This window comes from Triticum urartu, chromosome 3A, assembly GCF_056163025.1.
Source record: "Triticum urartu cultivar PI428250 chromosome 3A, HENAU_Tu73, whole genome shotgun sequence".
Taxonomy (NCBI): Eukaryota; Viridiplantae; Streptophyta; class Magnoliopsida; order Poales; family Poaceae; genus Triticum; species Triticum urartu.
The window spans coordinates 640,364,303-640,436,391 of record NC_141875.1 but is presented as its reverse complement, the minus strand read 5'-3'; the positions used below and the strand labels follow the sequence as shown (position 1 = coordinate 640,436,391).

General features: G+C 43.8%; 3 protein-coding genes across 3 annotated transcripts; 1 reads left to right on the top strand and 2 right to left on the bottom strand.

Annotated features, from left to right (window-relative positions):
- Positions 1-41,628: 41,628 nt before the first annotated feature.
- Positions 41,629-47,691, bottom strand: LOC125545686 (obg-like ATPase 1). Its single transcript, XM_048709710.2, has 12 exons — positions 47,490-47,691; positions 46,826-46,993; positions 46,608-46,731; positions 46,176-46,267; positions 45,992-46,090; positions 45,726-45,839; positions 44,505-44,569; positions 43,352-43,468; positions 43,121-43,196; positions 42,560-42,652; positions 42,105-42,155; positions 41,629-42,022 (listed from the first exon to the last, which is right to left on the bottom strand). Exons 1-12 carry the CDS (start codon positions 47,574-47,576, stop codon positions 41,924-41,926), a joined length of 1,185 nt encoding a protein of 394 aa, XP_048565667.1. The 5' UTR covers positions 47,577-47,691; the 3' UTR covers positions 41,629-41,923.
- A 3,889-nt stretch (positions 47,692-51,580) lies between these two features.
- LOC125545685 (obg-like ATPase 1) lies at positions 51,581-59,042 on the bottom strand. The gene is made up of 12 exons (XM_048709709.2): positions 58,817-59,042; positions 57,867-58,034; positions 57,649-57,772; positions 57,185-57,276; positions 56,995-57,093; positions 56,727-56,840; positions 55,449-55,513; positions 54,296-54,412; positions 54,021-54,096; positions 52,392-52,484; positions 52,109-52,159; positions 51,581-51,997 (listed from the first exon to the last, which is right to left on the bottom strand). Exons 1-12 carry the CDS (start codon positions 58,901-58,903, stop codon positions 51,899-51,901), a joined length of 1,185 nt encoding a protein of 394 aa, XP_048565666.1. The 5' UTR covers positions 58,904-59,042; the 3' UTR covers positions 51,581-51,898.
- Positions 59,043-59,615: 573 nt separating this feature from the next.
- On the top strand, positions 59,616-60,173 carry LOC147981019 (uncharacterized). Its single transcript, XM_087515836.1, has one exon. The coding sequence runs from the start codon at positions 59,616-59,618 to the stop codon at positions 60,171-60,173; it is 558 nt and encodes a 185-aa protein (XP_087371962.1).
- The last annotated feature ends 11,916 nt before the right edge of the window (positions 60,174-72,089 follow it).

The following is a 72,089-nucleotide window of genomic DNA, read 5'->3' as shown; positions in this document are numbered from 1 at the left end:
ATTGTTGAACTGAAGCAGAAGATTGACTATGAAAAGGCTCAGTTCAAGAAGCATATGGCCAAGCTCAGCGTGCAAGAAGTGAAGAACTTCAAGACAATGATGCATGAGCTCAAGGAAGCCTTTGTGAAGAAGCGTGCAGAAGCTCAGGGTTCGCGTGAGCGCATGAAGACTCTGGCTGACAGATGTGTGCAAGCCTATAATGAGGCTGAGAAGCACAAGGCACTTGGGCGTCCTGTCATCGATCCTAGGATGGCCACAAAGAAGAAGAAGAAGCCTGCTACGGCTGAACCTGATGCACCAAGGCAAGAAGCAGTTCCGATTGTCTTCCCAACTAGACTGACTGGCTCGAAGCCAAAAAGCCGGTCAACAGCTTCAGAGCTCAAGAAGACAAGGACTGCTGAGGCTGAAGCCAGGAAGAGGAAACACTCTGAAGCCTCTCCTACTGCCCCCTCCAAGAAGAAGAGGAAGACCAAGAAAGCTCGGGCTGCTTCCACAGAGCCCTTGATAGTTGAACCCATTTCTATGGTCTATCCTGAAGCTGAACGACAACTGACAATTCATGAGCCTGCTTCCACAGAGGCTCATGAAGCTGAAGATATTCCAGCAGCTGATCCCATCGCTGCTGAAGACATTGGTCAACATGACAATGTAGAAGATGGTGCAGTCCTTCCTCAGCATGAAAACAGCGAACTCATCAGCATTGGTCGTCCACTGACGCCAATTGCACAGGATGCTTCATGGACGGATCGCCCACAAGAGGAAGAAGACTATGAGGCCCAGCCCACTCCAACTCCACAGGCGTCGTCTGCGTTCCGCAGGCTTCGCAAAGGTCCAAGGCCTCAAGTCTCTGCTGAAGACATTCCGGCTGCATCAGCCGCAGAAGAAGGAGTCCCACAAGATCCCACTCCCCTGTCCCACCAAGAAGCAGTTCTCCAGGAGAATGTGCTTGTGACCGCCCTCCAGCTAGTCAAGTGGAGGATGAAAATCGTGAGGCTGCCACAACCACCAATGAAGCTAATGTGGAGCCCTCCCCAGCAAAAGCTTCAGAAGACAGCGAAGCCACTGATCCCGCCACTTCTTCTCCTGAGTCTGCTGCCGGTCCTGGAAACCTTGGAAGGAGCCAGGTGCTGATGCAGGACCTGGAAACCTTGGCAGTCTTAGGATTGGCTTCTGGACCTGAGGCCTATGCTCAACATGATAGTTGAACTGGGGACCGGTCATTACTGACGAAGAGCATTGGAATGAAGAGTTGCTGCTTCAATTCTATGCCACACTTCACATCAGAGGGTACAGCAGAGATCTGAAGACTTGGGTCCTGGAGTGGATGACTGGCAACGTTCATCACGAAGCCAATGCATTTGACATCATTGAGCTCACTGGCTTGCCCACTCCTGGCGATCTCTTCGAGCAAGGCTGTCAGCTGCATGCTGAAGCTATTGAGAGCATCTTTCAGCGGCCAGAACCTGATATGAGTCAGATGCTCAGCATGATGAAGCCATTGCCCCAAGATGCTGCCAATCCCATAGAGTTCTTCGTTGAAGACCTTGAGTACCTGCCAAGAACTATCTATCACATCATCAGGCGAACTCTCTGGCCTATCAAAGGGCACTCTCCAAATGCCAAGCTTCAGGGTGCAATGAAGACTTTGGTCTTCTATATACTTCATGGCAAATGCTTCAATGCACAGGACTTCTTCATACGCCAACTTGCTGCATCAGGCATTGATCTGTTTGGTTTGAAGTTCTACGCCCCTTGGGTCATGCGGCTGATCAAGCTACACTCCGCCATCTCGTATCAGCCCTCAGCCAGCAACCATCGGATCTTCTTGCCTGACGTGGACATGTCTACTGAAGCCATATATTCTGAGCCTGCCAAGCAACCTCTAAGTCTTCAGAATGCAGAACATCAGAGTTTTACTCAGAACGTTGAAGGAGTTGAAGCAGTTTCTCGGGTGTATCCTTTGGCTGGCACTACACGTGCACCACACCCTGCTTCCACTGAAGCCACTGACAGTGCCACTGCTCCAAGAACCAAGAAGCACACTCGTGTTCTCAACGACCGAGAGCTTCTTGTGGCTCTACATCAGAAACATGATAGGCATCATGACTGGCTGAAGCGTCAGATGAAAAGCCTCTTGGTGGATGTTAATCGCACTCGAAATCTTGCCACCAAGAATGCTTTCGTTGCCCATGAAACCTGTCGTCGCACATGGAAAGGGCTCACGATGATGTGTTCTGAAGCTGATCTTCAAGAGGATGGCTTCACTGAGAGATTCAAGTTTGACTCCACACCTCCTCAAAGGGTTGTGCTGCTAGGAACTCCATCCCTTGAAGACTCTGAGTTCTCTTCCTCTGCTACCACAGTGACTGCCAGAATTATTGAGGAAGAAGACGATGCTACTTCACCGCCACCTCCTTCAGCACCTCCAAGCTCTTCTGCACCGCCAAACAACACCAACAACCCTGCTACTTCACCTACTCCTCACGGGAACGAGTAGAGGCTCTATGTCTTCAAACCTTTTTGTTCATTACTGACAAAAGGGGGAGAAGCATATGAGATTGATAGTCTTCAAGCGGGTCCATATGGACGGGTGCTACATTTGGTTCTTATGAGTTGTAACACTTAAACTAGATGGTCGTCTGCTACTTATTTGCCACCTTGTTTTGCGAAGATAAATTCCGCATGTGCGACGATAAATTCCGCACTTAGCTCATTCTGCAAACGTCCATTTTCCAATATGCATGTCATTATCTTCATATACTTTCACATGCATAGTGGATTGTCATCATAAGTTGAAGTGGATCTCCACAAGTACAACCTGCCATGTGCATTTGCATTCTAATATGCACATCTTCAGGGGAGCCCTTGCAACTTATGAAGACAATTCCTTATCCTTTACAATTTCATAGATTATATTCCCCGTTGAAAACTTCAACTAGTTTGTCATCAATCACCAAAAAGGGGGAGATTGTAAGTGCATCTAGTGCCACCCCTAGTTGGTTTTGGAGTATTGACGACAAACCTAGTTGAGGGACTAATGTGTTTGTGAGAATTGCAGGATAACACAGGTAGAAGTCCCTCATTGATTCGGTTTTACTACCAGAGATGACCCCTAAAAATGTATGAAGACACTGAAGTCAAAGGTGGTATATGAAGATATTCACATTGAAGACTATGACAAGAGAAGACACTATATGAAGCCTATGGAGCTCGAAGACTTAGATCTTTCGTAGTTCTTTTTCTTTTGTGTTGAGTCATAGGAACCACCATACTGTTAAGTGGGGTCCAAGAGAACCAGTCAGAATGACTGAAGTGATGCCTAAACCAAAACCTATGTCTTCGAGTGAAGACTATGAGAGCGAATCTTGTCCAGAGTCAGACAAGTCAGCTTTGCTTGTAGCCCAAGTAAAATTGTCGTGTGAGTTTGAAATCTGACCGTTGGAACACGTGTCATTTCCTTAGTGACCTAGGGTCATTTCGGACAAATCAGGTCGGGTTGCCAAGTGGCTATAAATAGCCCACCCCCTACAACCATAAACGGTTGGCTGCTCAGATTGAAAGTACGGCTTTTGTCGTTTGAGAGCAACCCACCTCGAAGCCTTTGAGAGAGAATTCCTTGCGAGGATAAAGCCCTAAACACCAGAGCCAGAGAGAATTGGGCATCACTTAAGTCTTCTTGTCTGTGTGATCTGAAGACTTATTACACTTGAGGACTGTGCATCCTCCAGCCGGTTAGGCGTCGCGTTCTGAGCATCCAAGAGACATTGTGGATTGCCGGTGAACGAAGTCTGTGAAGGTTTGGGAGTCTACCTTGAAGACTTACCAGAGTGATTGGGCGAGGTCTATGTGACCTTAGCTCAAGGAGAATACGGTGAGGACTGGGTGTCATGAGCTGCGTGTTCAGGACTGGGTGTCCAGGACTGCGTGTCCTAAGGTTTAAATACCTAGCCGCTCCAACCAGACGTACAGTTGTCACAGCAACTGGAACTGGTCCAACAAATCATTGTCTTCAACGAGTCACTGGTTTCATCTTCACTTCCCTTTACTTACTGTTACTCCTTGTGAAGTCATTGTATGTTTGCACTATCATTTGTCTTCACTGAGTGACTGCGTGTTCTGTTTGGCTTCACAATATCTTCCTACCTGATCCTTACTACCTAGCTGCTATTAGTCTTTGTGCTTTCACTTCGTTGAATACTTGACTATGGTTTGCCTAGTGTAGTCTACCTTCCGCTGCATGGTAATAGGTTTAATTTTATCGTTTGTCTTCAAAACTTCTATGTTCTGAAGACTTTCATAAAAATCACCTATTCACCCCCCCCCCCTCTAGTCGATATAACGCACTTTCACTACGTTCCCCAACAGCTACCACTACTATCAAAGCTATCATATTACTATGCTACTGATCACTTTGCTGCACATAACTAATCTCCAGGTGTGACTGAATTAACAACTCAGTTGCTAATATTTGCAAATATTCTTTGGCTCCCCTTGTGTCGAATCTATAAATTTGGGTTGAATACTCTAGTGTCGGTGTCAAAACCGGCGGATCTCGGGTAGGGGGTCCCGAACTGTGCGTCTAGGCCGGATGGTAACAGGAGGCAAGGAACACGATAAGCAAAAGAAATTGGACTATTTGACATGTCCTGGCCAGGGGCAGGCCGCGGAATTGTATTAAAAAACAGGTATACTGCTCGTAATAGAGACCACCTGGGAGTTCCATAATGCGGCGTGGCTTGTATGCTTTCCTGGATCTTGCATCATTTGTGCGGCAGTTGAATTGCCGAACGGGTCATCCGAAGTATGGAGTCCTGAGAGTAAGAGAAAAAAGAAAAAAGAGAAAAGGAATCCGGTAGCCCCTGGTGCGGTTTAAGCCGTATTTCGGGCGTGCCGTGATAGTGCCCCTTCCCCTGTGCCCATGGTATTTCAAGAGCGTAGTTATGTACGCGAAGTACTGGTTTCGCTATATCGCGAGGGCTAGGGTAGGGGCCGCATTGCTACACTAGCTCAGAATGTGCCAGGCGGTCTTGTTGTAGGGTACTCCGGGCGCGCTTGACAGTGTCCGGCTTTTTGAAGGCCGAGCTGGAGAACTGCCTAGAGAGGCTGCTTTGTACTTCTGGTGCGAGCACTGCCGTGTGCTCCTCCGTTCAGAGGGAGCGTTCGGTGTTCCCATTAACCGTGATTACTCCTCTAGGGCCTGGCATCTTGAGCTTGAGGTATGCATAGTGCGGTACCGCGTTGAATTTTGTGAATGCGGTTCGCCCGAGCAGTGCGTGATAGCCACTACGGAACGAGACTATGTCGAAGATTAACTCCTCGCTTCAGAAGTTATTCGGAGATCCATAGACCACTTCCAGTGTGACTGAGCCTGTACAGTTGGCTTCTACACCCGGTATGACGCCTTTAAAGGTCGTTTTCGTGGGCTTGATCCTCGAGGGATCTATGCCCATTTTTCGCACTGTATCCTGGTAAAACAGGTTCAGGCTGCTGCCGCCGTCCATGAGGACTCTTGTGAGATGGAATCCGTCAATGATTGGATCTAGAACCAATGCGGCGAAGCCGCCGTGACGGATGCTAGTGGGGTGGTCCCTTCGATCAAAGGTGATCGGGCATGAGGACCATGGGTTGAACTTTGGGGCGACTGGCTCCATCGCATATACGTCCCGTAACGCACGCTTCCGCTCCCTCTTGGGGATGTGGGTTGCGTATATCATGTTCACCGTCCGCACCTGTGGGGGAAATCCCTTCTGTCCGCCGTTGTTCGGCGGCCTGGGCTCCTCCTCGTTGTCGCTATACAGCCCCTTGTCTTTGTTTTCGGCTCTTAACTTGCATGCCTGCTTGAACACCCAACAATCCATGTTGGTGTGATTGGCTGGCTTTTCGGGGGTGCCATGTATCTGGCACAAGCGGTCGAGTATTCGGTCCAAACTGGACGGGCCCTGAGTATTTCTTTTGAATGGCTTTTTCCGTTGACTGGATTTGTAGCCTCGGAATCCGGCATTAACTGTCGTATCCTCGTTGATGTCGCTGTTAACACGGCACTTTTGTTTGTTCCGACGCAACCTATCGCTTTTGTCCTTGGTATTCGATTTACCAGGGTTCTTGGTTAAATTGTTGCTGCGAGCTAGCCAGCTGTCTTCTCCCGCGCAAAAGTGGGTCATGAGTGTCGTGAGGGCTGCTATAGATTTCGGCTTTTCCTGTCCCAGGTGCCGGGCAAGCCACTCGTCACGGATATTATGCTTGAAGGCCGCTAAGGCCTCTGCGTCCGGACAGTCGACTATCTGGTTTTTCTTTGTTAGGAACCGTGTCCAGAATTGCCTGGCCGATTCCTCTGGCTGCTGAATTATGTGGCTTAGGTCATCGGCGTCCGGTGGTCGCACATAAGTGCCCTGGAAGTTGTCAAGGAATGCGGCTTCCAGGTCCTCCCAAGAACTGATTGAGTCTATTGGCAAGCTGTTAAGCCAATGCCGGGCCGGTCCCTTAAGTTTGAGTGGGAGGTATTTGATGGCGTGTAGATCATCACCGCGGGCCATGTGGATATGAAGGAGATAATCCTTGATCCATACTGCAGGATCTGTTGTGCCATCGTACGATTCGATGTTTATGGGTTTGAAGCCCTCAGGGATTTTATGATCCATTACTTCATCTATGAAGCATAGTGGGTGTGCGGCGCCTCTGTATTGGGCTATATCACGACGCAGCTCGAAGGAGCTTTGTCTGTTGAGTTCGGCCCGGCCGGATTTATTGCATCCGGAGTGACGATCACCGTCACGTGCCGTGGGGCGCCTGCGCGATCCGTAGATCGATATTGTTTGCCTTGCCTTGTCCTCCAGTATGTCGCGCAGGTCGGGCGCATTTTCCCGTGCCTTAGTATGCTTGACGCGGCGTCGGGACATGGCTTGAATGGAGGGCCAAGAGGCCTCTCTGTCGCGGCCATGAGGTGGCCGGTCGGCCATGTCATGCGCTGGTGATGTAGGTGCTTCCTCCTCTAGTCGGGGTAGCAACCTGCGCTTTGGGTAACTCTTGGAGGGGTGTTCGAGTTCATACTCTTCGGCCGCAAGGACTTCAGTCCATCTGTCAGCTAGCAAATCCTGATCAGCTCTAAGCTGTTGCTGCTTTTTCTTGAGGCTTCTTGTCGTGGCCATAAGCCTGCGTTTAAAACGCTCTTGTTCGGCGAGATCCTCTGGCACGACGAACTCGTCATCGTCGAGGCTTGCCTCGTCTTCGGAGGGAGGTGTATAATTATCGTCCTCAACCTCTTGGTCCGCCGCCCTCTCGTGAGGGCTGGCTTCTCTGTCCTCCTGCGCCGAATCTTGCTGGAGGGGGTGTTCTTCGGCGCTATCCGGAGTAATATTATCTCCCATGCCGGAATCACCATTTTTGCTTTGGCGGGATTTAGAGCGGCGCCGCTGACGCCGGCGCTTGGGCTGTTTCTTAGAGGTATCGTCCCCCGCTGTTCCGTCGCCATCTCCATCCTTTGGAGTGTCCACCATATATATGTCATATGATGAGGTGGCCTTCCAGCGCCCTACAGGTGTTGGTTCTTGTTCGTCTCCTGCATCGTCATCCATGCCGTCGATGTCTTCGGAGTCGAAGTCAAGCATGTCGGTTAAGTCATCAACAGTGGCTACGAAGTGGGTGGTGGGTGGGTTTTGAATTTCTTCATCGTCCGTATCCCAACCTTGCTGACCGTAGTCCGGCCAGGGCTCTCCTGATAAAGAGAGAGACTTTAGAGAATTCAGGATGTCGCTGAAGGGCGAGTGCTGAAAGATGTCCGCGGCGGTGAACTCCATTATCGGTGCCCAATCGGATTCGATCGGCAGGGGCGCGGAGGGCTCGGAGTTCGGAGAGGAATCCGGCTCCTCGGAGTCACGGGCCATGCGGAGTGCGGGGCTGGAGCTCGGCTCGATCGCCTCTGAGATCGCAGCCCCTGAGGTAGCGTCCAACCGCTGATCCTTGATCGGCGCAGTAGGCTCCGAATCAATGGTCGGAACCGATGCGTGTGCGGCCTCCAAGGCGATGTTCGGCGGCAGAGCTATATCATGCCCATCGAGACAGTGTGGCGTGCTTGGCTGTGGCTCGAATCCGTCGAAGATCAAGTCCCCGCGGATGTCAGCCGTGTAGTTTAGGCTTCCAAACCTGACCTGATGGCTAGGGGCGTAGCTTTCGATCTGCTCAAGGTGGCCAAGCGAATTGGCCCGCAGTGCGAAGCCGCCGAAGACGAAGACCTGTCCGGGGAGAAAAGTCTCACCCTGGACTGCATCGTTGTTGATGATCGAAGGAGCCATCGGGCTTAAAAGCGACGACACAGAGGAACTCTCAATGAAAGCACCAATGTCGGTGTCAAAACCGGCGGATCTCGGGTAGGGGGTCCCGAACTGTGCGTCTAGGCCGGATGGTAACAGGAGGCAAGGAACATGATGTTTTACCCAGGTTCGGGCCCTCTTGATGGAGGTAAAACCCGACGTCCTGCTTGATTAATATTGATGATATGGGTAGTACAAGAGTAGATCTACCACGAGATCAAGGAGGCTAAACCCTAGAAGCTAGCCTACGGTATGATTGTTGTATGATGAAGTTGTCCTACGGACTAAAACCCTCCGGTTTATATAGACACCGGAGAGGGTTAGGGTTACACAAAGTCGGTTACAATGGTAGGAGATCTTAAATATCCGCATCGCCAAGCTTGCCTTCCACGCCAAGGAAAGTCCCATCCGGACACGGGATGAAGTCTTCAATCTTGTATCTTCATAGTCCTGGAGTCCGGCTGAAGGTATAGTCCAGCTACCCGAACACCCCCTAATCCAAGACTCCCTCATCTACCCTCGAAAATTGTTGCGATCCCCTATACTTGTGGATTATCAGTGACAACGGGGTATCATATTGATTCACTTGATGTGTGTTTTGGCACTCAACTCGCGGATTCCGGATGTGACATTGGGGTAATCTATGCATAGGGGTTGATGCACATTCTTGTCTTTGTTTCTCTAGTAGAAATCTTGGGGCACTCTTTGAGGTTCTTTGTGTTGGATTGAGCATTTGATTCTGAAATTGTTTGGTGCATATCATATAATCTACTCACTAGAACTCACAGTGACATTGGAGTATCTAGGTGACATTAGAGTTGGTTGATGTGTATCATATGGTGTTATTTTAGTACAAACTCTTAGATAGATCAACCGGAAAGGATAACTTGGTGTTATTTTAGTACGAACTCTTGGATAGATCAATCAGAAAGGATAACTTTGAGGTGGTTTTGTACCCTACAAATAATTTCATCTTATATTCTCCGCTAGATAAGAACTTTGGAGTGATTCTTCATCGCACATTGAGGGATGGTTATATGATCCAATTATATTAGCATTGTTGAGAGATTGCACTAGCGAAAGTACGGACCATATGCCTCATTTTCAAGCATTGCAATACCGTTTGTGCGCACTTTTGTTACTTGCTTACCTTGCTGTTTTTTATTGTTCCTATTACAAAAATCAATATCTACTATCATTACTACACTTGTATCAAGATCTCTTCACCGAACTAGTGCACCTATACAATTTGCCATTGTATTGGGTGTGTTGGGGAGACAAGATATTTCTTGTATTTGGTTCCAGGGTTGTTTGAGAGAGAGCACCTTCATCCTACGCCTCCCACGGATTGATAAACCTTAGGTCATTGATGTCTGCGAGACTACGTCAGTATTTCCCCAAAGAGGAAGGGATGATGCAGCACAACGACGGTAGGGATCATGAGGGTAGTAACCTTGTTCAATGATTCTCCAAAGATGGGTTGAGTTGTGATTCAAATGAGACTTGATAAGAAAAACCCAATTAGCAAAATCATCCTTCACAAGCTTAGGAGGAGGACCAAGGTTGTTAATATGAGGTGTGGAGACTGGTCCTCCATAGACCGGGGGAGGCGCAACCATGGCATGGATGACCGTCCCATCCTTACCATGAGGGGAGGAAGTTTGAGTACTTTTAGCTGCTTCCTTACTGGAGTTGGCCTCGGACTCTGATGTCGTGGGATTAACTGATACGTCTCCAACATATCTATAATTTTTAATTGTTCCATGCTATTATATTATCCATCTAGGATGTTTTATATGCATTTATATGCTATTTTATATGATTTTTGGGACTAACCTATTAACCTAGAGCCCAGTGCTAGTTTTTGTTTTTTTCCTTATTTTTGAGTTTTACAGAAAAGGAATACCAAACGGATTCCAATTTACGTGTCAATTTCTGATGATTTTTTTGGGACCAAAAGAAGCCCCCGAAGTAAAAGAGTTGGGCCAGAAGAGTCCTGAGCCATCCACGAGGGTGGAGGGCGCGTCCTACCCCCCTGGGCTCGCCCCCCTATCTCGGGGATGACTTGGAGACCCCCCTGACGTGAGACTGGCGCCAAAAATTCCTATAAATACAGAAACCCCCGAAAAGAAACCTAGATCGGGAGTTCCGCCGCCGCAAGCCTCTGTAGCCACCAAAAACCAATCAGGACCCTATTTCGGCACCCTGCCGGTGGGGGGATCCATCACCGGTGGCCATCTTCATCATCCCGGCACTCTCCATGACAAGGAGGGAGTAGTTCACCCTCGGGGCTGAGGGTATGTACCAGTAGCTATGTGTTTGATCTATCTCTCTCGTGTTCTTGATATGGCATGATCTTGATGTACTGCGAGCTTTGCTATTATAGTTGGATCTTATGATGTTTCTCCCCCTCTATCTCCTTGTGATGAATTGAGTTTTCCCTTTGAAGTTATCTTATCAGATTGAGTCTTTAAGGATTTGAGAACACTTGATGTATGTCTTGCATGTGCTTATCGGTGGTGACAATGGGATATTCACGTGATCCACTTGATGTATGTTTTGGTGATCAACTTGCGAGTTATGTAACCTTATGAACTTATGCATAGGGGTTGGCACACGTTTTCGTCTTGACTCTCCGGTAGAAACTTTGGGGCACTCTCTAAAGTTCTTTGTGTTGGTTGAATAGATGAATCTGAGATTGTGTGATGCATATCGTATAATCATACCCGTGGATACTTGAGGTGACATTGGAGTATCTAGGTGACATTAGGGTTTTGGTTGATTTGTGTCTTAAGGTGTTATTTTACTACAAACTCTAGGGATATTTGTGACACTTATAGGAATAGCCCATTGAATTGATTGGAAAGAATAACATTGAGGTGGTTTCGTACCCTACAATAATCTCTTCGTTTGTTCTCCGCTATTAGTGACTTTGGAGTGACTCTTTGTTGCATGTTGAGGGATTGTTATATGATCTAATTATGTTATCCTTGTTGAGAGAACTTGCACTAGTGAAAGTATGAACCCTAGGCCTTGTTTCGACGCATTGCAATACCGTTTGTGCTCACTTTTATCACTTGCTACCTTGCTGTTTGTATATTTTCAGATTACAAAAACCTATATCTACCATCCATATTGCACTTATATCACCATCTCTTCGCCGAACTAGTGCACATATACAATTTACCATTGTATTGGGTGTGTTGGGGACACGAGAGACTCTTTGCTATTTGGTTGCAGGGTTGTTTGAGAGAGACCATCTTCATCCTACGCCTCCTACGGATTGATAAACCTTAGGTCATCCAATTGAGGGAAATTTGCTACAGTCCTACAAACCTCTGCACTTGGAGGCCCAACAACGTCTACAAGAAGAAGGTTGTGTAGTAGACATCAAGCTCTTTTCTGGCGCCGCTGCCGGGGAGGTTAGCGCTTGAAGGTATATCTTTAGATCTTGCAATAAAATCTTTTAGTTTGTTGTTTTATCACTATTTTAGTTTATAAAACAAAATTACAAAAAATGAAATTGAGGTTGCCTCATATGCTTCATCTTTTTAATGTCTTTCGCGAAAATAAGGATTCCTATAATTGTGCCAAGTGTTAGAAGAAGAATGCATTAAAAAAATGGCACTAAATCTTTGAATGATGAGCATGATTGCAATGTTGTTAGTATGAATTCCTTGAATATCCATGATGCTAATGATATGCAAAGCCACAAGCTTGGGGATGCTATGTTTGATGAAGATGATATTTTTAGTCCCCCAAGTATTGATGAGAAAATTTATTATGATGATAGCGTGCCCCCTATTTATGATGATTATTGTGATGACATGTATGCTATAAAGAATAATGATATCCATGAAACTTGTCATCATGATTTTACTTTCAATTGGATTATGCCTCACATGATAGTTATTTCGTTGAGTTTGCTCCCACTACTATTCATGAGAAGAAATTCGCTTATGTGGATAGTAATAAAAATTATATGCTTGTACATCATGAAAAGAATGCTTTATGTGATGGTTATATTGTTGAATTCATTCATGATGCTACTAAAAATTATTATGAGAGGGGAATATATGCTTGTAGGAGTTGCAATAATATCAAGTTTCCTCTCTATGTGTTGAAAATCTTGAAGCTATGCTTGTTTTACCTTCCTGTGCAAGTTGATTCTTGTTCTCATAAGTTGTTTTCTCACAAAATCCCTATGCATAGGAAGTGGGTTAGACTTAAATTTCCTAGTCATATTCTTCATGATGCTCCCATTATGTTTCAATTCCTATCTTTTATATGAGCATCATTGAAATCATCATGCCTAGCTAGAAAGGCATTAAAGAAAAGCGCTTGTTGGGAGACAATCCAACATTTATACCTACTGTTTTTGTGTGTTCACATGATTATGATATTGTGGTAATCATGTTTTATAGCTTTTGTTTCAATAAAGTGCCAAGTAAGACCTTTGGGATGGCTTACGGTGATAGTTGATTTGATCTTGCTGAAAATAGAAGCTTTTGTGCCCAGGAGATTAGTTTTAATTTTTAGTAGAAGCGCGATAAAATACTTATTTTTTTGAAGAGGATTAATAAACAAATTTCCTAGGGCTTCCTAATTTCTCAGGATTTTTGCAGTGACAGAAGTATTCGAGAGTTACAGATTACTACAGACTATTCTGTTTTTAACAGATTTGGTTTTCGATGCATAGTTTGCGTGTTTTCTAGTTTCTATGGCTTATATTGCTTAATATAAATTGTAGAAATGTTATGGTACCATAGGCATCATGTGAGAAAAAATTATGAATCTTGTCTTGACAGTACCTAAGTGGTGATTTGCTTTCTTATACTAACGGAGCTTACGAGTTTTCTGTTCAGTTTTGTGTTGTGAAGTTTTCAAGTTTTGGGTAAAGTTTTGATGGACTACGGAATAAGGAGTGGCAAGAGCCTAAGCTTGGGGATTCCCAAGTCACCCCCAAGTTAATATTCAAGGAAAACCAAGAGCCTAAGCTTGGGGATGCCCCGGATGGCATCCCCTCTTTCGTCTTCGTTCATCGATAACCTTACTTGGAACTATATTTTTATTCACCACATGATATGTGTTTTTCTTGGAGCGTCATTTTATTTTATTAGTATTTTCTTGCTTCTATTTAGAGTAATGTTTTTCATCTTTTTTAGTTCAATAAAAAGGTCAAGTATAGCCTTTACCATGCTTATTTTTCAAGTCCTTATGTTGCTGTTTTAGAAAACAGAAAGTTTGTTGTCATGTTTTGAATATTTGTGAATAGTCAGAACATGATACAATCTTGAAATTTTTAAAAAATGAGTAACAACAAATTATCTATAGTGTGGTAATTTTTCAGAATTTTTGGAGTTAAAGAAGTATGATTCCTCTTGCATTCTTTACAGACTATCCTGTTTAGACAGATTGTTGTTATGTTTGCATATGTTTGTTTGTTTAATGATTCTATTTGAGGATAGGACTATTAAATATGCAGAGGAACTTAGTATGCAATGTCAAATTATAATTTTAGTGATTTTCTACAATAGAGAATGATAAGGTTTTGCGTTGATTTATACTAACTTATCTCACGAGTTCTTGTTGAGTTTTGTGTGCATGAAGTTTTTAAGATTCTAGGAAACTATGATATGAGAGGAATTAAGGAGGCACAAAAGCTCAAGCTTGGGGATGCCCAAGGCATCCCTAATTAATACGTCAAGAAGTCTCAAGCATCTAATATTGGGGATGCCCCGGTAGGCATCCCACCTTTCTTCATCAACAATTATCGGTTAGCCTCAGTTGAGCCTAAGTTTTTGCTTCTTCACATGATATGTGCTATCCTTGCAATGTCATTTTTTTCTTTTTTTCTTGTTGTTTGAATAAAATACCAAGATATTAAATTCTTAAATGTTGGAGAGTCTTCACATAGTTGCATAATTATTCGACTACTCATTGATCTTCACTTATATCTTTCGGAGTAGTTTGTCATTTGCTCTAGTGTTTCACTTATATCTTTGTAGAGCACAACGGTGGTTTTATTTTGAATAAATAGATGAACTCTCATGCTTCACTTATATTATTTTGAGAGTCTTTTAGAACAGCATGGTAATTAGTTTTGGCTATAAAATTAGTCCTAATATGATAGGCATCCAAGAGGGATATAATAAAAACTTTCATATAAAGTGCATTGAATACTATGAGAAGTTGATTCTTTATGATTGTTTTGAGATATGAAGATGGTGATATTAGAGTCATGCTAGTGAGAAGTTGTGAATTGGAGAAATACTTGTGTTAAGGTTTGTGAGTCCCGTAGCATGCATGTATGGTGAACCGTTATGTAACGAAGTTGGAGCATGAGATATTTTTTGATTGTCTTCCTTGTGAGTGGCGGTCGGGGACGAGCGATGGTCTTTTCCTACCAATCTATCCCCCTAGGAGCATGCGCGTAGTACTTTTTTCGATAGCTAATAGACTTTTACAATAAGTATGTGAGTTCTTTATGACTAATGTTGAGTCCACGGATTATACGCACTCTCATCCTTCCACCATTGCTAGCCTCTCTAGTACCGCACAACTTTCGCCGGTACCATAAACCCACCATATCCTTCCTCAAAACAGCCACCATACCTACCTATTATGGCATTTCCATAGCCATTCTGAGATATATTGCCATGCAACTTTCCACTGTTTCATTTATTATGACACGCTTCATCACTGTCATATTGCTTTGCATGATCATGTAGTTGACATTGTATTTGTGGCAAAGCCACCAATCATAATTCTTTCATACATGTCACTCTTGATTCATTGCACATCCCGGTACACCGCCTGAGGCATTCATATAGAGTCATATTTTGTTCTAAGTATCGAGTTGTAATTCCTGAGTTGTAAGTAAATAAAAGTGTGATGATCTTCATTAGAGCATTGTCCCATGTGAGGAAAAAAATAGAAAGGCCAAAAAAAAAGAGAAGGCCCAAAAAAACAAAAAAAACAAAAAAATGAGAGAAAAAGAGAGAAGGGGCAATGCTACTATCCTTTTACCACACTTGTGCTTCAAAGTAGCACCATGATCTTCATGATAGAGAGTCTCCTATGTTGTCACTTCCATATACTAGTGGGAATTTTTCATTATAGAACTTGGCTTGTATATTCCAACGATGGGCCTCCTCAAATGCCCTAGGTCTTCACGAGCAAGCAAGTTGGATGAACACCCACTTAGTTTTCTTTTTGAGCTTTCATACACTTATAGCTCTAGTGCATCCGTTGCATGGCAATCCCTACTCACTCACATTGATATCTATTGATGGGAATATCCATAGCCCGTTGATACGCCTAGTTGATGTGAGACTATCTCCTTGTTCTTGTCTTCTCCACAACCACCATCTATTCCACCTATAGTGTTATGTCCATGGCTCATGCTCATGTATTGCGTGAAAGCTGAAAAAGTTTGAGAACATCAAAAGTATGAAACAATTGCTTGGCTTGTCATCGGGGTTGTGCATGGTTTGAATATTATGTGTGATGAAGATGGAGCATAGCCAGACTACATGATTTTGTAGGGATAAGCTTTCTTGGGCCATGTTATTTTGAGAAGACATAATTGCCTTGTTAGTATGCTTGAAGTATTATTATTTTTATGTAAATATTAAACTTTTGTTTTGAATCTTATGGATCTGAATATTATTTCCACAATAAAGAAAATTACATTGATAATTATGTTAGGTAGCATTCCACATCAGAAATTCTGTTTTTATCATTTACCTACTCGAGGACGAGTAGGAATTAAGCTTGGGGATGCTTGGTACGTCTCCAACATATCTATAATGTCTGATTGTTCCATGCTATTATATTATCCACCTAGGATGTTTTATATGCATTTATATGCTATTTTATATGATTTTTGGGACTAACCTATTAACCTAGAGCCTAGTGCCAGTTTCTGTTTTTTCCTTGTTTTTGAGTTTTACAGAAAAGGAATACCAAACGGAGTCCAATTGACGTGCCAATTTTTGATGATTTTTATGGACCAAAAGAAGCCCCCGAAGTAAAAGAGTTGGGCCAGAAGAGTCCCGAGCCATCCACGAGGGTGGAGGGCGCGCCCTACCCCCTGGGCTCGCCCCCCTATCTCGTGGATGACTCGGAGACCCCCCCTGACGTGAGACTGACGCCAAAAATTCCTATAAATATAGAAACCCCCGAAAAGAGACCTAGATCGGGAGTTCCGCTGCTGCAAGCCTCTGTATCCACCAAAAACCAATCGGGACCCTGTTTCGGCACCCTGCCGGAGGGGGGATCCATCACCGGTGGCCATCTTCATCATCCCGGCGCTCTCCATGACGAGGAGGGGGTAGTTCACCCTTGGGGCTGAGGGTATGTACCAGTAGCTATGTGTTTGATCTCTCTCTCTCTCTCTTGTGTTCTTGATATGTCAAGATCTTGATGTACTGCGAGCTTTGCTATTATAGTTGGATCTTATGATGTTTCTCCCCCTCTATCTCCTTGTGATAAATTGAGTTTTCCCTTTGAAGCTATCTTATCATATTGAGTCTTTAAGGATTTGAGAACACTTTATGTATGTCTTGCATGTGCTTATCTGTGGTGACAATGGGATATTCACGTGATCCACTTGATGCATGTTTTGGTGATCAACTTGCGAGTTATGTGACCTTGTGAACTTATGCATAGGGGTTGGCACACGTTTTCGTCTTGACTCTCCGGTAGAAACTTTGGGGCACTCTATAAAGTTCTTTGTGTTGGTTGAATAGATGAATCTGAGATTGTGTGATGCATATCGTATAATCATACCCGCGGATACTTGAGGTGACATTGGAGTATCTAGGTGACATTAGGGTTTTGGTTGATTTGTGTCTTAAGGTGTTATTTTACTACGAACTCTAGGGCTGTTTGTGACACTTATAGGAATAGCCCAATGGATTGATTGGAAAGAATAACTTTGAGGTGGTTTCGTACCCTACAATAATCTCTTTGTTTGTTCTCCGCTATTAGTGACTTTGGAGTGACTCTTTGTTGCATGTTGAGGGATTGTTATATGATCTAATTATGCTATCCTTGTTGAGAGAACTTGCACTGGTGAAAGTATGAACCCTAGGCCTTGTTTCGAAGCATTGCAATACTGTTTGTGCTCAGTTTTATCACTTGCTACCTTGCTGTATTATATTTTCAGATTATAAAAACCTATATCTACCATCGATATTGCACTTGTATCACCATCTCTTCGCCGAACTAGTGCACCTATACAATTTACCATTGTATTGGGTGTGTTGGGGACACGAGAGACTCTTTGCTATTTGGTTGCAGGATTGTTTGAGAGAGACCATCTTCATCCTACGCCTCCCACGGATTGATAAACCTTAGGTCATCCACTTGAGGGAAATTTGCTACTGTCCTACAAACCTCTGCACTTGGAGACCCAACAACGTCTACAAGAAGAAGGTTGTGTAGTAGACATCATTAACCATTTGCAAAGGGCCGGTAGAAGTTTTCAACCCCTCAAGGAGTTCTTTAAACATGGACTTGACCTCGGCCGTCATAGACGTCTTAAGTGAAGCCATAGCTTCATTTAAGTCGTCTCGGGTGATTGAGTTCAACTCCACGGCCTCGGGTACTTCTTCAACCCTTTCCCCGTCATCAACCATACTCTTCAGGTGGTAAACCCCTTAATAAAGAGATGAGGCTCTGATACCAATTGAAGGATCGATATGATTGACTAGAGGGGGGTGAATAGGCAACTGCCAATTTTTAACAAACTAAGCTTGCACAAAGTAAAGGTTAGAAGTAACCACAAGTGGAGCCGGTGAAGACAAGGATGTGTTACCAAAGTACCTTCCCTTTGGGGGGAAGTACGTCTCTGTTGGAGCGGCGATGAGGCACAATGCTTGATACGTCTCCAATGTATCTATAATTTTTGATTGCTCCATGCTATATTATCTACTGTTTTGGACATTATTGGGCTTTATTATCCACTTTTATATTATTTTTGGGACTAACCTATTAACCGGAGGCCCAGCCCAGAATTGTTTTTTTTTCCTATTTCAGGGTTTGGAAGAAAAGGAATATCAAACGGAGTCCAAATGGAATGAAACCTTCGGGAACATGATTTTCTCAACGAACAAGACCCATGAGACTTGGACCCTACGTCAAGACACAAAAGAGGAGGCCACGAGGTAGGGGCGCGCCTACCCCCCCCCCCCCAGGCGTGCCCTCCACCCTCGTGGGCCCCCTGTTGCTCCACCGACGTACTCCTTCCTCCTATATATACCTACGTATCCCCAAACGATCAGATATGGAGCCAAAACCCTAATTCCACCACCGCAACTTTCTGTATCCACGAGATCCCATCTTGGGGCCTGTTTTGGAGCTCCGCCGGAGGGGGCATCGATCACGGAGGGCTTCTTCATCAACACCATAGCCCCTCCGATGAAGTGTGAGTAGTTTACCTCAGACCTTCGGGTCCATAGTTATTAGCTAGATGGCTTCTTCTCTCTTTTTGGATCTCAATACAATGTTCTCCCCCTCTCTTGTGGAGATCTATTCGATGTAATCTTCTTTTTGCGGTGTGTTTGTTGAGACCGATGAATTGTGTGTTTATGATCAAGTCTATCTATGAACAATATTTGAATCTTCTCTGAATTCTTTTATGTATGATTGGTTATCTTTGCAAGTCTCTTCGAATTATCAGTTTGGTTTGGCCTACTAGATTGATCTTTCTTGCAATGGGAGAAGTGCTTAGCTTTGGGTTCAATCTTGCGGTGTCCTTTCCCAGTGACAGTAGGGGCAGAAAGGCACGTATTGTATTGTTGCCGTCGAGGATAACAAGATGGGGTTTTCATCATATTGCATGAGTTTATCCCTCTACATCATGTCATCTTGCTTAAGGCGTTACTCTGTTTTCATTAACTTAATACTCTAGATGCATGCTGGATAGCGGTCGATGAGTGGAGTAATAGTAGTAGATGCAGGCAGGAGTCGGTCTACTTGTCTCAGACGTGATGCCTATATACATGATCATACCTAGATATTCTCATAACTATGCTCAATTCTGTCAATTGCTCAACAGTAATTTATTCACCCACCGTAGAATACTTATGCTCTCGAGAGAAGTCACTAGTGAAACCTATGGCCCCCGGGTCTATCTTCATCATATTAATCTACCAATACTTAGTTATTTCCTTTGGCTTTTACTTTGCTTTTATTTTACTTTGCATCTTTATCATAAAAATACCCAAAATATTATCTTATCATATATATCAGATCTCATTCTCATAAGTGGCCGTGTAGGGATTGACAACCCCTTATCGCGTTGGTTGTGAGGATTTATTTATTTATTTTGTGCAGGTACGAGGGACTCGCGCGTAGCCTCCTACTGGATTGATACCTTGGTTCTCAAAAACTGAGGTAAATACTTATGCTACTTTGCTGCATCATCCCTTCCTCTTCAGGGAAAACCAACGCAGTGCTTAAGAGGTAGCAATGCTCCCCAAGAAGCCACTAGGACCACCATATTCTCCTCACGCCCTCGCACAATGCAAGATGTCGTGATTCCACTAGTGGTGCCCTTGAAGGTGTCAACCGGGCATTTACAAACAAAGTTGAGGCTCTCTCCACAACCGAATTGGAGTCTCCCAACACCACCACGGAGTTTCACCACAATGGAATGTGGCTCTGATACGTCCATTTTGCATCATGTTTTCTTACTGTTATTTATGATGTTTTTATGCATAATAATGCTTTCTGGAGTAATTCTAATGCCCTTTCTCTCATAATATGCAAGGTACACACAAAGAGGGAGCATTCCGGCAGCTGGAAATCTGGACCTAGAAAAGCTACGTCAGGCTACCTATTCTGCATAACTCCAAACAAGATGAAACTTTACGGAGATTTTGTATGGAATGTATGAGGAATATTGGAGCCAATAAGTACCAGAGGGGGCCCTCCAGGTGGGAACAACCCACCTAGGCGCGCTAGGGAGCCCAGGCATGCCCTAGTGGGTTGTGCTCACTCAGGCCCACCTCCAGTGCCCATCTTCTGGTATATGAGTCATTTTTACCTAGAAAAAATAAGGAGAAGACTTTCGGGACGGAGCGCCGCCGTATCAAGGCGGAACTTGGGCAGGAGCACTTTTGCCTCCGGTGGAGCGATTCTGCCGGGGGAACTTCCCTCCCGGAGGGGGAAATCATCGTCGTCGTCGTCATCACCAACAACTCTCCCATCTTGGGGAGGGCAATCTCCATCAACATCTTCAATAGCACCATCTCATCTCAAACCCTAGTTCATCTCTTGTGTTCAATCTTGTTGCTGAAACTATAGATTTGTGCTTGTGGGTGACTAGTAGTGTTGATTACATCTTGTAGTTGATTACTATATGGTTTATTTGGTGGAAGATTATATGTTCAGATCCAATATGATATTTAATACCCCTCCGATCTTGAGCATGATTATAATTTGTGAGTAGTTACTTTTGTTCTTGAGGTCACGGGAGAAATCATGTTGCAAGTAATCGTGTGAACTTGATATGTGTTCGATATTTTGATAGTATGTATGTTGTGATTCCCTTAGTGGTATCATCTGAACATTGACTACATGACACTTCACCATATTTGGGCCTAAGGGGATGCATTGTGGAGTAGTTATTAGATGATGGGTTGCAAGAGTGTGACAGAAGCTTAAACCCTAGTTTATGCGCTATTCCATAAGGGACCGATTGGATCCAAAAGTTTAATGCTATGGTTAGGATTTATCCTTAATACTTTTCTCATAGTTGCGGATGCTTACGAGGGGGTTAATCATAAGTAGGAGGTTTGTTCAAGTAAGAACAACACCTAAGCACCGGTCCACCCACATATCAAATTATCAAAGTAGTGAACACGAATCAAATCAACATGATGAAAGTGACTAGATGAAATCCCGTGTACCCTCAAGAACGCTTTGCTTACTATAAGAGACCGTTTTTGCCTGTCCTTTGCCTCAAAAGGATTGGTCTACCTTGCTGCACTTTTTTTGACTATTATCATACTTGCTCGTTGCAAAATATCTTTCTATCAAACTACTATGTTACTTAAAATTTCAGCACTTGCAGACATTACCTTGTTGAAAACCACTTGTCATGTCCTTCTGCTCCTCGTTGGGTTCGACACTCTTACTTATTGAAAAGAGTTACAATTGATCCCCTATACTTGTGGGTCATCAAGGCTATTTTCTGGCGTCGTTGCCGGGGAGTGAAGCGCCTTTGGTAAGTGAAATTTGAACACGAATCGAATCAACATGATGAAAGTGACTAGATGAAATTCCCGTGTACCCTCAAGAATGCTTTGCTTACTATAAGAGACCGTTTTGGCCTATCCTTTGCCTCAAAAGGATTGGGCTACCTTGCTGCACTTTTTGTTACTATTATCATTACTTGCTCGTTACAAAATATCTTGCTATCAAACTACTCTATTACTTACAATTTCAGCACTTGCAGACATTACCTTACTGAAAACCACTTGTCATTTCCTTCTGCTCCTCGTTGGGTTTGACACTCTTACTTATCGAAAATATTTACAATTGATCCCCTATACTTGTGTGTCATCAAGGCTATTTTCTGGCGACGTTGCCGGGGAGTGAAGCGCCTTCGGTAAGTGGAATTTGGTAAGGAAATATTTATATAGTGTGCTGAAATTTACTATCACTTGTTACTATGGAAAACAATCCTTTGAGGGGTTTGTTCGGGATATCTTCACCTCGACCGGAACCACAATTAGCTACCCCTCAACCTACTGCACCTACTGAAAATATTGAATATGAAATTCCTTCGGGTATGATAGAACAACTGCTAGCTAATCCTTTATGCGGGAGATGGAACCGAACATCCTGATATGCACTTGATATATGTGGAACAAATTTGTGGATTGTTTCAGCTTGCAGGTTTACCCGGAGATGAAGTTAATAAGAAGGTTTTCCCATTATCTTTGAAGGTAAAAGAAATGGCATGGTATAGGCTATGCGATGATATTGGATCTTGGAATTGGAATCGATTGAAATTGGAGTTTCACCAAAAAAAATTATCCTATGCATCTAGTTCATCGTGATCAGAATTACATATATAATTTTTGGCCTCATGAAGGATAAAGTATCGCTCTAGCTTGGGGGAGGCTTAAGTCAATGTTATATTCATTCCCCAATCATGAGCTCTCAAGAGAAATTATTATTGAGAATTTTTATGCTCAGCTTTCTGGTGATGATCAATCCCTGCTCGATACTTCTTGTAATGGTTCTTTTATGAAGAAGACTATTGAATTCTGGTGGGATATTTGGAAAGAATTAAACGTAACTCTGAAGACTGGGAACTTGATGAAGGTAAAGAGTTAGGTATTAAGCTTAAGTATGATTGTGTTAAATCTTTTATGAATACCGATGCTTTTCAAAAGTTTAGCATTAAATATGGACTTGACTCTGAGATAGTAGCTTCTTTTTGTGAATCTTTTGCTACTCATGTTGATCTCCCTAAGGAGAAGTGGTTTAAATACCACCCACCTATTAAAGAAGAAATTAAAGAACTGGAACTAGCTAAAGAAGAAACTATACTTTATAATGTTGAGCCAGTTGTTCCTACTGCTTACATTGAGAAACCACCTTTCCTTGTTAGGATAAAGGAACATGCTAAAGTTTCAACTGTGGTTAACAAAAGTAATATTAGAACACCCAAACTTGATAAACAAATCAAAGTAGAACCTTGTGTTGCTATGGTTAAGGATCTCTTGGAAGAAAATGTTGATGGGCATGTTATTTACTTCTACAATGAAGCTACTAGAATTGCCAAACCCGATAGAACGGATAATCATAGACCCATTGTTGGCATGCCTGTTGTCTCAGTTAAAATAGGAGATCACTGTTATCATGGTTTGTGTGACATAGGTACTAGCGTGAGTGTTATTCCCTATACCTTATATCAAGAAATTATGAATGACATAGCACCCGTGGAGATAGAAGACATTGATGTTACTATTAAACTTGCTAATAGAGATACTATATCACCAATTGGGATTGTTAGAGATGTTCAAGTCTTGTGTGGGAAAATAAAATACCCTACTGATTTTCTTGTTCTTGGTTCCCCACAAGATGACTTTTGTCCCGTTATCTTTGGTAGACCTTTCTTGAACACCCTTAATGATAAAATAGATTGTGAGAAACAAATTGTCGGTGTTAGCTTTGGTGATGAATCTCATGAGTTTAATTTTTACAAGTTTAGTAGAAAGCCTCATGAAAAAGAATTGCCTAGTAAGGATGAAATAATTGGTCTTGCTTCTATTCTTGTGCCTCCTACTGATCCTCTAGAACAATATCTGCTAGACCATGAAAATGATTTACATATGCATGAAAGAAATGAAATAGATAAGAGTTTCTTTGAACAACGTCCTTTTCTTAAACACAATTTGCATATTGAAACTCTAGGAGGTCCTCCTCCACCTAAAGGTGATCCTATGTTTGAATTAAAACAATTGCCAGACACTTTGAAATATGCTTATCATGATGAGAAGAAGATACATCATGTTATTATTAGTGCTAACCTTTCAGAACATGAAGAAGAAAGATTGTTGAAAGTTCTAAGGAAGCACTGAGCTGCTATTGGATATACTCTTGATGATTTGAAGGGCATTAGTCCCACTCTATGTCAGCACAATATTAATATGGAACCTGATGCTAAACCCGTTGTTGATCACCAACGTCGGTTAAATCCGAAGATGAAAGAAGTAGTAAGAATAGAAATATTAAAAATTCTGGAAGCAGGTATAATCTATCCTATAGCTGATAGTAGATGGGTAAGTCTTGTTCATTGTGTCCCTAAGAAAGGAGGTATCACTGTTGTTCCTAATGATAAGAATGAACTTATTCCACAAAGAATTGTTAAAGGCTATAGAATGGTAATTGATTTTAGAAAATTAAACAAAGCAACTAGAAAAGATCATTACCCTTTGCCTTTTATTGATCAAATGCTAGAGATATTATCTAATCTAAGCACACACATTTTTTGCTTCCTTGATGGATACTTTGGTTTTTCACAAATACATGTTTCTCAACCTGATCAAGAAAAGACCACTTTTACTTGTCCCTTTAGAACTTATGCTTATAGACGTATGCCTTTTGGTTTATGCAATGCACCTGCTACCTTTCAAAGATGTATGACTGCTATATTCTCTGACTTCTGTGAAAAGATTGTTTGAGGTTTTCATGGATGACTTCTCCATTTATGGGAAGTCTTTTGATGATTGTTTAAGCAATCTTGATCGAGTTTTGCAGAGATGTGAACAAACAAATCTTGTCTTGAATTGGGAGAAGTGCCACTTTATGGTTAATGAAGGTATTGTCTTGGGTCATAAAATTTCTGAAAAAGGTATTGAAGTGGACAAAGCTAAGGTTGATGCAATTGAGAAAATTCCATGTCCTAAAGATATCAAAGGTATTCGTAGTTTCTTAGGTCATTCTGGTTTTTATAGGAGATTTGTCAAAGACTTCTCTAAAATTTATAGGCCTCTTACATATCTTTTGCAAAAGGATATTCCTTTTGTTTTTATGATGATTGTTTATAAGCCTTCAAAACACTCAAGAAAGCCTTGATTTCTGCACCTATTGTTCAACCACCTGATTGGAACTTGCCTTTTGAAATTATGTGAGATGCTAGCGATTATGTTGTTGGTGTTGTTCTAGGACAAAGAGTCGATAAGAAACTAAATGTTATTCATTATGCTAGTAAAACTCTAGATAGTGCTCAAAGAAATTATGCTACTACTGAAAAATAATTTCTAGCAGTGGTGTTTGCTTGTGATAAATTTAGATCTTACATTGTTGATTCAAAAGTAATTGGTCACACCGATCATGCTGCTATAAAATATCTTAAGGAAAATAAAGATGCTAAACCTAGACTTATTCGATGGGTTCTCTTGCTACAAGAATTTGAGTCACATATCACTGATAGAAAAGGAGCAGAGAACCCCGTAGCTGATAACTTGTCTAGGCTTGAAAATGTGCTTGATAACCCACTACATATTGATGATAGTTTTCCTGATGAGCAGTTAGCTGCGATAAATATTTCTCATAACACTCCTTGGTATGATGACTATGCTAATTACATTGTTGCTAAATATTTACCACCTAGCTTTACATACCAACAAAAGAAAAAAAATCTTCTATGATTGAAGACATTACTTTTGGGATGACCCACATATTTATAAAGGAGTAGATGGTGTTATTAGCGTTGTGTACCTGAGCATGAACATGGAAAAATCCTACGGAAATGTCACTCCGAAGCTTATGGAGGGCATCATGCTGGAGACATAACTGCTCACAAGGTATTGCAATCTGGATTTTATTGGCCTACTCTTTTCAAGGATGCTCGTAAGTTCATCTTATCTTGTGATGAATGTCAAAGAATAGGTAATATCGGTAAGTGTCAAGAAATGTATATGAATGATTCACTCGTTGTTGAACCATTTGATGTTTGGGGATTTGATTACATGGGACCTTTTCCTTCCTCTAATGGGTATACACATATTTTGGTTGTTGTTGATTATGTTACTAAGTGGGTAGAAGTTGTTCCAACTAGTAGTGTTGATCACAACACCTCTATTAAAATGCTTAAGGAAGTTATTTTCCCAAGGTATGGAGTCCCTAGATATTTAATGACTGATGGTGGTTCGCACTTTATTCTTGATGATTTCCATAAAATGCTTGCTAAGTATGATGTTTACCATAGAATTGCATCACCTTATCATCCTCAGTCTAGTGGTCAAGTTGAACTTAGCAATAGAGAAATAAATTAATTCTGCAAAAGACTGTCAATAGGTCCCGGAAGAATTGGTCTAATAAATTAGATGATGCACTTTGGGCTTATAGAACAGCATACAAAAATCCTATGGGTATGTCTCCTTATAAAATGGTTTATGGAAAAGCTTGTCATTTGCCTCTTGAGTTAGAACATAAAGCATATTGGGCAATTAAAGAAGTAAACTATGATTTTAAACTTGCCGGTGAAAATAGGTTATTTGATATTATCTCATTAGATGAATGGAGAACCCAAGCTTATGAAAATGCCAAGTTATTTAAATAAAAAGTTAAAAGATGGCATGATAAAAGACTCCAAAAGCGTGAGTTCAAAGTTGGACTATATGTTCTTTTGTACAATTCTCGTTTTAGATTCTTTGCAGGAAAACTCCTCTCCAAACAGGAAGGACCCTATGTTATCGAGGAGGTATATCGGTCTGGAGCTATCAAAATAAATAATGTCGAAGGTACTAACCTGAAGGTTGTTAATGGGCAATGAATAAAACATTATATCTCAGGTACGCCCATTAATGTTGAAAGTAATATTATCCAAACTATGACACCAGAAGAACACATAAAAGAGTCCTTCCGGAACACTCCAGAATCGTTAAAAAGAGGAGGTACGTGATACGGTAAGTAAACAGACTCTGAAAAATCCGCAAAAATATTTTCTGTCAGTTTTGGAATATAACAAAAATTAGGAAAATAAGAAACTTCCACGAAGTGCACCCTGGTGGGCACAAGACACTAGGGCGCGCCTGGCAAGCCAGGCGCGCCCAGGTGGGTTGTGCCCACCTCAGGTACCTTCCGGACTCTGTTTTTTCTACAGCTTGCTTGTTTCCCAACATAAAAAATCTTTATATACCCCCCGAACCTATTGATCACCGTATCGCGGAGAAATCTTCTGTTTTCTTTTCCTTGTTGTTTTCTGTCAAATCCCATCTACCGTGGCCGCTTCAAGCTCCTCCAAGGACAAGTTCTTCAAGAACGTCATCAACCCATATTTGCGGGAGGTGGTGCAGCACCCTCGGGTCATCCAGATGCATGAGGGGGTGCTCCACATCCGCGATGTGCAAGGTCCCAAGGGGACGGGAACTGTGGAGGCCCGGCTTGAAGCTATGGAGCGGGAGGTCTTCCGGTACAAGGGGATGGCGGAGCATGGACTCAATGCCAATCACCTCATGATCACGGACCTTACTTGTGATGTCAAGGTGGATGGCAAGTCCATGAAGGACATCGTCTTCATCCTCAACGAGCAAATCAACTTCCTCCAAAGCCAGATCTACGATCTCAAAAACCAAGTCTTGGAGTGTGAGGCAAGGTCTAAAGGTATGAGTTTGGCTGCCAGTTGCAGGACCCGTGAGACTCAGTCTTCCTCTTATGATGGTGGACCTTTGCCGTTGAAACCCAGGGAAAAGATCTCTACTTCATCACCACCACCTTCTTCATCGCCAAAAGAAAATTGAGTATCGGGTATGGGCACTCCCCTTGGCTTCCGCCAAGCTTGGGGGAGGTGCCCCGGTATCGTATCACCCCACTATCTTTTGCCTTTACTTATTTTAGTTCGATCCATAGTTATCTTTTGCTTTAGATTAATAAACATTTAGTTTGATCCTTTCTTTTCGAGAGTTTTCTTAGTGATCTATCCTTGTAATCGTGTGCGAGATATATAATAAAGTTTAGTTTGAGTTTTTGCTTCCTTTACTTTCATGTTCCAATAAAAAGAAAGGAAATAAATGACAAAGATAATATGCTAATCTTATGGTAGTTGATGACACCACATAAGGAAAAGTATAAGTAGAAAAAGATATTAGATATTGAAAAACATAGCATTGGTCAATGATGCAACTCATGAAAGAATTAATAAAGGAAGAGAAGATTCACATATAAATACACTATCCTATAAATCTTTTCTGATTGTGAGCCCCCATCAAAGTATTATATGCCAAAATTGTTCACGTTGGACAAGGAAGACAACTTGATGATTTATGTTTGTTCATGTTCACATAGAAGTTATATTGTCATAGATCCTTCAACATGTGGTGCTTGCCCCCTATCTTTACTAGCCAAAAATTCCGCACTAAGTAGAGATACTACTTGTGCATCCAAAAATCCTTAAACCCAAATCTTATTTCCAAGTGTCCACCATACCTACCTAAGGATTGAGTCAGATCCTTCAAGTAAGTTGTCATCGGCGCAATAAGACAATAAAAATTGCTTCTAAAAGTGTGAGATCATTTAGTGTAAGAGAAAATTGAGAGTTGTACGAACTTGTGATGGTGAAGAATAAAAGTGACATACTACATAATAAAGGTTGCCATCACAAGGGGTAATACAATGTGTCGTTCTTTTGCACTAAGGGGTTGGGCATACAAACAAATAAGCGCATGGCAACTGTCGGGGATATACCCCGCGGTATGACCCGGCCGGATGTATGACCAGGCCGGACTTGGCGACTCACTAGTGACCTGCCCTGACTTGGCGGCTCACTAAGTTACCCGCCTGGATCTCTCCACTCACTGATGACCCGGCCGAGCCAGTTGACTCATTGGTGACCCGACCGGCGGGTCAGAGGAGCGACAAGACCCGGTGGCCCAATAGACGGTTCATGGAAGGCCAACTCATATTATGGTGGGCCGGCTTAAGAGAAAAGCGTAAGGAATATTCCCTTGTAAAGGAAGCAAGACTAGGACTCAACTTATAGTAGAGTAATCCTAATAGGACTAGTCGTGTAAGCCGCCCCTTCAACATATATAAGGAGGGGCAGGGCACCCCAAGGGGGACAGGTTCCACAAGTTGGACAAGTTAGGGTTAGACAAACAAGTCTATAGCTCTCAAGTTAGAACACTCGTGTAATAGTGATCATCATTATCAATATCAATGAAGCAGGATGTAGATTTTTACCTCCACCGTGAGGAGCCGAACCTGGGTAAAACCTCGCGTCTCTCGATTCCGATCAACCCCTCTCAAGCTACCACATAGATGTGTTGGCCTCACGACTAAGTCCTCATATTAGGGCATCTGTCGTGACAATTCCACGACAGTTGGCGCCCATCGTGGGGCTCGCGCACGGTGGTGTTGGGTTCTTGGAGGGATCGAGAAGTTCGCAAATTTCTGGATGAAGAAGAGATGTTGCGGAAGAATTTAGATTATCTCGAGGGTGAGCAGTCAGATCTAATACCCCTCCGAAATTCAAAGAAAAATTAGGGTTGCGGTTTTTTGTCCGCCACCATCCTGCGATTTGCTCGACTGTCACCAAGATCAAAGGACGTGCTGCAGCTATACGTTTTAAGGAGACCTCCTGTTACGATATTCATTGACCGGATCAAAAAGAAGAAGAAAAGGAAAGAAGAGTATGACAAAGGACTCGACAGGACTCAACCGACCAAAACCCGGATTCTGCTCCGTGGTGAGCCGCCATCATTGTCGGCCGCTCCCGACGGGCCAAGTCATTTTTTTCTAAGTCGCCCTTGTCTCTGGCCGGCTCAAGTGCCCACGGCCGGGTCACATCTGCCTATAAGCCACCTCTGCCAAGATCTGCTGAATTCATCTACTGCTCAAGTACGTGTACAATCAGAGATTGATTTCGATTATGATATGAAGACCAAGTCAAACACAGGAATGGAGCCGGCCACAACCCGGATTGGACCGGCCCTGTTTCTGCTTCCAAGACGCTGCTACCGCTCTGGCCTCAAGCCGGCGCCCCCGAGCTGCCACCTCCGAGCCGCTTCCACATTGTCAAATCACCAAGTTGTCGGCCCTGCGCTGCCGAGCCGCCGCTCTGTGCGATGAGCCGTTTTCAAACTGTTGCGCCCTCTGCCGTTACACTCCCGCGCCTGGCCTGCCGCTGCCGCGGCCTTGCCCTGCATCTGAGCAACCTCGTCGCCAAGTCACCGTGGCCGGGCCTCGTTGACCTTGCGAGCCGGCTTACTGCCTCCGCTGGCGCTGCCCTTGCCGCTCCAGACCGTCACCGTTTCCGCCTCTGCACATCTCCGTGATGAGCCGCCCGGTTTCACGGCCGCCGCCGATCTGAGCAGTCCCCGTGCTGAACCAAGTTGCTGTTGTGGTCGATGTCCTAAGTCATCGTCCGTTGAACTGCCCGGGTTGCTCGCCTGCTGAGTCGCCGGTCCACTTTTGGTGTGAGCCGCCTTCACATGGGCCTCGCGGTGAGTCGCCGGCCTCCACCGGCGTGCCTCTCTAACGAGCCGCCAACCCGCTACCGCGGACCTGCCTTCGCCGTCTGTCGAGTTGCTTCTGCGGCCGCTGCGGCCGCGACCCCGCTTCCCCTCGTGGCAAGCCGGCCATGCGCCATTGTGCTTTGACCCTGCTGCCTCGTGCCTCCTCCTCATTATCGCGCTTGAGTCGCCGTCGCTGGCCTCTCGCGTTGTTGTGAAATACAGAGTCTGCAGGAGAACCCAATCAAACCCAATCATCAAATATTACTTTCCACTAGTATTCCTTGTGGTCACATGAAGACTAAAGTCAATGCATCTACCGAGCACTACCTTTGCTCTTTGCTCTTGAGCTGCTACTATTTTAATCATATCAGCCTGCCCTCACGTAAGCTCACCCTGTGGCTCTCCGCCGGCCTTATTTCTACTGTGGGTCGCCATGGGCAAGTCACCTCTGCCTTGAAAACGCATGCGTGGCTTCACCCGCCATATCCTTAGAGCAACTTAAAGAGGGTGACCCATTTTGTTTGTTTGGATTATCTGGACATAAAAATTGGCCCAACGGGGCGACCTAAACGGACGTCCGTGTCCGCCTGCTGTCCGTCCCCGACCCAAACTTGACCCAAATCTGGGAACGAATGGGTACGAAGCGGACAGAAGCGGACGCTCTCGTCGCTCGCTACCGCCGGCGTGTGTCCGCCCTGGTCCTACCTACCAGCGACCGCTACGTCTCTCTCGTACAACTCTCTCTCGATCCCCTTTATTGTCGCCGCTACGTCACCGATTCCGGCTGGAAAGAAGAGGACCGGCGGCACGATGGGGAGTGGAGGGGCGGCGCGGAGGGGCCCGGCGGTCGCGAGGGGAAGCGGAGATGTGGCGCTGACCTGAAGGCGCGACCAGCAGCAGTACAGGCACCTTGAGCCGAGCAGCTCACCGGTGCTGCGTGGGGGCAGAGGAGGGTGGGGTGGCGGGGGCGCGGAGGTCAGCGCCGCCGAGGTCAGGTCCGCCGCCTCCAACTACTACCCGTAAACTCGGTAAGCCACAGCCACCTCCCTCCCCACTGCGCTGCATCGAGCAGCCCGTCTGGCCGCCTCCGCTCACCGCGCGCCCCGCAGCTCGCCGTGGCCGCTCGCCACGCCCGCCATGCCGCTCGCCCCGCCGGCCCGCCATGCCGCGCGCCCCGCGGCTCACCACGCCCGCCACGCCGCTCACCCCGCCCGCCCGCCACGCCGCTCGCCCCGCCACGCACGTCGCCGCTCGCCGAGCCACCTCGTCCGCGCCCGTCGCGCGCCTGCTCGCCCAGCTCGTCGTCGAAGATGGCGCCCTCATGTCCGCTATGTGTCTTTTTTGCATCTTGTGTGTTGGGTTCATCGCGTGTCCGCCTCATATCCGCTAGGCGGACAGACGACCCAAACAAACATAATCCGGACATAATCCGTGTCCGTTTGGGTCTCCCCGTTGGAGTTGCTCTTACTTCAAGTCATCATTGACTCCGTGTCAGAACTGCAGTGGCCGCATTGAACCACTCTCATCGCGCGTCGAGCCGCCCTATTGTGTTTGATCCATCGATTGCCGCCTCTGAGTCGCCCCGGGCCTCCTTCCGAGCCGCTTCGGCAACCTCAAGTAGCCATTGCATGTTTAGGTCGCCGCTGCACTTTCTGTCATTGCTACGGTTATGGCTTATGGCCTCGCCACTCCAAGTTGTTGTAATCCGCCACCCGCGCTTACTGAGCTGTTGCGGTCCGCTTTGAGCCGGATTCGCCCCTGCTGCAGACAAAGGAGACTTAAGAATATTTTAATAAAAGAGAGTCAGCAGACTAGTCAGTTTAACGGATGAGCTCAGATCAGTAATGGAGGATTTTGAAGGAATGAAAGAAGAATTGTCAAAAGATGAGGTTGAAACACGGAGGATATATCTGCTGATTACAAGAGAGATGCGAGCACAAAATATGGGTTTGCCAAAGGAGACACATTCACCTCATGTGAGGATTAAAAGAAAGGAGAAAAGGAGGGTCACCCCACGTGAAGCATCAGACTATATAATAGCAGTATTAATCAATCAAGAAACAGGTGATACGTGCAGACAAACGAGCATGGTACTGCTCACTAGTTGCACAGCCAATCAAAAAACCAGATGTAATCCTTTCTATATATTTTATCAGCACGTATTAAATTGTTTGAGAACAGTTACTCGACTCTGCGGTATTTTTTCGCATGACCGTTATTCATTACAAAGGTGTCGTAAAGGGGCATGCGCCAACATTATTTTTGGCACTAGCGCTTGTCCGTGCCTTACTGCTCGATGGATATGTGCGCAAATCGCCGCCCCCGCTACATCAACACACGCGGCTGACTCGTCGTCCGCGCCTGCAGCCAAACCGTTTCCAATGCTGTGGGCGACTCTCCCGTCCGCGCCGGCTTGTAACGCCACGGCCGACTCATCTATCTGCTCCTGCGGCCGACTCGGCCGCGATTGATTTCAGCTTCACCGTGGTCATCATCAATTACGCGGTGGATAATCTCTGGCCTGACAAATCAGGTGAAATCCATCTAGTATATTTTTATATTGAATATGGCTTTCTTTAAAAGAGAAATTACTCCGGCTTGCAAGTTCTCTAATGCAGGAGAAGTTATCTACTACAAAAGGGACTATTGTATCACTGAGCTATTAAAAGACTTATACCGGTTTATATCATGGTCAAAAATGGAGAATCTCAAGCCAACTCCTCGAGTCGTCTTAAGACTCGGGGGCTACAATGGTATGACTCAGCAAATCTTGCCAGTTTCAGCAAATTTAAGAACCCTGGGATGTTGGAGGGAAAGATAACCCGGTCCCACAGGCTACTGCCATATTGATGAAAATTGAAAGGCCATCAGAAAATTTCTGGCTTAAAAAGAAGATTCCGGTTCAAGAGAAATCTGTCTCTCACTGAAGCTCTCAATATCCGGTTTAAAATTCTAGCTCAAGAAGAATTTATCTCTCGCAAAGTTCGAGTTCTCAGAAAAAATTAAAGGTTTCCAAAGAGAACTTGATGCTATGATGCATGGTTCAAATATGGGTATCCTGCCTTATGGGCTTATCTTGGTCACTTGAGGGCTTCCTGCTCATCGAGCATAGCTGTGAATATCCCTCTTGATCGGCTCAACGCCACACTTGCCAATATTTCACTTGGGGGCTTCCTGTTCAAACATAGGTGTATTCGACCAAAGAGAACATATCGTTACTACCCTCTTGACTAGGTTTGTTCAAACATAGGCATATTCGACAAAAGAGAACATAACCTTTCCGGGTCATCCTACCTGTAGCCAGCTGCTTCAACTCCATCAGGTAATCTTGATTGACCCACCAAACTCTTAACGATTAGTCTTTATGGCGTATTCGACCAAGATCTGAGCTTGTTAAGGTCAAAACGTCGGTTTGTCATGTGAGAGCACGGCTTACAGATAGTCAGGATAGATCCAGGCTTCATAAGCCGCCTTCTTTGAAACTTGGATAAATCGCCCCGTGATGTATGTTGTTACTCTGACCCCGCGTACTCCTGATAAGTCTATAAAGCAAGACCTGACTTTATTTGGGTTCAAATGTCGATTGGGTACTATGAGTCAGGCTCACGGAAAGCACGTACCTTCCAGTGGCTCAGGCTTGTTTCATCGAAGAAAACACTTTGGCTTGGCGGCCTTCAAAAGCCTCGATTTTTTTGCTTTCTTTTCTTTATACGATTTCTTTTTTGCCATCTGGTTTTTACACATTGGGCCAAGCTGCCCTACTTATGGCTCATATTTGAAGCATCTTCGGGTCTTTGCAACCCGCCAGGATGGCAGACTCTAAGTCGCCAGTATATGATAATAGCCCAACTTGGCTGAATTTTCATGATGATATTGAATGATTGAGGTTTTCATACCAAAATATATTATTCAACTCTTGAATAGCCAACATGGCTGGATTTTTATTATGGTTATCAATAACCAATATTATGATTGAGGTTTTCAAAGTCGCTTCAGCGCAATGGCTATTGTTTTATCAATGGATATAATTTATTCTACAATGGAAGGAATAGTCCCGAGTCGCTGCAGGCTTACGACCCGGCACTTGGGGGCTACATTATTCAAGTTGAGATTATATCAAATATGCAAGTCCCATGTCACTGCCAGTATGCACCATGGCGCTTGGGGGCTAATGCAAAGTCATTTTTTGCTCACCTTATTGAGACCCGACTCATCACATTGTAATGAGTCGGCCCTTGGGGGCTACCAATTGCTCATGTCAACAATTCAAGGTACACAAGTCTTAAATCCATTATATTGAAAGGTCCACTACTCAGCTGAAAGAGTACAAAGCTCTTAACCTTATGGACGTGGGTTCGAGCCCCATGGAGAGGATTATATCATATGATATTATTTTCAATGAAGTATATATAAAGTCCCAGCTCAGTATTATCTTATTAAGCCGCCCCTTGGGGGCTACACATTGCTGTTCAAATCTACATGATGATATCTACAAAGTCCATGCTCATTATTGCTTAATGACCCGGCCCTTGGGGGCTATGTTGGTTGAACTTTTTATGGGCATCAGGCAATTACAAATCCCAGGTTGCTGCAAGCATGACAACCCGGCACTTGGAGGCTACATATATGGAGTATTCTATCTTTACTAGTGACTGAGATGAACAACATGGATTTCTTCAAAGTGGCAGTATTTATATTGAAGCAAGTCTTAAGTCATCACTTTGTTCTGCTCAAGACTTGGGGGCTACAAGTAATATGGATATAAGGGAGAAAAATCTTCAAATTCTCAGTTTTAAGCAAACCAGATTGACCCGGTGTCTGCAACAATTATGACCCGACGTCGGCAGCAATTATGACTCGGCACCATCTGTTTATAACCCGACAATTTTGGTAATCATAAATTGGCAAGATCTGCATCTTCAAGCCTGCTAAAAATCAGATGAGTATTTCAAGACCAATATTTTTTAAGCATTGAGAACTGAGTCAAATGAATTATTCTTCATAATATTTCTATGAGAAATCAACGTCAGCAAATTGAGTATGAAGTTGGCCTATTGACCCGGATTTTCTAGAAGAAGGAAATGACAAGGACTTCCGGATGATCAGGTGCCGGCTTACAAAAACTTTTAACTCGGAGCACAACCTGTCAAATTTGTTCTTGTGTTTATTTTGCAGGATTAGTTTAACATGGATAAATCCAAATTAAACTGGGGGCTAATGTCGGGGATATACCCCGCGGTATGACCCGGCCGGACTTGGCGACTCACTAATGACCCACCCTGACTTGGCGGCTCACTAAGTGACCCGCCCGGATCTCTCCACTCACTGATGACCCGGCCGAGACAGTTGACTCATTGGTGACCCGGCCAGCAGTCAGAGGAGCGACAAGACTCGGTGGCCCAATAGGCGGTTCATGGAAGGTCGGCTCATATTATGGTGGGCCGGCTTAAGAGGAAAGCGTAAGGAATATTCCCTTGTAAAGGAAGCAAGACTAGGACTCAACTTGTAATAGAGTAATCCTAATAGGACTAGTCATGTAAGCCGCCCCTTCAACATATATAAGGAGGGGCAGGGCACCCCAAGGGGGACAGGTTCCACAAGTTGGACAAGTTAGGGTTAGACAAACAAGTCTATAGCTCTCAAGCTAGAACACCCGTGTAATCGTGATCATCATTATCAATATCAATGAAGTATGATGTAGGCTTTTACCTCTACCGTGAGGGGCCGAACCTGGGTAAAACCTCGCGTCTCTCGATTCCGATCAACCCCTCTCAAGCTACCACATAGATGTGTTGGCCTCACGACTAAGTCCTCACATTAGGACATCTGCCGTGACAATTCCACGACAGCAACCTCTGCTTCCCTCTGCGAAGGGCCTATCTTTTACTTTTATGTATTTACTTTCATGCAAAGAGTCAAAGTTTTTCTCTCTATTCCTTTTATTTTTCTCCTTTGGCAAGCATCACGTGGTGAGGAAAGATCTAGGCACATATGTCCAGCTTAATATGGGTGGCATGAGTTATTATTGTTGACATCACCCTTGAGGTGAATTCGTTGGGAGGCGAAACTATAAGCCCCTATCTTTCTATGTGTCTGGTTGAAACATTTTGCTCATGTGTATGCAGTGAGTGTTAGCAATCATAGAAGACTAAATGATGGTTGAGTATGTGGACTTTCCTAAAGGCTCCGATACGTGACCCTTCCTGAAAAGATGATGAATTGTAGTTACAAAGTTGACTGAGAACATAGTTTGTTGGTTTCTAATAGATTTTATGCTTTATACTTCGATAGTGTGATAAATTGTTACTTATTCATAAGAAGTCTATGATAAAAGTCATTTGATAGAAGTTTTATGTTAAGGTTTAATGTTGTTATAATAATTCACATGATTATTCTATGTCCGTATTTTGTTTTTATCGACACCTCTCTCTCTAAGCATGTGGACATGTTTTTCGATTTCGGTTTTTGCTTGAGGACAAGCGAGGTCTAAGCTTGGGGGAGTTGATACGTCCATTTTGCATCATGTTTTCTTACTATTATTTATGATGTTTTTATGCATAATAATGCTTTTTGGAGTAATTCTAATGCCTTTTCTCTCATAATATGCAAGGTACACACAAAGAGGGAGAATTTCGGCAGCTGGAAATCTGGACCTGGAAAAGCTACGTCAGGCTACCTATTCTGCACAACTTCAAACAAGCTGAAACTTTACGGAGATTTTTTATGGAATATATGAGGAATATTGGAGCCAATAAGTACCAGGGGGCACCAGATGGGCACAACCCACCTGGGCGTCCCAGGGAGCCCAGGCACGCCCTGGTGAGTTGTGCTCACCCAGGCCCACCTCTAGTGCCCATATTCTGGTATATAAGTTATTTTGACCTATAAAAAATAAGGAGAAGACTTTCGGGACGGAGTGTCGCCGTCTCGAGGCGGAACTTGGGCAGGAGCACTTTTGCCCTCCGGCGGAGCGATTCCGCCGAGGGAACTTCCCTCCCGGAGGGTGAAATCATCGTCATCATCGTCACCAACAACTCTCCCATCTTGGGGAGGGCAATCTCCATCAACATCATCAATAGCATCATCTCATCTCAAGCCCTAGTTCATCTCTTGTGTTTAATCTTGTTACCAAAACTATAGATTGGTGCTTGTGGGTGACTAGTAGTGTTGATTACATCTTGTAGTTGATTACTATATGGTTTATTTGGTGGAAGATTACATGTTCATATCCAATATGCTATTTAATACCCCTATGATCTTGAGCATGATTATCATTTGTGAGTAGTTACTTTTGTTCTTGAGGTCACGGGAGAAATCATGTTGCAAGTAATCATGTGAACTTGATATGTGTTCGATATTTTGATAGTATGTATGTTGTGATTCCCTTAGTGGTGTCATGTGAACGTCGACTACATGACACTTCACCATATTTGGGCCTAAGGGAATGCATTGTGGAGTAGTTATTAGATGATGGGTTGCGAGAGTGACAGAAGCTTAAACCCTAGTTTATGCGCTATTCCGTAAGGGGCCGATTGGATCCAAAAGTTTAATGCTATGGTTAGGATTTATCCTTAATACTTTTATCATCGTTGCGGATGCTTGCGAGGGGGTTAATCATAAGTAGGAGGTTTGTTCAAGTAAGAACAGCACCTAAGAACCGGTCCACCCACATATCAAATTATCAAAGTAGCGAACACGAATCGAATCAACACGATGAAAGTGACTAGATGAAATTCCCGTGCACCCTCAAGAACACTTTGCTTACTATAAGGGACTATTTTGGCATGTCCTTTGCCTTAAAAGGATTGGGCTACCTTGTTGCACTTTTTGTTACTATTATCATTACTTGCTCGTTACAAAATATCTTGCTATCAAACTACTCTGTTACTTACAATTTCAACACTTGCAGACGTTACCTTGCTGAAAATCACTTGTCGTTTCCTTCTGCTCCTTGTTGGGTTCGACACTCTTACTTATTTAAAAGAGCTACAATTGATCACTTATACTTGTGGGTCATCAGGCTCCGGTGACCTCTTCCATCTAGTGTGCCGAAACACCCAAGAGTAACAAAATCCACACAAGAAAGTATGGGGGAATCAAATTTCCTTTGGTGAAAGTGTAGATCTGGGTCTCCTCCTTCAATCCCTAGAAAATCAACAAGTTTGAGTGGCTAGAGAGAGAAATGGGGCAAGAAAGCTTGAAGGGCATTAATGGAGGAGAGAGAGAGAGAGAGGCAAGAGGTGGAGAGGTAGGTGGAAGAACCACCCCTTTTACAGTGCCCCCAAAATCCAACCATTACTGTAGTTTTTACACTGCAGCGGTACAACCGCTATTGGTCCCGCTACAACCGGAAACCATGGGGTACCCTGTAGAAACCCTACCGAGCGGTACAACCGGTGGAGCGGACGGTAGTACCGGTCGACAAGAGCAGCCGGAACAACAATTCCACCACCGCTCAATAACCGCTTTACAACAGATGGGAGTCACCCCATAGCGGTAGTTGAGGCGATGGATGCACCGGTGCAACCACCAGAACCAGGCAGTAGTGGTGGCTAAGTCCCGAGTGGTACAAGCGCTCCGGACCACCGGTAGTACCGGTCAAAATGAAGTAACCGGCACAACCAGGCCACCACCACCAAGAACCGCCCCACGACAGAGGCCGGTCCGGTGGTAGGGTGGTACTAGGCCGGTACAACCGCTTGAAGACATTCCTGAGGGTTTGCCACACCAAAGATGTTACAACCGCGCGGGGGCAGCAGTACAACTGCTGGCAAACCTCCTGAGAATACCAACCCCGGGGTATCACCTCTGGGGCGGTGGTTGCACCGGATGTATCGGACAAGCGGTACAACCGCTTGGCTCAGCTGTACAACCGCTGGGGAGTAAAAACCACTGTTTGGCAGGAAATTGAGGACCTCTCCTCAAACGGAAGGATATATGGTGGGTGGAATGGAAAGTGTGCATGCATTGATTCACCCAATACCTTCTGATGAGGATTCCCTCTTAATAATATGGGTTTCTTACAACGAAAGAAATAAACACGTAAGAAACAATGTCTTCGTTCTTTTCCATCATGAGGGAATGCCTAAGCATCTTGTATCAAACAAAGTATACCTGAGAAACTTGACACACGATTAGACCGCAAAGTGAGTTGTCATCATCACCACAACACTAAGGCGGGGAATGCCCTAACAATATGTATATAGTATAACATGTTCATAACCGCACCATATGTATCACCATTATATTCATGCATGCATGGGTTTAAACACACTATGATCTCTTATTCAAATATCTGAATCCACTTTTATAATAAATTATTATCTATGTTAGTCTTTTATACCCACACAATCATCTTCTCTTTGTAGCTAGCACTAACTTTCTCTCGTGCATGCACACGCCCTTCTTACCCTCCCCCTCCCTCAGCATTCTTTTCACTGTGCACATTCATTAATTTTCTTTAGGTCATTCTCCCACGGTCTCTATAGGTCTCCCCAGCTCCTTCTTTTCGACAAACACCGATCGATATACCTCTCTAGCCAGGTCTGCCCGCCACATACACATACTTTCCCTCTTCTCCTCTCACCATACATGCCCCTATCTCTCATGTGGTCCCACACACATGCACACTCTCGCCCCTTTTTTCATCGATCTCGCACTCGCACACTCATCCCCCTCTCTATATAGTAGGCCTCTTGCACGACCTCCTAGGCACATCCCTGTCTCTCTATCCGTCTCTCCGATCCTTATTTGCCTCTAGCACATGCATGTATACCGATCGATCTCCCTCTATACATATTGCTAGGTTGACTATTACTGTTTTTTCACACGCACCAATCAATCTACCTTACTGGTTATGTCTCTACCTTTCTCTGACACACGACGATTGATCTACCTATCCAGTTAGGTTTGCTTACCACAGACATATCATTTCCCCCTCATCATCCATGCATGCCTCCCGACCCGTCTCTCACACGCACGCGCACACACACACACAACCCCTCTCTTATTGATATTGTAGTTGTACCTTCAGTTTGTCTAGTAGGGCTCTCCCACCATCTCCAAGAAGCAACTCCATCACCACCCCTCCGGCACTCTAGCTCTGTCTCTCTCCAAACCTTATTTGTGTCCTACACATATGTATGGATGCCGATCGATCTCCCTTAATACATAGCTAGGTTTCTCCTTCTCCACACGTATATCAGTCATTCTACCTCTCTAGTTAGGTCTCTGCCTCCCCCCCCTCCCCCACACACACTCTGATAGCCGAACGCTCTAGTTAGGTCTCCCTACCACACACAAACTGCACCTCTCCCCTCTCACCTTCCAGTAGGGTAGCCACCCTATATCTTTGACATGCGCACACACAATTTCGCTATCTCTCTTTATCGATCTGACGCCCATACTTCATCCCTCTCTTCAATTCTATCGATATCTCACGCCGATGATCCCTCCCCTCTCTTTTCGTGGATCGCCCCCTCTATATAAGATATACCTAGGTCTCTGTTTCACACACATTGCATATGTTACTCTTTTTTTTAGATATAATCGACACATGTTCCTTGTCTATCTCTCACGCACACAAGTACACTTACGAAATCACCCAAAAAAAACACTCACAAACATATACACCATCTCTGTCTCTCTCTCACACACACACACACCCACGTAGGTGGGGCACACGCATGAAGAGAAGTGGTGCACGCACGACGCACGTACTCACGTCTCACTCCCAACAACACCCGTGCAGGTACACGATGGAGCTTATTTTTGTATGGAAAGGCACTCTACGTGGTAATTTAACGCGTGTAGCGGTTGTTCACTTTATGGAGGGTCCTGTACCACGAAACAAAGTGCGACTTGACATGTTGTTTTTAAATAAAATTTTACTCCTCAATAGCACGTACTCCTACAAAATATAAAACGATTTGTATATATCAAGAAAAAAGAAATAGACAGGAACCTCAATGCTTGCTTGGTGGGGTTGGTTGATCTAACTAAAACAAGTTAGACTTGAGACAAACCCAAAACTTCAATTATTTAAATCAGAGGTAGTTTTTGATATTGCAGACATGGATACTTTTTTCAATAAACTTGATCAACATTCATGAAGATTGACTTAAAAAATACAATGTGCACCAAGCAAAATTTAGAGCTCGATACTAAGATATTATGAATCCTAAGATATGTTTCACTTAAGCGCCACAATTAATCAGTGCAGGCATGTGATTTTGTCTCTTTTTCCTCTCATGGACGGAGAGGTACTCAGTCAATTTAAGAGACAATATATCCAAAAAGTAATCAAAGTAATTTCTTCGTAAAAATTATGGAACTACACATGAAACAACAAACGGTAGAATTGCATAACAAAGAACTTTGCATCCTAATTACGACAAACTTGTCCAGTCACAAAGTTACAACTTCCAGTTTTCTAATAGAGGCCTCAAACATCGTTCAGGTGTACAGTTGGCAGTTGGCACACATGACTTCATAACATCGAGGAGTACTTTCAAAAGCAGAGCGAATGAAAATTTATATATAGCCTCCCCGCAGTCTGCAACCCGTACTGATAGTACCTGGCTACTTGCAAGTGAACTCAAAAATGCAAAAATACACGACCCTGTGATGAATTTATCACTTCTTTCCGCCTCCAGAAACATTGAACTTGAAGAAGATGATGTCTCCATCCTGCACCACATACGTCTTCCCTTCCTGCCTGTACTTCCCAGCAGCCTGCAATCCATGGCAACGTTGAGTTTAAAGATCAAAAGTAAGGCAACTGATACAGATCTAACATAGACGAGTGTGTGCACACCTTCACAGCAGATTCACTGCCCAGCTCTTTTAGATCTTCAAACTTCATTACCTGATCAAAAAAAGTAGATTTATATATATGAATTATCAAGGTTCCAAATGTGCATACAGTCAAGTAAACAATGCCATAGTACCGGCCATAACAGCGTGCATTTCCAATTTCAAAGCAAAAGTACCAAAATATTATGAAAGAGAAAAAAGGAATGTCGTGTATCATTTTGAACACCGCAAACAGAAATACATCAAGTTAACATAATGAAAGGAGCTTCAGTAAACATCGAGATTTGAAAAAAAAAACATGCCTAAGCATCATGTACCTTGGGGACAACACTTTGGCATGATGAAGTGCAAATAGTAAGAATAGCAACAGTTAAACTACACTGTCAACTAAGAATGCCACAGTTCAATTATTCCAAATAAAGGAATTGTGTCTAGCTATTTCAGAAAGGACTCTACCTCAGCACATATGAAGCCTCTTTCAAAATCAGTGTGAATTGCACCAGCAGCTTGCGGAGCTTTACTTTGACGTCTGATCTGCCAGCACTTCACCTGAAAAGAGAATTCAAGCTTGTAAGCCAGCAGAAAACTGTCAAATGTATTCAGAAACTCCTATTTGAAACTTAAAACATGAATAGACATCTAAACACTCTAATATATTCCTCCACGTTTAGAACATGAACAGCCAACAAGATGCAACTTTGACCATTATTGTTGATATGTTAGTAAAAAAAGAATTATTTAGAAAAAAAGGATGTTATTTTCATTTGTCAAATCTCATTAAATTCTTTACATACTGATTATGAATGTTATATAAACTTGATTGCACCCCTTATTTTGGAGCAGAGGCAATAACCAATAAATACTGATATACAAAGAACAAGCACATGAATTTTGCACACCAAAACTGTAACAGACTGCTGTTGGACCACCATTTTAGCAAAATAAAGTAAAACATGGCTTACACAACACACATAGTACTAGCACAAAGTAAGCACAATGTAAACATATGAAATGTACCTCGCCGTGACCAGCAGTGAAGAAGTATATGAGATGAATTGCTGCAAAACCAGTCTTGATGATTTTGGGGATCAAACTGTTCACAGTGGTGAAAGATTTAGTATAAATAAATTAAATAGAAAAGGTTGAGCAAGATGCAGAGAGAAATTGTAATGCATGTTACAAATAAATAAAGTTGATTGCTATCTTAATTGTGGTAATCAACTCGGACATAATTATGTTATGGCTTGCCTTGTCGTTTGGTTTTCGGTGCAATATTTAGCAGCTTCATCTTCTGGCATATCCACTAGTTTCTGTTCGAAGGCACAGCTGAAAGGAATAATAGTTTCACCACCATGCTCTTTCACCCTGAATAAGAAATAGTTAGATATTAGCTAATATTCCAATAGGCAATAGCCCCTTCTCATAGGAAATTATGCATATTAGGTTTATGCTAATCATTTAATCAAACACAACATAATCAGATTTAATCAAAATCACAACCACATCAACTTCATATAATCAATTTCTTACTGCGGACAAGAGCCTACAACCATCAGGCCTTCTTTTGTCTCATGGGTTTTTCTCAGTATCATCATGGTGGGTCGGTTCTAGGACTGAGACGGTGACTACCAGGGGTGAGAGTGAGAAGGTTGAGGATGGTGATTAGATCTTTACTGAACTTCTCGTTCAATGCTTAATTGATAACTCACATGAATAGTGCTGGCAGATACCATGTCTAATATATATAGCAGATATATATACCTACCTAACTAAAAGAAGTTCGGTAAAGATCAAATATGTTTACCTTCCTAACTAAACTGATCTCTTTTCCTAACTGAACAGATATACTACTTTGTAACTAGACCTACTGCACTTATCTTGTTCAAGTGGGTACAGTTCACGTGAATAGTAATTCCTGCTTAGTGCTGACAGATACCATGTGGGTACTGTCCACATGAATAGTGCTCCTTAGTGCTGAGTGCTGACACATACCACTGGGACCTGGCCCACTGCCTATGACAATTGCTGGTATTCATATGTAAGAGATCCATAAATTTTGTGAGATTCTACCCTCAAATACAGTAATCAACAAGTCCAAGCATAAACACTGGTTCTCTCTGTGATAACATTTTTCCAATAATAAACCCAATGTGTTTTAAACCAGACAGCTGCTCTACTCAACAAGCAAGTTGGAACGAATATCATATACAACCAGATATAATGATGGAAACTTGAAATGATTTAGCTTCAAAATGATCTATCCTGCTACAGCAATTAGGCTGTACATGAACAGAAGTTCCACAGAAAATTAGCATTCGCAGTTTGAAATGCATGTCGTATAGCATGAGTTTATCTGTAATTCTGCAATAGCCATTAGACTTGGGGTAGAAATAGTACGTACCAAGCATGTATCTTTGGTAGAAACTTGTTCTTTTTTCTCAGGTAATCCTTTTCACTCATGTTCACCTGCACAAAGTAACATACTAGACTAATCAATACAGCTACATTTTACTTTCAAAAAGGATGGTTAGGCCTTTTAGAAGCCATATAAAAGAGAAGGTGCTTTTCTGTTTCAACTACTGATAAAAGTAAGGTCAAATCTAAGGATTAACCCAGTAAATGAGCTACAGTTGTAGCAGAGCGATTAATGTCCATTTGGCATGATTACTCAAGCTGAACGTGGGATAATTCCAGATATCAAAGAGATATTTTCTCTTGCTGCTAATATAAATATAATTTCAAGTGATGTATGCGCAGCAGCTATTAGTTATATGTACCATCATATAACGAGTACATCAGTAGGTTTTTCAAGTAGAGAATTTATGCTTCCCATTTCATTTCCCTCTCCAACAGGTGAGCAATAATCATATGAAAATGAAAAGTAATATCTAATCTTCATAAACCCTTCTACAGCACACCACCCCTATATTCCTATTAGGGACCCTGATGTGCCTTTTGGGTCCAAAAAAAAGTAAGAATCCATATGGAAACATCATATATCTTGGGATTTCCTTACTTCACTAGTTCACTTAAACTCTAATGACACTTCTTGCATACTTTGCTTTGGTTCTTGCTCACGCATGGAAGTGCAACTTTAACAATTGCTTCAACTATTACAGACTTGCAGTGCCTTACAGTGGAGTGGAATAAAACTGGCATATGGAACTAAAAAGGTTCCCCTATTCTACTGCTATAGCAAGAAGCATGCAATAGTTTTTTCTAGTTATGTTTCCTGTGATCAGATAAAACTCAGTTAATTGTCTACAGAGCATGCACTTATTGCTAATCATACAAATGCCGAGAGTATGGCGTATCGATTACCAGTCGCCCGTCAGTTCTGTAATGGCTCAAAATAAATGTTGGAAAGCAGAAGTAGACAGACAGCAACAACAAAACAGAGGGGAAAACAAAGCTGGGTTAATGTAACATTGATTGAAATTCCGGACTAAATATGGGATGCCACTAAATTATAGATGGAAATGCTGGTAAAGAAGTTCAAGCAACAAGCATGTAACTATAATTAATCAAATGATGTCATTGTGCTAATATAAAGTTCAAACAACAAGCCTGTACATATTAATCAAATGAGACCATTCTTCCAATCCAAATAAGTAAAAATTACCAAATAAACAACTGGCTTAGCAGTAAGCAGCTGAAAGGTATTCAAGATCTCAATTTCAGCAGCTTTCCATTCTCCTAAACGTAGGTCTTTCCCGTCTTGAAGATGTGTCATGATCTGTTATAAGGGAAAGTTGAAACTAAATTACCGATTAATCATTTAATCTACCAACAAAAGTTGAAACTAAATTTCAATAGTTCATGAGATCTAACTGATTGATAGAAATGAAGCAAAACTGCAAAACTGCAGAGCTGTGAAACATGCCCTACCCTCTGACATAATTCATGGTCTATCTTAAGTTGCTTGTCATTGCTCCTCTTCATTGCCTTCTCAAGGTCATCAATTTTAGCCTGCACAAACTCTATATCCTACAGAAATGCAACAGAACCTTGTTACAACTAGGTTAACAACTGGTTAAGTTGACAAACAAATCAAGCAGAACTCAAACGAAACCTTGAGCCTCAGTTCTTGAGTAATAGTTTCCAAATCACGAACAGGATCAACTGTATCATCAATATGGGTGATTTCCGTGTCTTCAAATGCTCCTAAAAATCATACCATACTATCAGTTACAGATACAGCAAAAGATTCTATTACATGAACACCTAGCGCGTAATTGGTTTGGTGCCAAAAATTGGCATATTGGCCACTAATTGGTGGGTTACCAAGTTTTCTTGTCTATGAAACATAAAGTTGCCAATATTTGGCAAGTCTTGGTATTGCCAATGTTTGGCAATGCCAACATTTGGCTATTCTCATTTAGGTCTCCACCAAGACATCCAAAATTTATCACTTTTAACATATAGTCAAAACATAACCAAGGGAACTTTATTAAGAAACATAATACAATAGTTGAATTATAAACATTTTACAATAGAGACATACTCAAGACATGAAAGATTCCATCAACAGCACGTATATGGGATAAGAAGGCATTGCCCAGACCCTCCCCTGCACTTGCTCCTCTAACAAGCCCAGCTATGTCGTTGATTTCCAGATATGCAGCCACCTGCAGAGAATAACAAGAGTCACTATACATCTGAAACATAAGCCAAGAAGCTGCAGATTACTGTAGAAGTGTAAAGCAGAGAAAAGAAACAAACCTCACTCTTTGGCTTGAAAAGTTGGCAAAGATAGTCAAATCGCTCATCCGGAACATGTACCCGTGCCTCATTTGGTTCAATGGTACAGAATGGGAAGTTCTCAGCCGGGATGGACAACTTTGTTACTATGTTGAAGAAAGTTGATTTGCCAACATTGGGTAACCCAACCTGCATGAAACATCAATAGTAAAATTCATATCTCCTCTTATTCCTCTACTTGGCTACAGCAGAACAAGTAGTGCGCCAATCAACATTCAACAGAAGAGTAGTCCATTATGATTTATGATGAAATCTGAGATCGAATAAAGGATACAAGGGCAAGTACTGTTAAACACCATCAATGCAACTAGAGAAGTGCGGTAGTGGCAACTCATGAAACTTGTTGAACAGCAGTCCATAGTAACATGATAATTGTGTCCAAGCAAACCGAGTTACATACATAAAACTATAACACGTCCTACTCCTACTAGCATGTAGCGACTAAGATTTAAGCAGGGATGACGTTTCATATGTTACTATTCCACAGAGACAGCAAAGAGATCAACCGCCACCGCCACCGCCACCGCACCCACCAAGTAAGCAACGATGAAACCCCTGCGAGCACTCGCTAGAACGCGGGAGAACGTGGGGAATCCGCGGGAGGGGGGAGAAGAGGGGAGCGTACGATTCCGATCTTGAGGTGGGAGGAGAAGCGGCCGAGGATGGGGCGCTCCGCCGGCTCGCCGTCCTTCTTCGACGCCTTGGGCGGCATCGAGCTCGGCTCCGCTGCGGCGAGGTGGTGTGCTGGGGTCTGGAGAGGAGTCTGGGGATGGGCTAGCGTGTGTGGGAGATAGAGAGAGAGATGTGGGCTGGCCGGCTAGGGTTTTTGGTGGGAAGTGGTAGTTGCGGCGAGCTGAGAGGAGTCTGGGGATGGGCTCAAACCTGGCCATATGGGTTGTGCCTCGCGGGCCGGCCCATGGACTCGGAATTTCAGCCCGACATGTGCCCAGCACGGCACGCGATTAAAAGGGTCGGGCTGGTCTTTGGCCCGCTATGGAACAAGGTCGAGCCCAGAAGCCGAGCATTAAGGTCGGGCACGATACTACCCTTTTAGGGCTGGCAAGACAAGGTCCTCACCCGGCACGCGGCGGCACGATGGGGGATGCGGGAAGACAGGAGGGTCATCCAACAATGATAAAAAGAAGCATCTCTGTGATGTAAAAACCATCGTTTTAGGACACTTTGGGTCAAAAACAGGGCTCCACGTGATGCAAAATTCTTTTGGGTAGCCTCAATTTTTGCCCCCAACCGCTACATATTTGGAGTGTTATACCTGCTGCCGCATAATCAAAATGTACTCGTGCCAAAGCCAATTGTCGTGCAGAAGTTTCCCCATCTCCACTTAACATCCATTTTTGGCTGAAAAAAGTTTTAACTTGACAATATTGGATTTTACTTCTTTATATTTTTTTATATCATGGAGCTCAACATAATTGTTTAAGTGAGAAGCAACGTCTTCATTATAAGAACCATATAATTGTTCTTTCATTAGTCGTTACCAAGTTCAACAAAGCAGTCTTAATTTTGTAAGACTCAGCACTAGTAGCTAGTGGACCAATACGTTTGTTAATGAAATCATCATTCTTACTACTCGTAAATCCACAAAGTTTGGTGTTTTGAGCAGAAGTAGACATGATTTCAAGCCTAAAACAAACTAACTTCTTGCTAGAATTTAAATATTTTTGTGTGTTTTTTGAATTTTTTCGAAAGTGAAAAAACAAAAAAAAAACTACTAAGGTAAAGTAACTAAGCAAGATATATAACAAGAAAGTAAAGTAAAGGAGTGTAGGACATATGGTAATAATCAAAGACTCCCTCACAACAACGCCAGAAAAAACTTGCCTCCTCTAATCTAGGAAGCGTCCACCCCCCCCCCCCCCCCCCCCCCAATTCAGAGTTTTGTAGGCAAGCAACAATTTTCCTAAGTGGATGGCCTTAAGGTTTGATAAACCGGTAGAAGCTCACACAATTACAGAACTTGTCTCAGCACCCAACGAAACTAGTAAAATTGTTAGTCTTACTATCCATGCTGTTATCAGGATTAAAGCAACTCGTGTTCGAAAGAAGTGATTAAAGTAAGAGAAATAAAATCAAGGAATTGTAAAAAAAAAAGTCTGGTTAAACTTGAAAGCAATAGGGGTGGATAAACTGGGATCCATAATTTCACAAGCGGCATCTCTTCAATAAAAGATAACACGGTGGGGTGAGAAAATTACAATTAGTATCGATTAAACTGTAATTTTTAAGAGTATGATTATGTTGTTGGAGATATGTCTTAGAGGCAATCATGTGATGATAATATTTCCGTATGTATTTATTAGTTATTTGGAATATCCTTGAACATCATCAATGATATGTATCAATAAGTATGTGACTTGTTTGTGAAACTATGTATTGTATGACGGATGTTCTAATGATCCCTAGTTGATAAGGTTATGCGGACACATACCGTTCAACTAGTGTATACGATTCGGTCGATGACTATGTTTCACAATTCATGGGTATAGAGATGCGAAACCGATAGTATGGACTCTGGGATGGAGATCACAAAGTCGGACAAAACCACTTTCAGATGCCATGAGCAAGCCACCAACGATTCCGAACTTTGCCAGCGCGGACCAAGAGAACTGCAAAGCCCTATTACACTAAGACGACCGCAACAGGGACATCACATGCTCTCCTGTCGATCTGATCAACCGCCACCGCCACCGCACCCACCAAGTAAGCAACCATGAAACCCTTGCAAGCACTCGCTAGAACCGCGGGAGAACGTGGGGAATCTGCGGGAGGGGGAAGAGGGGAGAGTACGATTCTGATCTTGAGGTGGGAGGAGAAGCGGCCGAGGATGGGGCGCTCCGCCGGCTCGTCGTCCTTCTTCGACGCCTTGGGCGACATCGGGCGAGGCTCCGCTGCGGCGAGGGGGTGTGCTGGGGAGGAACCCGCCTATGACAACCAGTCAGCAACACACATCGACGGCCAAGCAGCTTCTACTTTGTCAACGAGCAAGAAAGAGCCGGGCATGTGCCGAACAAGCGTCGGAAGGGACTACCCATCTCGTGTCATCATCACCACGAAGGCCCGCCTCAGCAGATCCGACTTTAGAAAGAACGAGTGAGGCACGGTGACCCCTTAAACACGCCGAATAAAACCGACTACCAAAACTCAATCACAACTCACCCGAAGTCACCATTGTTGCCACGCGAAAGCTGCGCACAACCAGCCACATTATCGGAGGGACACCTACCGACCGCATTGTCATGAGCGTCTAGCACATGAAGGGCGTGAAGGGAATCGAGAGGTCTCTTCAAGACGATGCTCCGGAAAGGGAAGCGACGATGCCAACATCATGACCCGACCCAACTGAGCCTTAGGATTTTACCCGAAGAACTGATCTGAGGGTGTGCCAGAGATCAGTGGCGGATCTAGGACCCAGGCCGGGGGGGCCTGGGCCCTGGGCGTGAGGAATGCACACTTCCTTCAATATAGCATGAATGGCACTCTAGCGTCACTGTAGATGCATTGTAGCTGGCCTAGGGTCCGGGGCTTAGCCCAATCCTGGGTTCGCCCCTGCCGGAGATGAACTCCACATCGGCGCCTCCAAGGAGGTGAAATGACGCCCAAGGACATCGACGTCGCCGGTCGGCAAGAGCTCGACAAGTTCACCAGGAGCACCGCCTAACACGAGATACCCATGCATCACACCTCCACTAGCCCACACACTCGCGTCATGACCATACAAGAGCCGCCACAAACCTCATCGCCAGCCAAAAACCGACCCAACAGACTCCAGCAAACCGGATTTGCACGAGATAGACCAGATCTAGCGTCCCACCGTTGTTGCACCGCATCTGCAGCCACGCGGACGACCTACGCAGGAATGACCTCTAGAGAGAGGGAAAAAGGGGTGCCACCCCACCCCATCTCGCAGGGAAAGAGTAGTCAGGGCAGAGCCATGGAGGTCGTCGACAAAGTTGTCGCAGCCGCCATCCGGGCTTAACCCGAAGGCCTCCTTCGACAGGGATGAGGGGAGGAGGTGGGGATCGCAAGGAAAGATGGTTAGCTGTTTTCTTACATTTCAAAAGTCATTGTTGGGATTTTTTTCTGGCAAGACTCTCTGTCCTAAAATAGTGTTTTTTTCAATGCCAAAACTTGCAAAGTTTGAGCAAGTTCATAGAAAAAGTTATCAACATCTAGGATACCTGATCAATACCATAAGATTCAACATTATATTTTCATATGGTCTCTCCGTTCCAAAACAATCCAAGTCATAGATTTGTCATAAGTCCAACTTGCTCTAGTTTGACCAACTCTATAGAAAAATATGCTAAGATTTACAACACCAAATACTGATAATATTGAAATATGATTTCATGAGACTAACTTGTGTTGTACAGGTTAATCTATGTTTCCATAGACTTGGTCAAACTAAAACAAGTTTGACTTGAGACAAACCCAAAACTTCAATTATTTGGATCGAAGGTAGTTTTTGATATTGCAGACATGTTTACTTCTTTTAATAAACTTGATGAACATTCATGAAGATTTGCTATAAAAAACAATATGCACCAACTAAAATTTAGAGCTCAATACTAAGATATTATGAACCCTAAGATAAGTTTCACTTGAGCGCCACATTTAATCAGTGCAGGCATGTGATTTTGTCTCTTTTTTTCCTCTCATGGACGGAGAGGTACTCAATCAATTTAAGAGGCAATATATCCAAAAAGTAATCAAAGTAATTTTCTATGTAAAATATTAGTAAGAATTATGGAGCTACACATGCAACAACGGTAGAATTGCATAACAAATAACTTTGCATCCTAATTACGACAAAGTTGTCCAGTCACACGTTACAACTTCCAGTTTTCCGATAGAGCTGAGCAGTTCTAGCTCACGAATGAAAAATTATATTTTTCATCCCTTCCAGTTGGTGCTTATAGCCTCCCCGCAGAGTCTGCAATCAGTACTGATAGTACCTGGCTACTTGCAAGTGAACCCAAAAATGCTAAAATACACGACCCTGTGATGAATTCATCACTTCTTTCCGCCTCCAGAAACATTGAACTTGAAGAAGATGATGTCTCCATCCTGCACCACGTACGTCTTCCCTTCCTGCCTGTACTTCCCAGCAGCCTACAATCCATCAATGGCAAACGGTTGCGTAACTCGTAACATTGAGTTTAAAGATCAAAAGTAAGGCAACTGATGATACAAATCATCTAGCATAGACGAGCTTGTGCACACCTTGACAGCAGATTCACTGCCCAGCTCTTTTAGATCTTCAAACTTCATTACCTGATCAAAAAGAGTAGATTTATATATAAGAATTATCAAGGAATACTTCACGTTAACATAATGAAAGAAGCTTCAGTAAACATCAAGATTTTTTTAAAAACAAGCAATAATTAACTACAAAGTGCAAATAGTAAGCACAGCAACAATTAACTACACTGTCAACTACGAATGCCACAGTTCAATTTATTCCAAATAAAGGAATTGTGTCTAGCTATTTCAGAAAGGACTCTACCTCAGCACAAATGAAGCCTCTTTCAAAATCAGTGTGAATTGCACCAGCAGCTTGAGGAGCTTTAGATTGACGTCTGATCTGCCAGCACTTCACCTGAAAGGAGAATTCAAGCTTATAAGCTAGCAGAAAATTGTCAAATGTATTCAGAAACTCCTACTTGAAACTTCAAACACGAACAGACATCTGAACAACCTAATACATTCCTCCCCGTTTAGAACATAACCAGCCAACAAGATGCAACTTTGACCATTATTATTGATGTGTCAGTAAAAAACAGAATTATGAAAAGAATGATATTATTTCCATTTGTCAAATCTCATTAAATTCTTTCAAAAATGTTAACGCCCACACGTGTGGGCGTTAGCCAACTCGTCCACACGCCTCCATCACCGTCCAGTAACTTCTGCACGAATCTTGGCACGAATTAGCTCATTTTGTATGCCACGTAGGACAACTCGCGTGTGTGGTGTGTGAGAGAGGTCGCCCACACATCCGTTTTACCACACGGAGGGGCCAGTGTGTGGGCGTTTAGCAGTTCGCCCACACACCAGTTTTTCAGTCACGCACAAGGGCTGGTGTGTGGGCGTTTGCCATCTCGCCCACACACCTGCCTCCTCTCCCACACCCAAGCTGCCAGTTGCCATGCGTTTTGCAGTGTACATGGCAACTGCCCTAGTATGATTGCAAGCAGATGGCAACTCTCTTTTTTTACCCGAACATGTCAGTTGCCATATGTTTTGCATGGTACATGGCAAACTGCCCTAGCGTGCACGTAAGCAGATGGCAACTCTTTCTTTTTAAATGGCAACTGCCCTAGCGTGCTTGTGAGCACATGGCAACTCTCCCTTTTACCCAAACATGTTTTTTGCCATGCCTTTTTTTGTAGCGCTACATGGCAACTGCCTAGTGTTAGTAGGTGGCAACTCCTAAAGTTTTGAAATCATGGCAACTGCAGTAGACCAGACCACACATGGCAACAGCTGTAGTTGTCCAAAAAATGGCAATCTGGAACTTTGACCTGAGATGGCAACTGCAGTTGAGCAAACATGGCAACTGTAGTTGTCCGACATGGCAATCGTAGTTCAGCGACATGGCAACTGCACTTAAACGAACATGGACGAGGGTCCGGCCCATGGCAACTGCGGGGCACGCGGTAAAGTGTCACGTGGGGCATGCGGGACCACGAGGTACGAGGCCTAACGTACCGGGCGTGTGGGCTTTATCTATTTCGCCCACACGCACGCGTGTAAGAGGGACCGGGAGGGAAAAAAGAGGCGTGTGTGCGCTAATTGTTTTGCCCACACACAGACGTGTGGGCTGGTCCTCTTAGGCACCACACAGAACGTGTGGGCAGATTCCTTAACGCCCACACGTGTGGCAGTTATCGGCATCCAATTCTTTACATATTGATTGGGGAAGTTAGAAGTTTGATTGCGCCCCTTATTTTGGAGCAGAGGGAATAACGAATAAAGACTGATGATGTATAAAGAAACAAGCATGTGAATTTTGCACGCCAAAAATGTAACAGGCTGATGTAGTACCACCATTTTAGCAAAATGAAGTAAAATGTTGCTTATACAACACATATTACTGGCACAAAGTAAGCACAATGTAAACATATAAATGTACCTCGTCGTGACCAGCTGTGAAGAAGTATATGAGATGAATTGCTGCAAAACCAGTCTTGATGATTTTGGGGATCAAACTGTTCACTTTGGTGAAAGATTTAGTATAAATAAATTAAACAGAAAAAGTTGAGCAATATGCAAAGAGAAGATGCAATGCACGTTATAAATAAATAAACTTGATTGCTAGTTTAGACTACAAAAACGTCTTATATTTCGGTACAAAAGTAGTATCTTAATTGTGGTAACAACTCAGCCACAATATGCTACATGACTTGCCTTGCTGTCTGGTTTTCGGCGCAATATTTAGCAGCTTCATCTTCTGGCATATCCACTAGTTTCTGTTCAAAGGCACAGCTGAAAGGAATAATAGTCTCACCACCGTGTTCTTTCACCCTGAATAAGAAATAGTTAGGTATTAGCTAATATTCCAATACCCCCTTCTTGTAGGAAATTATGCATATTAGGTTTATGCTAATCAAACACAAAATCATCAGATTTGATCAAAATCACAACCATATGAACTACATATAATCAATTTCTTACTGCGGGCAAGAGCCTATAGCATACTTCAGAAAATACAATCAGTATCATGGTGGGTCGGTTCTAGGACTGAGACGGTGAGTACCAGGGGTGAGGGAGGGAAGTTTGAGGGTGGTGATCAGATCTTTACCGAACCTCTCGTTCAATGCTTAATTGATATGGTCGTGCCCCTATTATAGGAAAGACTCCAATTGATGCTGAAAGCATATATCACAACTTTCCTAATCAAAACGATATATTTATCTTCCAAACTAAACTGATCTCCTTTCCTAACTAAACAGATATACTCCCTCCGTCCCAAATTAAGTGACTTGACTTTGTACTAACTTTGTACTAAAGCTAGTACAAAGTTGAGTCACTTATTTTGGGACAGAGGGAGTACTTTGTAACTAAAAGACCTACTGTCCTTATCTTGTTCAAGTGGGTACAGTTCACGTGAATAGAAACTCCTGCTTAGTGCTGACAATACTCCTTAGCGCCGAGTGCTGACACATACCACTGGGACCTGACTCACTGCCAATGACATTTGCTGGTATTCATATGTAAGCGATCAACAAATTGTGTGATATTCTACCCTCAAATACAGAAATCACCAAGTCCAAGCGTAAACATTGGTTCTCTCTGACAGCAATTTTTCAATAATAAACCCAATGTGTTAAATCAGATAGCTTATGTACTCAACAAGCAAGTTGGAACAAATATCATATACAACGAGATATAATGATGGAAACTTGAAACGATCTAGCTTCAAAATGACCTATCCTGCTACATCAATTAGACTGTACATAAACAGAAGTTCCACAGAAAATCGGCATTCACAGTTTGAACTGCATTCTGTATAGCATGAGTTCATCTGCTATAGCCATTAGACTTGGGGTAGAAACAATACCAAGCATGTATCTTTGGTAGAAACTTGTTCTTTTTCCTCAGGTAGTCCTTTTCACTCATGTTCACCTGCACAAAATTAACATACTAGACTTAGAAGCCCTATAAAGAAAAGGTGAATTTCTGTTTCAACTACTGACAGAAGGTCAAATCAAAGGATTAACCCAGTAAATGAGCTAAAGTTAGCAGAGCGATTAATGTCCATTTCACAGGATTACTCAAGCTGAACGTGGGATAATTCCAGACATCAGACATATTTCCTCTTGCTGTTAATATAAATTTAGTTTCAAGTGATGCATGCACAGCAGCTATATGCACCATCATATAACGCGTAAATCAGTAGGTTCTCCAAGTAGGATTAATGCTTCCCATTTCATTTCCATCTCCAACCAGTAAGTAATATCTAATCTTCACAAGCCCTTTCTACAGCACACCATCCCTATATTCCTATTAGGGATCCTGATGTGCCTTTTGAACCGAAAAAAGGGAAGAATCCATATGGAAACATCATATATCTTGGGATTTTGGCACCTCTTGCATACTTTGGTTCTTGCTCATGCATGGAGGTGCAACTTTAACAATTGCTTCAACTATTACTCCCTCCATTCCTAAATATAAGTCATTTTAGAGATTTCAATAAGGATTACATATGGATGTATATAGACATATTTTAGAGTGCAGATTCACTCATTTTGCTCTGTATGTAGTCCGCGTTGGAATCTCTAAAAAGACTTATATTTAGGAACGGAGGGAGTACAGAATTGCAGTGCCTTACAGTGGAATAAAACTGGCATGTGGAACTATAAAGGTTCCCCCACTCTAATGCAATACCAAGAAGCATGCAATAGTTTTTGTAGTTATGTTTCCAGTGATCAGACTAAAATCAGTTAATTGTCTATGTAGCATTCACTTCTTGCTAATTATACAAATACCAAGAGTATGGCAGATCGATTACCAGTCACCCGTCAGTTCTGTAATGGTCCAAAATTAATGTTGGAAAGCAGAAGTAGACAGGCAGCAATAACAAAACAGACAAAACAAGCAAAGCCGGGTTAATGTCACATTGATTGAACCCTAAAAAACATCACATTGGTTGAAATTCCGCATTAAATATGGGATGCCACTAAATTCTAGATGGCCATGCTGGTAAAGAAGTTCAAGCAACAAGCATGTAACTATAATTAATCAAATGATGTCATTGCTAATAAAAAGTTCAAGCAACAAAGCCTGTACATATTAATCAGATGAGACCATTCTTCCAATCCAAATAAGTAAAACTTACCAAATAAACAACTGGCTTAGCAGTAAGCAGCTGAAAGGCATTCAAGATCTCAATTTCAGCAGCTTTCCATTCTCCTAAACGTACGTCTTTCCCGTCTTGGAGATGTGTCATGACCTGTTATAAGGGAAAGTTGAAACTAAATTACCGATCAATCTACCGAATAAAGAACGATATACCAGTAAAGAAATTCCAATTGTTCATGAGATCTAACTGATTGATAGAAATGAAACAAAAGTGCAAAACAGCAGAGCTGTAAAACATGCCCTACCCTCTGACATAATTCATGGTCTATCTTAAGTTGCTTGTCATTGCTCCTCTTCATTGACTTCTCAAGGTCATCAATTTTAGCCTGCACAAACTCTATATCCTACAGAAGGAAGTGCAACAGAAAACCTTGTTACAGCTAGGTTAACAGTTGTTTAAGTTGACGAACAAATCAAGCAAAAGTCAAACGAAACCTTGAGCCTCAGTTCTTGACTAATAGTTTCCAAATCACGAACAGGATCAACTGTATCATCAATATGAGTGATTTCCGTGTCTTCAAATGCTCCTAAAATCATACCACACTATCAGCTACAGATACAGCAAAAGATTCTATCACATTAAAACCTAGAGCGTGATTGGTTTGGTGCCAAAAATTGGCATGCCAATATTTGGCATTGTGCCAAATATTGATTACTAATTAGTTGGTTACCAAGTTTTCTTGTCTATCAAACATAAAGTTGCCAATATTTGGCAAGTCTTGGTATTGCCAATATTTGCAATGCCAACATTTAGTCTTCTCAGTTAGATCTCCACCAAGATATCCAAAATTTTCACTTTTAATATACAGTATATAATACAGATAAGAATAGCCAAGGGAACTTTATTAAGAAGCATAATTCAATAGTTGAATCATAAACATTTTACAATAGAGACATACTCAAGACATGAAAGATTCCATCAACAGCACGTATATGGGATAAGAAAGCATTGCCCAGACCCTCCCCTGCACTTGCTCCTCTAACAAGCCCGGCTATGTCGTTGATTTCCAGATATGCAGCCACCTACAGAGAATAACAAGAGTCACTATACATCTGAAACATAAGCCAAGAAGCTGCAGATTACTGTAGAAGTGTAAAGCAGAGAGAAGAAACAGACCTCACTCTTTGGCTTGAAAAGTTGGCAAAGATAGTCAAATCGCTCATCCGGAACATGTACCCGTGCCTCATTTGGTTCAATGGTACAGAATGGGAAGTTCTCAGCCGGGATGGACAACTTTGTTACTATGTTGAAGAAAGTTGATTTGCCAACATTGGGTAACCCAACCTGCATGAAACATCAATAGTAAACTTCATATCTCATTCTTATTCCTCTAAATGGCTACAGCAGAACAAGTAGTGCGCCAATCAACATTCAACAGAAGAGTAGTCCATTATGATTTATGATGAAATCTGAGATCGAATAAAGGATACAAGGGCAAGTACTGTTAAACACCATCAATGCAACTAGAGAAGTGCAGTAGTGGCAACTCATGAAACTTGTTGAATAGTACTACTAGTGCATAGTAACATGCTAATGGTGTCCAAGCAGACTGAGTTACATAGATAAAACTACAATTCGTCCTGCTTCTATTAGCATGTAGTGACTTAAGATTTAAGCAGGGATAACATTTCATATGTTACACAGAGACAGCAAAGAGATCTATTCTAGAAGTAGTGAAGTAAATGGGGCGCATTCTGAGCCTGAATTGGGGTACAGATCCGACACTAGAACAGTTCCCTCGATATGTTTCCCCAACTCGCACTATGCGGCCCACCGAAACATATAAACTAGAACAACAAAATCATGGAATCCATGAGATCTGCACCAGGTTACAAGCCACGAGCTAGCCACCAGCGATTCCGAACTTCGCCAGCGCGGACCAAGAGAACTCCAAAGCCCTATTACACTAAGCCGACCGCAACAGGGACATCACATGCTCTCCTGTCGATCCGATCAATCGCCACCAAACCCACCAAGTAACGCAACCATGAAACCCCTGCGAGCACTCGCTAGAACGCGGGAGAACGTGGGGAATCCGCGGGAGGGGGGAGAAGAGGGGAGCGTACGATTCCGATCTTGAGGTGGGAGGAGAAGCGGCCGAGGATGGGGCGCTCCGCCGGCTCGGCGTCCTTCTTCGATGCCTTGGGCGGCATCGGGCTCGGCTCCGCTGCGGCGAGGTGGTGTGCTGGGGAGGAATCTGGGGATGGGCTAGCGTGTGTGGGAGAGAGAGAGATGTGGGCTGGACGGCTAGGGTTTTTGGTGGTAAGTGGTAGTTGCGGCGAGCTGAGAAGAACCGGGCACGGGTTTATCACGTGTAGGATGGGTTGTGCCTCGCGGGCCGGCCCATGGGCTCGGAATTTCAGTCCGACATGTGCTGGACACGGCATGCGATTAAAAGGGTCGGGTGTTAGCAGGAACACTTGGATATGACAATGGTTATGCTGTTAGTAGTCGTGATAGGAGTGGTGGAATCGGTTTGTTCTGAAACAATGCAATAAATTAGAGTTTTTGGGTTATTCTGATTATCACCTTCACTGCTCGGTCCTTGAACAGGGTGATGCTCCTTGGAGATTAACTGTAGTTTATGGTGAAGCTCAAACTCACCTGAGATACAAGACTTGGGATACTTTGAAAAACATCAGTTCTTTGAGCAGTCTCACATGGCTCTGTGTTGGGGACTTCAATGAAGTGCTACGTCCGGATGAGCATGTGGGTGTTGGGCAGCGTAGCAACGCGCAAATACAAGCTTTCCGAGATGCTGTTGATGTTTGCATGTTGCTGGACATTGGATATTCTGATATTCCATGGACTTTTGAAAAGAAGGTAACGGGAGGAACTTTTACAAGGGTGCGCCTTGACAGAGCCATGGTGTCGGCTGAGTGGCAAGCACGCTTCCCGCTGGCTGATCTTACACACCTTGTAGCCGCAACATCAGATCATAGCCCGATTTTGGCCAGGTTGAATACGGACCAGAGAAGTAGGCATAGTGCGGGTTCCTTCAAGTATGAGGTCATGTGGGAGGGCCATGAGTCATGGAACAGCATGATAGCTGAAACGTGGGATGCGCATGGAGCTGCCGGCAGGGTGGAAGAGCTCAAAGCTAAGCTAGCTGCGGTTTCACGTGATTTGGGTCGATGGAACAGAGACACGTTTGGGAGCGTCCGCAATGAGATAAAACAGCTCAAGGACGAACTTGGAAAGCTTAGGGCGGACGCTAGCCGTACCGCGCCAACGCATGTTGAAATGAAAATCAATGAGACGCTTGTGGAGCTGTATCACAGGGAGGAAATAATGTGGAGACAGAGATCACGGGTGCAGTGGCTTACATCTGGTGATAGGAACACCAAGTTTTTTCACTTACGTGCAAGTATCCGGCGTAATAAGAATATGATCAAGGCGTTGCAAAAACTCGATAGGGGTTAGCACTGATGATCCGGAGGAGTTAAAGGCTATGGTAAATGATTTCTATAAGAATCTGTACACTTCGGAGGGGGTTAGCGACATGGAGAGAGTTTTAAACTGTGTCCCAACCAAAGTCTCGGCGGAGATGAACGACATGTTGTGTGCCCCCTACTCAAACGAGGAGGTTAAGGCGGCCTTATTTCAGATGTTCCCAACAAAGGCGCCCGGTCCTGACGGCTTTCCGGCACACTTCTATCAGAGACACTGGGAGTTATGTGGGACAGAGGTGACAACTGCTGTTTTGAGGATTGTGAGAGGGGAAGAAACACCGGAGAGTATAAACGACACCATCCTCGTTTTGATCCCTAAGGTAACAAATCCTTCCATCTTGTCACAATTTAGGCCTATTAGCCTTTGCAATGTCCTATACAAAATTGCATCTAAGGTCATTGCAAACAGGCTGAAGCAAATTCTGCCGGAGATCATATCTGAGGAACAATCAGCTTTCGTCCCAGGCAGGCTTATAACGGATAATATCATCAGTGCTTATGACTGTCTTCATTTTATGAAGCGCAGCAAAGCGAAGGCTAACAGTTATTGTGCTCTTAAGCTGGATATGATGAAGGCATATGACAGGTTGGAGTGGGACTATTTGGAGGCAATAATGGGAAAACTGGGCTTTGTTGCGCCCTGGATAAAAACTGTCATGGCCATGGTCCGGTCTATTTCCTTTTCAGTTCTCTTTAATGGACAAAAGCTTGATCAATTTGTACCAAGCAGAGGTATAAGGCAGGGAGATCCGATATCCCCTTACCTTTTCTTAATTGCAGCGAAGGGCCTTTCGTGCCTCCTGAAAACCAGTTCTTCATCATCAAACATTGTAGGATTAAAGGTGGCACCTACGGCCCCAGCCGTGAACCATCTTCTTTTCGCAGATGACAACCTGCTGCTTTTAAGTCAGGGAATGAGGGGGTAGTAGCGGTATCAAACCTACTGGATACATACTGTTTGGCATCAGGACAGAGGATAAATCACGATAAGTCATCAATCTTTTTCAGCAGAGGATGCCCACAATAGGTCAGAGATGATATGAAAAATATCCTGAATGTGCAAAATGAGTCACTCAGTGACAGGTACTTAGGTATGCCAACCGAGGTCGGTCACTCGAAGAATGGGACATTCAAGTACTTGCGGGATCGTGTATGGGAAAAGGTGAGAGGGTGGATGGAAAAACTCTTATCCTCCACAGGGAAAGAAGTTCTAATCAAGGCGGTTGCTCAGGCAATCCCAGTTTACTCCATGGCATGTTTCCGTCTTCCTCGGGGCCTATGTGAAAGTGTTACTTCGCTAATCAGACAGTTCTGGTGGGGGAGCAAACAAGGAAAACAGAAGCCTAGCTGGGTGGCTTGGGACGTGATGACTTTACCGAAGAACCTAGGAGGTCTTGGTTTTAGAGACATGGAGATGTTTAACTTGGCGCTTTTAGCTCAGCAGTCATGGCGTATGTTGCAAAATCCACTGTCTTTAAGCGCGAGGATCCTGAAAGCAGTCTACTATCCTCATAGAGACATCTTTGGTGCATCCCTGGGATCACACCCCTCGCAGATTTGGCGAGTTGTCCTCGATGGCCGGGACATAATGGTGCAAGGTTTGGTTCGTAGAATTGGAGATGGAGAATCAACCAAAATTTGGGAGGACAACTGGTTGCCGAGATCACATGCAAGGAGGCCAATTGCTTGCTTAGTTGATGACCCACCAAGGCTGGTGGCTGAATTGATTGACCACGCATCGTCTACCTGGAACGAAAACTTGGTGCGCTCGGTGTTCATACCGTTAGATGCAGAGGCCATCCTACAAATTCCCCTATGTACAAGACAGGTTGATGACTTTTGGGCTTGGGCCGAGGAGCGAAAGGGTTTCTTTTCAGTCCGTTCAGCATACCGGATGATTCAACGAACGAAGTTAAGTCGGGAAGCATGGTTGTACGAGAAGGGCGGCTCCTCCGACTCCCAAGTTGCCGAGCAAGGATGGACTGATCTATGGCGGATCAGGGTCCCATCTAAGCTGAAGTTTTTCTTGTGGAGACTAGCTAGAAACTCGATCCCTACAGCTGCACTTCTCCACCACAGGAACATGTCATCTTCCAGGGCTTGTTGCTTATGTGGGTCTATGGATACTTGGCGTCACGCTTTTGTGAATTGCTCGGTATCTAGGAGCACTTGGGCACTGTCATCGGATGCTGTTTTGGACAGGCTGAGCACATGTAGAGAAGAAAATCCAAAGAAGTGGATGTTTGTCATGCACGAAGCTCTCAACCAGGATGATTTTCTTGCGTTTGTGGTTACCCTCTGGGCACTATGGAATTCATGAAGAAAGGCCATGTACGAGGATATCTTCGAAACCCCTTTCACTATTCACAGTTTTGTTACATCTTATATAGCAGAGCTAAGGGCACTACATCAGCCAGGAGGGGTTGGCAGAGGGGCGGCCCAACGCAGGCCAAATCATTGGCTTGCACCTCCGGAGGGATTATCCAAAGTCAATGTAGACGCAACAGTGGGAAGATTGAATGGAGTAGTGGCAGCAGTCTGTAGAGACCGAGATGGTGTTTTCATGGGAGCATCGGCAGTGGTATTTCCAAACCTGTCAGACCCCGGTGTCCTAGAGACACTCGCAATCAGGGAGGCCCTGGCACTCGGGGAGGATCTCTACGCCAGAAGGATTCATGTTGCATCGGATTGCAAGGTGGCCGTTGACGATATTCACCATTTATACGAAGGGAGCTACGGTGCAATTGTGCATGAGATCATGCAATATAGATTATCTTTTGAAACTTGTAATATTATTCACGAATTTAGGAGCTCGAATATCGAGGCTCGCAAACTAGAAAAGCACGCTTTATCTCTCGGAGTTGGCCGCCATGCTACGCTGTAAACATTGTGACGGAGTAATAAAGCTTTGCAGTTTGTCTCAAAAAAATTTAAAAGGGTCGGGTTGGTCTTTGGCCCGCCATGGAACAAGGTCGAGCCCAAAAGCCGAGCATTAAGGCACGACACGACCCTTTTAGGTCCTGTTTGTTTGGGTTTTGAAAGTGCGTTATATTGACTAGAGGGGGGTGAATACGCGATTTTAATGAAAGTCTTCAAAACATGGGAGTTTTGAAGAAAAACGATAGAAATGAACCTATAACCATGCAGCGGAAGGTAGACTATCCTAGACAAGCCATAGTCAAGTATTCAATGAAGTGAAAGCACAAAGACTAACAGCAGCTAGGCAGTACGGATCAGGATGGAAGATAATATGAAACCAATCTGAACAAACAGTCACACAGTGAAGACAAATGGACAATGCAAATAGGCAATGACTTCACAAGGACCAACTGTAAATAAAGAGATGGGAAGGATAGAACCAATGAGCTTGGTGAAGATAAAGGTTTGGTAGACCAGTTCCAACTGCGGTGACAGTTGTACGTCTGGTTAGGGCGGCTAGGTATTTAAACCTGAGGACACACAGTCCTGAACACACAGCTCAGGACACTCAGTCCTCACCGTATTCCCCTTGAGCTAAGGTCACACAGACTCGCCCAATCACTCTGGTAAGTCTTCAAGGTAGACTTCCAAACCTTCACAGACTTCGTTCACCGGCGATCCACAATGACTCTTGGATGCTCAAAACGCGACGCCTAACCGGCTGGAGGATTCACAGTCCTCAAGTGTAATAAGTCTTCAGATGACACAGACAGGAAGACTTAAGTGATGCCTAACACTCTTTGGCTCTGGGTGTTTAGGGCTTTATCCTCGCAAAGAATTCTCTCTCAAAGGCTTCGAGGTGGGTTGCTCTCAAACGACAAAAGCCGTACTCTAACTCTGAGCAGCCAACCGTTTATGGTTGTAGGGGGGTGGGCTATTTATAGCCACTGGGCAACCCGACCTGGTTTGTCCGAAATGACCCTTGGTCACTAAGGAACTAACACATGTTCCAACGGTCAGATTTCAAACACACACGAAAACTTTACTTGGACTACAAGCAAAGCTGACTTATCCAACTCTGGACAAGATTTGCTCTCATAGTCTTCACTCGAAGACATAGGATTTTGGTTAAGCATCACTTCAGTCATTCTGACTGGTTCTCTTGGACCCCACTTAACAGTACGGTGGTTCCTATGACTCAACAAAGGAAAAACACAAAACGACGAAACTGCTAAGTCTTCGCGCTCCATAGTCTTCACGCGATGTCTTCTCTTATCATAGTCTTCAATGTGAATGTCTTCACATACCACCTCTGACTTCAATGTCTTCATACATTTTTAGGGGTCATCTGTGGTAGGAAAACCGAATCAATGAGGCACTTCTACCTGTGTTATCCTGCAATTCTCACAAACACATTAGTCCCTCAACTAGGTTTGTCGTCAATACTCCAAAACCAACCAGGGGTGGCACTAGATGCACTTATAATCTCCCCCTTTTTGGTGATTGATGACAAACTAGTTGAAGTTTTCAAGAGGGAATATAATATGTGAAATTGTAAAGGATAGGGGATTGTCTTCATAAGTTGCAAGGGCTCCTCCTGAAGATGTGCATATAAGTAATTTGCTTTTGGAATGCAAATGCACATGGCAGGTTGTACTTGTGGAGATCCTCTTCAACTTATGATGACAATTCATTATGCAAGATATGACGTGACGAAGATGATGATATGCATAATGAAAAATGGACGTCTGCAAAATGATCTAAGTGCGGAATTTATCATCGCATCACAGAATAGCAAATAAGTAGCAGACGACCATCGAGTTTGAGTGTTACAACTCAAAGAACCAAATGTATCAAGACGCGAGAGTTGTAAACACTAGGCAAAATATAAAACTACCGCCCATATGAACTCGCTTGAAGACTATCAAACTCATATACTTCTCCCCCTTTTGTCAGTAGGTTTGAAGACATAGAGCACCTACTCGTCCCCGTGAGGAGTTGGTGAAGCAGCAGGGTCTTCGGTGTTGGTTGGCGGTGCAAACGAACTCGGTGCAGTGTTGATTCGCGCTGAAGGTGGTGAAGTAGCATCGTCTTCATCATCGATGACACGTGCATTCATTGTTGCAGCAGAGGAGGAGAACTCAGAGTCTTCAAGAGACGGAGTTCGTCGTAGCACAATCCTTCTTGGAGGTGTTGAGTCAAACTTGAAGCGTTCAGAGAAGCCATCCTCTTGAAGATCATCTTTAGAACACATAAGCGTCAGCCCTTTCCATGTACGCCGACAAGTTTCATGGGCAACAAAGGCATTCTTGGTGGTAAGGTTGCGAATCCTGTTTACGTCCACCAAGAGGCTTTGCATTTGGCACTTCAGCCAGTCATGATGCTTATCTTGTTTCTGATGAAGGGCAACCAGAAGTTCTCGGTCGTTGAGAAGCCGTTGGGAAATGGTGCTTTCAGTTGCTTCAGTGAGGGCACGATGAGGTGCATGGGTAGTACCAGCCAGAGGATAAACACGAGCGACTGCTGGATCTCCGTCAATGTGTTGTAAGAAACTTTGCTTATCAGCATTCTGAAGACTAAGGGGCTCCTTGGCAGGCTCTGGATAGATGGCTTCAACTGACATATTGACGTCAGGCATAAAGATCCGATGATTGCAAGCAGAGGGCTGATAGGTGACAACTGAGTGTAGTTTGATCAGCCGCATAATCCATGGAGCGTAAAACTTCAAGCCAAAGAGATCAGATCCTGATGCAGCAAGTTGGCAGATGAAGAAGTCTTGTGCATTGAAGCATTTGCCGTGAAGAATATGGAAGACCAAAGTCTTCATTGCACCTTCCAGCTTTGCATGTGGAGAATGTCCTTTGATGGGCCAGAGAGTTCGCCTTATAATGTGATAGATAGTGCGTGGCAGATACTCAAGGTCTTCAACAAAGAACTCCTTAGGATATGCAGCATCTGGAGGCAAAGGATTCATCATGCTAAGCATCTGACTCATGTTTGGTTCAGGCTTGTGAAAAATGCTCTCCATAGCTGCACTGTGAAGCTGACAACCAGGTTCATAAAGATCTCCTGGAGTGGGCAGACCAGTGAGATCAATGATATCAAAGGCTTTGGCTTCGTGATGAACATTGCCTGTCATCCACTCAAGGACCCAAGTCTTTGGATCTCTGTTGTAGCCACGAATATGAAGAGTGGCATAGAATTGGAGCAGCAATTCTTCGTTCCAGTGCTCCTTGTTAGTGACGAACGGCAACAATCCACACTCTCTGAAGCAATCCAGAGCTTCTTCCAAACAAGGCAGACCAGTTATGGCTTCAGTGTCAAGACGCATATGTGGGAAAATGCGACCTTGATTGTACAAAATGCATGAGTAATAACTGTGCTGCTGATAGCTCCAGAACCGATCAGAAGATATTCTTGCCTTGGTGTAGGGGTTCTTGGCGCTATCAAAGAAGGTGTTGTGTGCCTTGAAGCCATTGATATTAAAAGATCCGGATGCAGATGCAGTACCTGGAAACCTGGACAACCTTGGCATTGGCTTCTGAACCTGAGGCCTGTGCTCAACGTGATAGTCAAACTGAGGACCAGCAGCAGGCGGAGGAGTCAGAAAAGGCCATTTGACAGTGATAAGTTGGCCATAGTTGAATGCTTGCTCGATAGTGTGTGGCCTTGGTGGCGGAACAGGAGCAGTGGCATCAACAGAGGCGTCATGCTGCACATCTGTTGCAGGTGCATCATTGGCTTCATTGGCCTCTGGCACAGTGTTAGGTGCAGGCTCCACAGTGTTTTCAGCCATGACCACGTCATTGGCTTCAGTGGTGTTAGTGGTGGTAGCCTCAAGATTCTCAACCTCCACTTCAGAAGCTGGAGGTCGGTCACGTTCTCCTCGAGAACAACATCTTGGTGAGACGGGGGTGTAGCAACTCTTGGGGCTTCTTCTTCATCGGCTGATGCAGCCAGAACATCTACAGCCATTTTGGCTTCGGATTCAGACACGTGCATTGTGGGAGTGACTTGGGGCCATGGTCCTTTGCGAAGCCTGCGTAATATGGGTGATGCTTGTGGAGATGGAGTGTGCTGGGCCTCATAGTCATCACCATCTTGCACTGTTGGGGTAGCTTGCGGTTGGGGAGAGCTTGGAGTGTCTTGTCTCTGTGGGTGATCAGCCCATGATGCATCCTGAGCAGTTGGCGTCAGAGGACGACCAATGCTGATGAGTTTGCTGTGCATGAGCACAGGCGATGATACCAGTTGGTGCTCAATCTGAGAAAGGACTTCATCATCTTCAACATTGTCATGGTGACCAATGTCTTCAGCAATGGTGGGGTCAACTGCTGGAATGTCTTCAGCTTCAGGAGCCTCTGTGGAAGCAGGCTCATGAACTACTATCCGTCGTTCTTGATGCGAGGAATCAGGGCGAGCAACAGAGATGGGTTCTACAACAAGGGGCTCTGTGGAAGCAGCCCGGTCTTTCTTGGTTCTGCGCTTCTTCTTGGAGGGAGCGACATCAGAAGCATCAGAATTTTTCCTCTTTCTGGCTTCAGCCTCGGCAGTCCTCGTCTTCTTCAGTTCTGAAGCGGTTGACCGGACCTTTGGCTTCGAACCAGTCATGCTGCTTGGAAAGACTATGCGTGGCTCTTCCCACCTTGAAGGTGCAGATTGGTCTGTTGATGGCTTCTTCTTCTTTGCATCCATTCTTGGGTCGATGCCAGGACGACCAAGAGCCTTGCGCTTCTCAGTCTCATTGTAGGCTTGCACACACTTGTCAGCCAAGATCTTCATGCGCTCACGAGAACCTTTAGCTTCTTCACGCTTCTTGAGAAAGGCTTCCTTGAGCTCGTGCAGCATAATCTTGAAGTTTTTCACATCTTGCACGCCGAGCTTGGCCATGTGCTTCTTGAACTAAGCTTTCTCATAGTCGATCTTTTGCTTCAGTTCAACGATGCGCTGAGCTAGAGCTAGCTCAGAAGCAATGGCGCTAGTGAAGGCGACACTGAGGCCAATTGGAAGTTGCAGATCTTCAAAACTGAGGTTGGGCGTGTCAAACCACTCATCAATGAAGTTATGGATGATTTCCACATCAAAGAGAGGCAAATCATTGAAGATCTCTGCTTCTTCCTTTCTCTTGATCAGTTGCTCAAGAGCGTCATCTGCAAGATCTTCATCGCTGGACAGATCAATGGCGTCATTGCGCAGAATAGCAGCAGCAGTCAGTGCCTGATCAGTATTCTTTCTCATCTCAGTCTTCTTGGAGATACGTGATAGATCTTCAGACTGCACACTGTCTTCAGGAGGTGCAGTAGCCAGTGGCTTCGCACGTGAAGCTTTTGGAGGAGCAGCTGACTTTGAAGCTTTAGCCTTCTTCTGCTTCTGCGGCTTTGTAGTAGGAGCTGGGGCTTCATCAGTGTCGGCATCATCATCAGAATGATCCACTTGGGCACCTTGAACAGAAATGTGAGTGATAATGCCATCAAGGTTGTAGAAAGGTCCGATCATATTGGGTTCAGCATCGCGTGTGCCGTCAGCCCGGGGAGCAGAAGGACCAGGGTTGAAGTCTAGTCCCAATGACTTCTTGTTTTCCTTGGCCGATGCCTTTGCGTGCTGGAAGTTGCGCTTGAAGAGATTATCATCACGACACCAGAGCAGTGATGATGGGTCGGCATTTTCAGGCTGTGGTCCACGGACCATACAAGGATAGAAACCCTGAGCAATAGCTTCAGCTCTGGTCTTGGGTGGAAGGCTTCGGAAGAGAATGTCACCCCAAAGACTCTTGATGGCATTCTTCTCAGCATACTCCTGGGTCACAAACTTGTATTTAAACCATTGTTCAGCCCAATATCTTCGAATCCATTGGATTCGTGTCTTGCGCTGATTGTAATCCTCCTCTGGATCTGTCTTGTACAGCTCTGAGAGGTCATCAGGCAGATCTCTTGATGTTCCCCCTCAACGCTGTCTGCCACCCTTCCTTGCTGATTTCTCTGTAGCCATGAACTTTAAACTGAAAGGCTTCAAAGGCTTCCGCTTTCTGGTCAAACAGGAACTGGCTTCGGGAGAGTTAATGTGATGATGTAAGAATTCTGCAAACAAATGCAAACTATGAGAACCAAGGGATTCTCCCACGGACATGTACCTGTGACAGCATTAAGGTGCGAGGGAAGGGGAAGAGGTCATATGCATTCTCAGAAGATTTTGAAGATAAATCAGTTTAGAAGACATTGACCTCATCGTGCGAAGACATTCACTCATAGATAAAGAGTTGGTTCCAGATTTGTACGAATCCACGAATAAGTACAAGTGAGGAATCTAACTACTTTGTAAAGCATAAGTGAACATACTAGGCATATTATGATATGCAATATGAAATAGATCCAACTTGTGTGAACAGAAACTGTTTGTGGTAGAAAGTAATGAATCTATAGGATCAAAGGGGCCGTAAAAAGGAAGTTTTATTTACCACACAAAGAACTGCTAGACGGAGTGGGAGAGGAGGCCGAGCAGTTCGATCGTCCATGCCCTAACTTGGTGACGGAGGACACCTACGGCGACGGCGGAGAAGGCGATGTCCGCGGCCAGCGTGAAGACGGCGTCGGTGAGGTCGCGGCAGCTAAGCGCTTCGTCGCCGGCGTCGTCGAGGGCTAGCGGTGGCGCTAGGGTTTGTGCGAGAGTGGAAGAAAGGATAATTACTATGGTGAGGCGTGTATTTATAGGGACATGGACGGCATAATGTTATTACACAGGTGCCCCTGGCGATTCACATCTGAAGGGCACGTGGCTATCATGCAACATATCAGAGGTTGTTCCACGTTCCCATGCACGCCTGGATTGTCGTGTGGTCGTTCCCACTTCTCCGGGTTTTAGGTGAAAGGATTTAGCATTGAAAACAGACTTAATGTTTGTCTCTGTATCTTCTGCTGACAAGGACGCAGAGAAGATATTCGACAGTTTCAATAGAATGCATATGATTTGGAGAGATAGAGTTTGAGATAGAAAGCATAGAGAGGTTAGGGTCCGATCACATTCACTTAGTTCAAAAGATTCAACAAGAAGACATAGCTATAAGTGAATGCTGTAAAGGACAGAACACTAGTGTGTGTATATATATATATATGAGAAAGACAATCAAATCAACATAGTGAAGATAATCATGAAGACAAGTTGAGATTGAAGCCAAACCAAATGTGAAGACATACCAAACGTAACACCATGAGTGAAACACTTCAAACAGAAAAATTTGGTGGTGGCGTTACCCACCGTATAGGAAGTATTAGACCCAGACACGGCGCACAATTATCGTGGCGCTCTGAAGTCAAATTCCACATTAATGTATTCACACTTAGAATGTAAGTCTTCATTGATTGAAGATATACTTTACTTCGTGTGTTGCACATCTAAGTCATCAATATGCATAAGTGTTAGGATGTGTGCCTGATCACAGGACATTTGAGAATTCTAAGATATTTAGCTCACACCGTAACTTGCAAAACCTCTTCTCATACAAGGGCTTGGTGAAGATATCTGCCAATTGCTCTTCAGTGTTGACGTGTATGATGTCAATATCTTCCTTCACAACATGATCTCTGAGAAAGTGATGACGAATTTCAATGTGCTTTGTCTTCGAGTGCTGAACTGGGTTGTTGGCAATCTTGATGGCGCTTTCGTTGTCGCAGTAGAGTGGCACTTGCTTCAGATGAATGCCATAGTCTTTGAGTGTTTGCTTCATCCATAGAAGCTGAGCGCAGCAAGATCCAGCAACAATGTATTCAGATTCAGCAGTGGAGAGATATACACAGTTCTGCTTCTTTGAAGACCAACATACAAGTGATCGTCCCAGAAAATGACATGTGCCTGATGTAGACTTGCGATCCACCTTGTCACCAGCATAATCAGCACCCGAGAATCCAACCAGATCAAACTCTGAGCCCTTTGGATACCATAATCCTAATGTTGGGGTGTAAGCCAAATATCGAAGAATTCGCTTCACAACTAAGTGATGCGATTCCTTTGGTGTCGCTTGGAATCGAGCACACATACAAACACTAAGCATAATATCTAGCCTAGATGCACATAGATAAAGTAAACCAATCATGGAGCGGTATACCTTTTGATCGAACTCTTTACCATTGTCGTCGGGACCCAGATGATGTTTGGCTGGCATTGGCATCGTGAAGCCTTTGCAGTCTTGCATCCCAAATTTCTTCAGGCAATCTTTGAGGTACTTCTCTTGAGATATGAAGATGACGTTGTGTTGCTGACGTATTTGAAGACCAAGGAAGAACTTCAGCTCACCCATCATGGACATCTGATATTTCTCTTGCATCATATATCCAAACTCTTCACTATATTTCTGATTGGTGAAGCCAAAGATAATGTCATCCACATATATTTGGCACACAAACAGTTCACCATCATATGTCTTCGTGAAGAGAGTGGGGTTGAGGGAACCAGGTTTGAAGCCTTTGCTCTTCAGGAAGTCTTTGAGTGTGTCATACCAAGCCCGAGGGGCTTGTTTGAGGCCATACAGTGCCTTGTTGAGCTTGTACACCATGTCAGGATGTTTTGGATCTTCAAAGACAGGCGGTTGTGCAACATACACTTCTTCTTCAATCTTGCCATTGAGAAAAGCGCTCTTCACATCCATTTGATACAGAAGAATGTTATGATGATTTGCATAGGCCAGCAGTATGCGTATGGCTTCAAGTCTAGCCACAGGAGCAAATGTTTCATCGAAGTAAATCCCTTCAACTTGAGTGTACCCTTGAGCAACGAGACGAGCTTTGTTTCTGACAACTTGACCATGCTCATCTTGCTTGTTGCGATATATCCATTTGGTGCCTATTATATTGTGCTTGCGAGGATCAGGATGCTTAACCAGTTCCCATACATTATTCAGCTCAAACTGTTGAAGCTCTTCTTGCATAGCTTGAATCCATTCAGGTTCCATGAAGGCTTCTTCAACTTTCTTGGGTTC

Excerpts from the sequence above, each read along its gene's own strand:
- LOC147981019 (XM_087515836.1), top strand. The coding sequence starts at position 59,616 with ATGGTGTCGGCTGAGTGGCAAGCACGCTTCCCGCTGGCTGATCTTACA.
- LOC125545685 (XM_048709709.2), bottom strand. The coding sequence starts at position 58,903 with ATGCCGCCCAAGGCATCGAAGAAGGACGCCGAGCCGGCGGAGCGCCCC. Across the intron at positions 54,413-55,448 it reads CTACCAAAGATACATGCTTG|GGTGAAAGAACACGGTGGTG; the intron begins GTATTGTTTCTA and ends TTTCTTATTCAG. Across the intron at positions 52,160-52,391 it reads GAGGCTTCATTTGTGCTGAG|GTAATGAAGTTTGAAGATCT; the intron begins GTAGAGTCCTTT and ends CTTTTTGATCAG.
- LOC125545686 (XM_048709710.2), bottom strand. The coding sequence starts at position 47,576 with ATGCCGCCCAAGGCGTCGAAGAAGGACGGCGAGCCGGCGGAGCGCCCC. Across the intron at positions 46,268-46,607 it reads TGGAATCTTTCATGTCTTGA|GAGCATTTGAAGACACGGAA; the intron begins GTATGTCTCTAT and ends TATGATTTTTAG. Across the intron at positions 42,653-43,120 it reads TCACTGCTGGTCACGGCGAG|GTGAAGTGCTGGCAGATCAG; the intron begins GTACATTTCATA and ends TTCTCTTTTCAG.